The sequence below is a fragment of the Phasianus colchicus genome, unplaced genomic scaffold (assembly GCF_987193195.1).
Source record: "Phasianus colchicus unplaced genomic scaffold, bPhaCol1.hap1.1 HAP1_SCAFFOLD_43, whole genome shotgun sequence".
NCBI classification, from domain to species: Eukaryota; Metazoa; Chordata; class Aves; order Galliformes; family Phasianidae; genus Phasianus; species Phasianus colchicus.
Window position 1 is genome coordinate 1,304,552 of NW_028325223.1, and position 69,971 is coordinate 1,374,522.

Here is a 69,971-nt window from a genome sequence, read left to right on the forward strand (position 1 = left end):
ATGGCATCCCGTCCTTCAACCGTGTCAACCACACCACTCAGCTTGGTGTCTTCAGCAAACTTGCTGAGGGTGCACTCGATTCCGTCATCGATGTCATTGATAAAGATGTTAAAGAGCACCGGTCCCAAGACAGACCCCTGGGGGACGCCGCTCGTTACCGGCCTCCACCTGGACATGGAGCCATTGATGACCACCCTCTGTCTGCGGCCTTTCAACCAGTTTCTTATCCATCGAGTGGTCCACCCATCAAATCCACATCCCTCCAGTTTGGAGAGAAGGATGTGGTGGGGGACCATGTCAAAGGCCTTGCTCAAGTCCAGGTAAATGACATTGGTCGCCTTTCCCTTGTCCACCGATGCCGTCACTCCATCATAAAAGGCCACCAGATTGGTCAAGCATGACCTTCCTCTGGTGAAGCCGTGCTGGCTGTCACGGATCACACGCCCTTTCCTCATGTGATCAAGCATGTCATCTAGGATGATCTGTTCCATGATCTTCCCAGGCACAGAGGTGAGACTCACCGGCCTGTAGTTCCCGGGGTCCTCCTTGCTCCCCTTCTTGTAAATGGGAGTGACGTGACCCTTCCTCCAGTCATCCGGGACCACACCAGACAGCCACGACTTCTCAAATATGATGGAGAGCGGCTCGGCAACCACCTCAGCCAGCTCCTTCAGAAACCTGGGATGCACGCCATCCGGCCCCATATACTTGTACACATTCAATCTCATGAGGCGGTCTCGGACCTGCTCTGCCCTCACAGCGGGGGGGGATTTACCACCCCAGTCCCCACCCAGAGGTGTAGGGATGCAGGGCTCAGGGACGGAAGGAGTACTGGAGTCCTGGCTGCAAGTGAAGACCGAGGCAAAGAACTCGTAGTAACCACCTACAGTTAAGTAAGCGATTTCAGTATTTATTTCTGATTGTGGCAATTACTTCAGTTCAGAAGTCATACTTAATTTACGGTGCCTGTTTTAATTTTAACAAAGTTTGCAGTTGTAGCTGACTTCCCAAGGCTGCAGCACATGGTGGTGGCACAGCCTTGGGCTTCTGCATTTGTGCTAATCCTCTGTCTTGCAGGTCAGCTGGTGCTAGAAGTGGACGGCATCCCAGTGTGAATGAAGGTTTGTGTAGGAGCAGCTGCTGATGGGAGGAAGGAAGTGCAGGCTAATGGACTCTGAAGCATCTCCCAGTACGGTACCAGGGGAGGCAGTAGTGATGTTGGGGGGCAGTTGCAGAAGAACACGAGGAGCTCCTCAGCAGGAAGCTACAAACCCTGCAGAAAGCTGCAGGAGACTCAGAGCACGTGTGGATACCCAGGAGGAAATGGAGGCCCAGTATTTGAGCAGCGCCTGGCCATAGAGTGCTTTCCAGTCCAAATGCTTAAAGCCACAGTCCAGTTAGAGAGGCTGACACACGTCCTGGGGCCTAAAGATGCTGCTAGAGAAGCCAGGACTGGCCCTGAGGCCTAAAAACAGAGCCAGAGAGACTGGCAGTGGCCACAGGACCTGAAGCCACAGCCAGAGTGGCCAGCACCAACTCTGGGGCATAAAGCCACAGCCCCAGCCAGAGAGGCTGGCACAAGTCCTGGGGTATAAAGCCACAGCCAGAGAGGTCTGCGCTGGCCCTGAAGTCTGAAGCCCCAGCCAGAGAGCCCAGCACCAGCCCTGGGCCATAATGCCACAGTTATAGCCACAGAGGCCAGCACCAGACCAGATGGGGCTTAAAGCCACATCTACAGCCGAACAGGCTGGCACCAGCTGTGGAGCCTAAAGCCAAATCCTGAAAGGTCGGCACCAGCCCCTGCGCCTGAAGCACAGCCAGAGAAGCCGGAACCAGGCCAAGGGCCTAAAGACAAAGCCACAGCTGGAGAGGCCTGCACTGGCCCCAGGTCCTAAAGCCACAACCACAGCCAGAGAGGCTGGCACCACTGCTGTGGCCTAAAGCCGAAGCTGGAGAAGCCGGCACTGTCCCCAGGACTTCAATCCACAGCCTGAAAGGCTGACACCGGCTCCAGGGCCTAAAGCCAGGCACAAGAGGCCAGCACCAGCTTCGGGTCTAAACCACAGCCACAAAGGCCTACGCCGGCCCCGGGGCCTGAAGGTGCAGCCACAGCCCGAGAGGCCGGAACCAGGCCAAGGGCCTAAAGCCACATCTGCAGCCCGAGAGGCCGGCACCAGCCCTGGGGCCCAAAGCCAGAGGCACAGGCCAGCTCCGGCCCCAGGGCACACAGATGTGCCTTCCTATTGGTTTCTACTGATTCCTATAGGACTCCATTGACCACTCTGAGGCCATACTGGTCCTTACTGGTTTTTACTTAGCCATACTGGACTTTTCTGGTCTATACTGGTGTGCACTCCTCCCAGTTCCTACTAGTTCCTCTGGGACTCTACTGACCACAACGAGGCCATATTGAGTTTTTATTGGGCTGCATAAGAGTCATGTTCACTTCTCTGTTGCTTTACTTCAATTAACCCCCATTCAGTTAACCCCATTCACCCCACTGGGTGACCCTGGTGTTGATTTCCTAAAATTTGGATCTAGGAGGTGACCACTCCCTTTGCTTATGATGAAAGCACAGAAGTGATGCAGGCACTCTCTGAGGTCACAATGGTTGCTGGGGTGGGAGCGTTTGTGCCACAGCTGGTGAGCAGAGCTGGTGCTCTCGTGAGCGTGCTGCACACGGAGACTGAGCTCTGTGCTTTTCTTGAGAGAGATCACCCTGTGAGAGCCCATTGGAAGCACCACTGCGGTGTGTGTGAGCTGGGCACAGCACAGACTGAGCAGGCTGACCAGGTGAGCTGGGTTTGGTGCTGGGTGGTTGCCAGTGGTGTCTCAGCAGAAAAGCTGGGCTGGGGAGGAGTTCTCAGCTCCAGCGCTGCCCTTCTGAATGGCTGTTTCCAGAGGAAACATGTTCTTCTTGAGATTCCATCCCATGTTTCGGTGAGGATGACGAAATGTCATTCCTCCCCTGGAAAATTGCTGCCAGGCCCCCACCTTCATGTCAGACCTAAAAAAGGAAGCAGAGTGCAGACTTCATAGAGTGCAACTTGTGTCTCACTGCTCCATGGATTGCTTGGTGTGCCATACCCAGCAGGTGTTTCAGCAAACCGCGCTGAAGTCACGGCAGAGAGCCGGGTGCTCAGCTGGGCACATGGACGGTCAGCACACCTGTGGGGGAAAAGGGGACCTGGGGGCACTTGCTGACAGAAGCCATGGCAGTCAGACACAAGCTGCAGCTAGTGATGGGCAATTCTTGCAGACAGCTGAGGTCCATGCATTGCCCTCCTCAAGAGACTACATTGCGTAGCAGAAGAAAGCTGGGAAAATGCTTCTTCCACCCCCTGTGCCACACACACACGAGTGCAGCCCACCACCCTTCCACCTGCCATGCAAACGCACCATCCCATCTTGCACACTTCAGCCACATGGCTTTCCTCCTCCTCCCCCCACCAGATCCCATTCCTGCTTCCCCTTCCCCACCCCGCCCCCCCATTGCTTTGGCCCCAGTAGCGTGCCACCCCCCGCAGCCCTCCAGTTTGCATGAGGCTTTGCTTCCTTCGTGCACAACCCCTCCATTGCTGTGCCCCTTGTTGCAGCCTTCTTTTGCAGCACCATTTAGCGATTTCACAGAATCACAGAATCACAGAATTGCCAGGGTTGGAAGGGACCTCAAGGATCATGAATCTCCAACCCCCTTGCCACACGCAGGGCCACCAACCATTCCACCTAATGCTAGACCAGACTGCCCAGGGCCCCATCCAATCTGGCTTTGAACACCTCCAGGGACGGGGCATCCACAACCTCTCTGGGAAGCCTGTTCCAGTACCTCACCACTCTCTCCGTAAAGAATTTCCCCCTGACGTCCAACCTAAATCTCCCTTCCCTCAGCTTAAAACCATTTCCCCTTGTCCTGCTGTCACTCACCCTTTCAAAGAGTTGATTCCCCTCCTCTTTGTAGGCTCCCTTTAGGTACTGAAAGGCTGCAATGAGGTCACCCCGCAGCCTTCTTTTCTCCAGGCTGAACAAGCCCAGCTCTTTCAGCCTGTCCTCGTAGGGGAGGTGCTCCAGTCCCCTGATCATCTCTGTGGCCCTCCTCTGGATCCTCTCCAACAGCTCCCTGTCTTTCTTGTACTGGGGGCTCCAGACCTGGACGCAGTATTCCAGATGGGGCCTCACAAGAGCAGAGTAGAGGGGAACAATCACCTCTCTGTCCCTGCTGGCCACCCCTCTTCTGATGGAGCCCAAGATCCCATTTGCCTTCCGAGCCGCAAGGGCACACTGCTGGCTCATGTTAAGTTTTTCATCTATCAAGACCCCCAGGTCCTTCTCCACAGGGCTGCTCTCAAGGACCTCTCCTTCCAATCTGTAGGGATGCTTGGGATTCCTCCGGCCCAAGTGCAAAACTCTGCACTTTGCCGAGTTGAACCTCATCAGGTTCACCCGGGCCCACCTTTCTAGCCTCTCGAGGTCCCTCTGAATGGCATCCCGTCCTTCAACCGTGTCAACCACACCACTCAGCTTGGTGTCTTCAGCAAACTTGCTGAGGGTGCACTCGATTCCGTCATCGATGTCATTGATAAAGATGTTAAAGAGCACCGGTCCCAAGACAGACCCCTGGGGGACGCCGCTCGTTACCGGCCTCCACCTGGACATGGAGCCATTGATGACCACCCTCTGTCTGCGGCCTTTCAACCAGTTTCTTATCCATCGAGTGGTCCACCCATCAAATCCACATCCCTCCAGTTTGGAGAGAAGGATGTGGTGGGGGACCATGTCAAAGGCCTTGCTCAAGTCCAGGTAAATGACATTGGTCGCCTTTCCCTTGTCCACCGATGCCGTCACTCCATCATAAAAGGCCACCAGATTGGTCAAGCATGACCTTCCTCTGGTGAAGCCGTGCTGGCTGTCACGGATCACACGCCCTTTCCTCATGTGATCAAGCATGTCATCTAGGATGATCTGTTCCATGATCTTCCCAGGCACAGAGGTGAGACTCACCGGCCTGTAGTTCCCGGGGTCCTCCTTGCTCCCCTTCTTGTAAATGGGAGTGACGTGACCCTTCCTCCAGTCATCCGGGACCACACCAGACAGCCACGACTTCTCAAATATGATGGAGAGCGGCTCGGCAACCACCTCAGCCAGCTCCTTCAGAAACCTGGGATGCACGCCATCCGGCCCCATATACTTGTACACATTCAATCTCATGAGGCGGTCTCGGACCTGCTCTGCCCTCACAGCGGGGGGGGATTTACCACCCCAGTCCCCACCCAGAGGTGTAGGGATGCAGGGCTCAGGGACGGAAGGAGTACTGGAGTCCTGGCTGCAAGTGAAGACCGAGGCAAAGAACTCGTAGTAACCACCTACAGTTAAGTAAGCGATTTCAGTATTTATTTCTGATTGTGGCAATTACTTCAGTTCAGAAGTCATACTTAATTTACGGTGCCTGTTTTAATTTTAACAAAGTTTGCAGTTGTAGCTGACTTCCCAAGGCTGCAGCACATGGTGGTGGCACAGCCTTGGGCTTCTGCATTTGTGCTAATCCTCTGTCTTGCAGGTCAGCTGGTGCTAGAAGTGGACGGCATCCCAGTGTGAATGAAGGTTTGTGTAGGAGCAGCTGCTGATGGGAGGAAGGAAGTGCAGGCTAATGGACTCTGAAGCATCTCCCAGTACGGTACCAGGGGAGGCAGTAGTGATGTTGGGGGGCAGTTGCAGAAGAACACGAGGAGCTCCTCAGCAGGAAGCTACAAACCCTGCAGAAAGCTGCAGGAGACTCAGAGCACGTGTGGATACCCAGGAGGAAATGGAGGCCCAGTATTTGAGCAGCGCCTGGCCATAGAGTGCTTTCCAGTCCAAATGCTTAAAGCCACAGTCCAGTTAGAGAGGCTGACACACGTCCTGGGGCCTAAAGATGCTGCTAGAGAAGCCAGGACTGGCCCTGAGGCCTAAAAACAGAGCCAGAGAGACTGGCAGTGGCCACAGGACCTGAAGCCACAGCCAGAGTGGCCAGCACCAACTCTGGGGCATAAAGCCACAGCCCCAGCCAGAGAGGCTGGCACAAGTCCTGGGGTATAAAGCCACAGCCAGAGAGGTCTGCGCTGGCCCTGAAGTCTGAAGCCCCAGCCAGAGAGCCCAGCACCAGCCCTGGGCCATAATGCCACAGTTATAGCCACAGAGGCCAGCACCAGACCAGATGGGGCTTAAAGCCACATCTACAGCCGAACAGGCTGGCACCAGCTGTGGAGCCTAAAGCCAAATCCTGAAAGGTCGGCACCAGCCCCTGCGCCTGAAGCACAGCCAGAGAAGCCGGAACCAGGCCAAGGGCCTAAAGACAAAGCCACAGCTGGAGAGGCCTGCACTGGCCCCAGGTCCTAAAGCCACAACCACAGCCAGAGAGGCTGGCACCACTGCTGTGGCCTAAAGCCGAAGCTGGAGAAGCCGGCACTGTCCCCAGGACTTCAATCCACAGCCTGAAAGGCTGACACCGGCTCCAGGGCCTAAAGCCAGGCACAAGAGGCCAGCACCAGCTTCGGGTCTAAACCACAGCCACAAAGGCCTACGCCGGCCCCGGGGCCTGAAGGTGCAGCCACAGCCCGAGAGGCCGGAACCAGGCCAAGGGCCTAAAGCCACATCTGCAGCCCGAGAGGCCGGCACCAGCCCTGGGGCCCAAAGCCAGAGGCACAGGCCAGCTCCGGCCCCAGGGCACACAGATGTGCCTTCCTATTGGTTTCTACTGATTCCTATAGGACTCCATTGACCACTCTGAGGCCATACTGGTCCTTACTGGTTTTTACTTAGCCATACTGGACTTTTCTGGTCTATACTGGTGTGCACTCCTCCCAGTTCCTACTAGTTCCTCTGGGACTCTACTGACCACAACGAGGCCATATTGAGTTTTTATTGGGCTGCATAAGAGTCATGTTCACTTCTCTGTTGCTTTACTTCAATTAACCCCCATTCAGTTAACCCCATTCACCCCACTGGGTGACCCTGGTGTTGATTTCCTAAAATTTGGATCTAGGAGGTGACCACTCCCTTTGCTTATGATGAAAGCACAGAAGTGATGCAGGCACTCTCTGAGGTCACAATGGTTGCTGGGGTGGGAGCGTTTGTGCCACAGCTGGTGAGCAGAGCTGGTGCTCTCGTGAGCGTGCTGCACACGGAGACTGAGCTCTGTGCTTTTCTTGAGAGAGATCACCCTGTGAGAGCCCATTGGAAGCACCACTGCGGTGTGTGTGAGCTGGGCACAGCACAGACTGAGCAGGCTGACCAGGTGAGCTGGGTTTGGTGCTGGGTGGTTGCCAGTGGTGTCTCAGCAGAAAAGCTGGGCTGGGGAGGAGTTCTCAGCTCCAGCGCTGCCCTTCTGAATGGCTGTTTCCAGAGGAAACATGTTGTTCTTGAGATTCCATCCCATGTTTCGGTGAGGATGACGAAATGTCATTCCTCCCCTGGAAAATTGCTGCCAGGCCCCCACCTTCATGTCAGACCTAAAAAAGGAAGCAGAGTGCAGACTTCATAGAGTGCAACTTGTGTCTCACTGCTCCATGGATTGCTTGGTGTGCCATACCCAGCAGGTGTTTCAGCAAACCGCGCTGAAGTCACGGCAGAGAGCCGGGTGCTCAGCTGGGCACATGGACGGTCAGCACACCTGTGGGGGAAAAGGGGACCTGGGGGCACTTGCTGACAGAAGCCATGGCAGTCAGACACAAGCTGCAGCTAGTGATGGGCAATTCTTGCAGACAGCTGAGGTCCATGCATTGCCCTCCTCAAGAGACTACATTGCGTAGCAGAAGAAAGCTGGGAAAATGCTTCTTCCACCCCCTGTGCCACACACACACGAGTGCAGCCCACCACCCTTCCACCTGCCATGCAAACGCACCATCCCATCTTGCACACTTCAGCCACATGGCTTTCCTCCTCCTCCCCCCACCAGATCCCATTCCTGCTTCCCCTTCCCCACCCCGCCCCCCCATTGCTTTGGCCCCAGTAGCGTGCCACCCCCCGCAGCCCTCCAGTTTGCATGAGGCTTTGCTTCCTTCGTGCACAACCCCTCCATTGCTGTGCCCCTTGTTGCAGCCTTCTTTTGCAGCACCATTTAGCGATTTCACAGAATCACAGAATCACAGAATTGCCAGGGTTGGAAGGGACCTCAAGGATCATGAATCTCCAACCCCCTTGCCACACGCAGGGCCACCAACCATTCCACCTAATGCTAGACCAGACTGCCCAGGGCCCCATCCAATCTGGCTTTGAACACCTCCAGGGACGGGGCATCCACAACCTCTCTGGGAAGCCTGTTCCAGTACCTCACCACTCTCTCCGTAAAGAATTTCCCCCTGACGTCCAACCTAAATCTCCCTTCCCTCAGCTTAAAACCATTTCCCCTTGTCCTGCTGTCACTCACCCTTTCAAAGAGTTGATTCCCCTCCTCTTTGTAGGCTCCCTTTAGGTACTGAAAGGCTGCAATGAGGTCACCCCGCAGCCTTCTTTTCTCCAGGCTGAACAAGCCCAGCTCTTTCAGCCTGTCCTCGTAGGGGAGGTGCTCCAGTCCCCTGATCATCTTCGTGGCCCTCCTCTGGACCCTCTCCAACAGCTCCCTGTCTTTCTTGTACTGGGGGCTCCAGACCTGGACGCAGTATTCCAGATGGGGCCTCACAAGAGCAGAGTAGAGGGGAACAATCACCTCTCTGTCCCTGCTGGCCACCCCTCTTCTGATGGAGCCCAAGATCCCATTTGCCTTCCGAGCCGCAAGGGCACACTGCTGGCTCATGTTAAGTTTTTCATCTATCAAGACCCCCAGGTCCTTCTCCACAGGGCTGCTCTCAAGGACCTCTCCTTCCAATCTGTAGGGATGCTTGGGATTCCTCCGGCCCAAGTGCAAAACTCTGCACTTTGCCGAGTTGAACCTCATCAGGTTCACCCGGGCCCACCTTTCTAGCCTCTCGAGGTCCCTCTGAATGGCATCCCGTCCTTCAACCGTGTCAACCACACCACTCAGCTTGGTGTCTTCAGCAAACTTGCTGAGGGTGCACTCGATTCCGTCATCGATGTCATTGATAAAGATGTTAAAGAGCACCGGTCCCAAGACAGACCCCTGGGGGACGCCGCTCGTTACCGGCCTCCACCTGGACATGGAGCCATTGATGACCACCCTCTGTCTGCGGCCTTTCAACCAGTTTCTTATCCATCGAGTGGTCCACCCATCAAATCCACATCCCTCCAGTTTGGAGAGAAGGATGTGGTGGGGGACCATGTCAAAGGCCTTGCTCAAGTCCAGGTAAATGACATTGGTCGCCTTTCCCTTGTCCACCGATGCCGTCACTCCATCATAAAAGGCCACCAGATTGGTCAAGCATGACCTTCCTCTGGTGAAGCCGTGCTGGCTGTCACGGATCACACGCCCTTTCCTCATGTGATCAAGCATGTCATCTAGGATGATCTGTTCCATGATCTTCCCAGGCACAGAGGTGAGACTCACCGGCCTGTAGTTCCCGGGGTCCTCCTTGCTCCCCTTCTTGTAAATGGGAGTGACGTGACCCTTCCTCCAGTCATCCGGGACCACACCAGACAGCCACGACTTCTCAAATATGATGGAGAGCGGCTCGGCAACCACCTCAGCCAGCTCCTTCAGAACCCTGGGATGCACGCCATCCGGCCCCATAGACTTGTACACATTCAGTCTCATGAGGCGGTCTCGGACCTGCTCTGTCCTCACAGCGGGGGGGGATTTACCACAATCTTCTCTTTTATCTGTTCAAAAGCCTGCTGCTGCTCAGGACCCCATGCAAAATTATTCTTCTTCGGAGTCACCTGCTACAGGGGGCTTACAGTGAGGCTACAGTCTGGAACATGCATTCTCCAAAAAACCACTACACCCAGAAAAGACTGTGTCTCTTTCTTAGACATGGACAGAAACATGGAGATTTTGTTGATCACATCTGTCGGGATGTGACAATATCCATCTAGGAATGGAATTTCCTGGGCAGGTCCTGAAAGGTGAGAAGGGCCCCATAAGTGAACATAAAAATGTAAGAAAGCTTCACAGTGACTGAGAACAAGGGGGGATGAAGGGACAATAGTTAGAGATAGTTTATAGAAGTAAGAATGTAGAGCTTGTTAGAAAAATAAGGGATGGCAGACACTGGGTCTGGGATAGTGAGGGGGATGAAGCCACACCAATAAGGTTTGAGTACAACACAGAGACATTTGTCAGGGAGGTGATGAGATGTCCACAGAGCTAGAAGAAACCACTTTGGAGGGATTCCCCCCGAAAGGTCAGAAGTTTACAGCAAGAAAGGTCAGAAGCCTTCATGAGGAAGACAACAAATCTTCATCCCACAACCCACCGCATGCGCACAACAGGGGTGGGTCTGCATGCTAATGAACTCTTGAGGGTGTAACGAGTACGCATGCAAATTCCGGGAAAACAATTGATTATGTATTAGTTTGACCTATATCTGTAGCACAATTTTTCCAGATGGTGTGCAAGTTATGTGGATCTATCCCCCTTGCACCCAGTGTACACACACCGCTGAATAAAACAGACCTGCTTTGTAATCTTACTTGGGTTACAGAGTTTGATTCCAAACATCACAGTGACCAGTGTCATATTCTTCTCAGTCCTGCTGGTAAGGAGGAGTGGCTTGGGCACTGGACAGGTCCTGCATGTCAGCTATTGTTTGTGCAGCGGTTATCAGCAACAGGGCTTTATTTTATGGGAACAGGAGACTCAGTACACAGGGAGAACAAACACCCTGCATCAGTGCAGGAGGGGGATTGATTGACTGTGATCTTCCCTGCAGCTTTGTCAGAAGGAACTTGGGCTCCTTGTGGACAACGAGCTCACCATGAGCTAGCAATGTGCTGTTTCTGCAAAGAAGGTTGAAAGCTGCTGGGCAGCAGTAGGGCTAACATAGCCAGCAGATCAAGGCAGGGGATTGTTCCTCTCTGTTCAGCACTGCTAACATCACTCACTCACCAGTACACACGGAGCACTGGCTTAATGAAACAGGACCAACAAAGAGCTTCAAAAAGTGGACTGGGTTCACCTTCCTAACAGGTGAGGCTATGAGAGCAGGGCATGTCCAGCCTGGAGATGAGAAGCTCCAAGGAGACGTACCTTGACAGTGTATATAAACATCTGAGGGGAGGCCAGAAGAAGTGGGAGCCAGGCTCTTCTCAGTGATGCCTAGCAAAAGGACAAGGGGCAAATGGATCCAGATGAAACACATAACATTTCGTCCAAGTCCAGGGAAGAATTTATTTACTGGAGGCTGCTGATCACTGGAACTGGCTGCCCAGAGAATTTCTTTCCCTGCAATGAAAATCAAAATCAAAAGATGTAACCAAAAGATGTGTAGACACACTCCTGGATATTCAAGTCAAATCTACAGCCCTATGTCCAGATGGAGGCCTGTGACGAATGTTGTCCTTTGGACAGGTGATCTGTAACATCTTTATGAATGGCATAGACAATGGGATCAAGTGTTCCCTTAGCAAGTTTGGTGATCACACCAAGCTGAAGGGTGCAATTGACACAGCAGCAGAGAAGGACTTGGGAATCCTGATGAGTGAAAAGCTGGACGTGAGTCAGCAATGTGCTCTCGCAGCCCAGAAGGTCAACTGTGTTCCAGGCTGCATCAGATAGGAGTGCCCAGCAGTGGAGGGAAGGAATTGTCCCCCTCTACTCTGCCCTTGTAATGCCCCAGCTGGAGTAGTGCATCCAGCTCTGAGGTTGCCAGCACAAGAAGGATGTGAAACTGTTGGAGTGGGTCCAGAGCAGCACCACCAGAGTGCTGGAGCACCTCTCATGTGAAGATAGGTTGAGGTCAGTCTGGAGAGAGTTCTAGAGAAGCCTCACTGCAGCATTTAAATAATTAAAGAGAGCTTATAAACAGGAGAGAGACCAACTTTTTGCTTAGGAAGAACGTGATACAAAATGGGGCAACATTTTAAACCAAGAGACAAGACATTTGGATTATACAATAGCAGGAACGTAGTTACTCAGGGAGTGGGAAGGCACTGGTACAGAGAAAGAGGGCAATCTGGAGGTCCTCAAGGCCCGGCTGGATTCAGCCCTGGGCAACCTGATCTAGTGGGAGGCAACCCTTCTCTTGACGGGTAGTTAGGAAGGAATTGTTAAGGCCCCTTTCAACCCAAGACATTCTATGGTTTTATAATACCAGAATAAATGCCACCGAGAAAGGAGCTCTTGGTTCAGCACTCAGTCACTTCCAGATCACCTGGGCCTCTCAGCCTGTGTCCTTCAGTCTGTGGAGAACGCCAGCAAATAAAAAAGAAAAGAGCAACTCTGCAACCACAGGACTGCCACTGTGAGATGCAACAGGACTGTTGTGAAATGACATGAGACCCGAGGGCTACCAGGAGTGTAGAGGTACAGCATGGGTACAGGAGTGTAGGAAAGCATGGGAGTGGAAAGACCAGCACTCAAAAGACCACCTCCTGCCCCTGCCCATCGCCATGGCCCCAGCAAAGAAGCAGCCCCAGCTCAGTGGGCACAGATAGCGGGAGACAACCAGGCAGTGAGGAGCATCACCGAGGGACACCAGGGCTGCTGTTCCATTTGGCAGCTGGGCTTCTGGTCCCTGAAATCCTCCTGCATAACAACTTTGTTCCACCAGGTCCAGAGCAGAAGGAGAGAAATGGCTGCTGGAAGAAATGAACTTCTTCTGGCTCAGTTATAGTGTTTATCTACAGAGGAACCCTACCTCTGTAGGTACATGAGATGACTGGGTCAAAATAAACAACTAACAAGTGGGAGGCTTAAATTCAAAATCCAAGTTTTAAGAAATAGCAACAAAGAAAAATAACAAAATATTGTTATAATAGTTTCTGAGCTACTGTGGGATTCTTCTAAGAGTCCGCAAAGCGTCCTTGAACTCCTGGTTCCTCATGCTGTAGATGAAGGGATTCACAGTGGGAGGTAACACTGAGTACAGAAATGAAACCATCAGGTCAAGGGATTGGGAGGAAATAGAAGAGGGCTTTAGGTAGGCAAAAATCACAGTGCTGACAAACAAGGTGACAACAGCCAGGTGAGGGAGGCACATGGAGAAGGCTTTGTGCCGTCCCTGCTCAGAGGGCATCCTCAGCACAACTCTGAAGATCTGTGCATATGACACAACAATAAAAACAAAACATTCAAGGACTACAGAAAAAATAAAAGCAAGAATCCCAGTTTCCCTGAGGATGTCTGATTCTGAGCAGGAGAGCTTGAGAATCTGGGGGATTTCACAGAAGAACTGATTGATGGCACTGCCTTGGCAAAGAGGCAGTGAAAATGTATTGGCAGTGTGCAGCAGGGAATAGAGAACCCCAGTGCCCCAGGTAGCTGCTGTCAAGGTGGCACAAGCTCTGCTGTCCATCAAGGTCCCGTAGTGCAGGGGCTTGCAGATGGCAACGTAGCGGTCATAGGACATGATGGTGAGAATGAAGTATTCTGCCGATATCAGAAAGACAAACATAAAGGTCTGTGTAGCACATCCAGCATAGGAGATGTGTCTGGTGTCCCAGAGGGCATTGGCCATGGCTTTGGGGAGAGTGGTGGAGATGCAGCCCAGGTCAAGGAGGGTGAGGTTGAGGAGGAAGAAGTACATGGGGGTGTGCAGGTGGTGGTGGCAGGCTACGGCTGTGCTGATGAGGCCGTTGCCCAGGAGGGCAGCCAGGTAGATGCCCAGCAAGAGTCAGAAGTGCAGGAGCTGCAGCTGCTGTGTGTATGCCAACGCCAGCAGGAGGAACTCACTGATGGAGCTGCTGTTCGGCATCTGCTGCCTCTTGGGATGTAGTTCTGTGCAAGGATAAGACATGAAGATTGTGGAAAAAGTCTTCAGAAGAGTCACTCTTTTCTAAATCTCTCGGGACCTGGAGGTTTCCACCAGAGTCTTCTAGATTTGAAGGGGATGTTTTCTGCACCTGGATCCCTGCTTTGAATTATTCAGTTTCTCTCCAGTGGCTCTGTTTATCACGAGTCATGAAATTGGCACATTGTCCATCAGTCTGCGTAAGAAAATGAGATGGGATTCTTCTTATCCTACTTTTCTATCCTTCAGAGATGGGTCCATAGAGTTAGAATCACAGAGCTCATGCTGATATGCTGGGAAAGGGAGAGAGAGATGCTCATGAGATCAGCACTGAACGAAACCTCTTCACATTTTGCGATTTTGATACGGGAAAAACCTGACTTCAAATCAATTTGCAGAATGCAGATTCTTCAAATTCTATATGAGTAATAGGATGAAAAACCTTTGTTGTGTGCAGTCTCCAAATGATTAAACTTCACACCTGTTTTTGGATTAGGATTCCCCACAAAATAAATTGTGAAATTGTTAAATCAGTTTGCTTTCCAGGTGTAAGCATAAGTCAGTGCACAGATGTAAAACCCCCTCACTGTCACTAAGAGAAGAGTCAAGCTGCTCTGTCCATCAGGCTTGTTCCTACCTGCCCCGTGCTGCCCCTTGCTCAGCTGGAGGATGGCTGCACACACAGGTTGCTCTGGAGAAGAGCCCGGGCTGTGCAGAGGGCCAGTGCCAAACTGCTGTCTCTCAGCTCAGCTCTGTGGGGGAGGAGGAAAGGGAGATGGTGAGGCTTCTGATTCACATCATAGGAGCAAAGGCTCTCAGACTGGAGGATGGGAACACAGGAGCTGTGCCCATCTTGGGGCTTGCGGCAGCTTTCCAGGGCACCGCCACAGTGGTAGCCTCGAGCTGATGTCTCCTGCGGAGAACAAGCTCATTCCTTAATCAGAAAAAATCTCACTGCACCAATCGTCAGAAGTGTTAAGGGGAGGGGCAACATGGTCTTAAGACAACTCCCCTAGGACAGGATCTGTAGCAGAACTGGAGCTTAACATCCCCCATCAGCAGTGCGGTTACAGGGGGCACTCCAGGAAGCCTTCTCCTTACCCAGCTGCACACACACCTCCCAAGCAGCACAGTCCAAAACCGCATTGCAGAGCCTTACTTCAAAAGTTCCCTATCTGTCTGTGCCCATATTTACATTCTGAAGCTGTTCCTTACAGGAGCTGCTTCAAATATCTCCTTCTTGATGCAAGAGCCTCAGTGATTAATTCAAACACATTTGTGCTTTCATTTAGGTGAAAAATAAAACTCATACTCCGCAAGGTCCTTATGTGAAAGATGGATACATGGAAAGTCTCCACAGAAGTGTCAAGAGCCCCTACCTCAGGCAGCAGCTGTGGCAGCAGAAGGCTCCTGCCCTGCCCTGCCCTGCCGGGGGCTCCTTCCCCCCCACGTCTCCCCACAGCGCCCTGGGCAGCTCCCCGGGCACGCTGAGTGCTGAGTGCTGAGTGCTGAGTGCTGAGTGCTGAGTGTGGAGTGCTGAGCCTGGCAGGCGGCAGAGTCCCTGCCCCGGCACACAGCCCCTGGGGCACAGCAGGGACCTGCTCTGCAGGACAGCCCTGGGCACCCGGCTGCAGCCCCGGCTGCACAGCCTGCAGCCGTCCTGGGACACGCAGACCTCAGGGCTGTGCTCTGATGCTGCAGCACCGAAGCCCTCAGCTGGGCAGGTCCTGCTCTGCAATAAAGAAGCATGGAGTGCTGATATGCTGGTCTAACAGGACCAGGAGAGATTGCATGGTCTTGTGTACTTTGCCCTGCCAATGTAGACTTACTGTGTTAAGGTCTGCGAGCATTGATCCTTCCGTGAACTCAGCCTTCTCCCTTCTACACAGCGTGTTGCATTTCTCTCCCTTCTGTCTCCTCATTGTCACCTACAGGTCATGTCTTCAAAGTCCTGCACTGTGCAGAGAAGCTGCTCCTGTACCAGCAGCTGTATGAGCTCCCTGTGTCCCAGAAGCCCAGCCCAGCTCAGCAGCAGAGGCATAAGGGATCCCTTTCTCCATCCCTGTGGGCTCCCTGCAGATGTCCCTAGGGCTCCACAGGATGATATGTGGAAAAATACTGAAGGAGTCCTTGATGTTCCTTTCCTCTGTGTGGGAGAACACTTTCCTTCCCAGCAGTGTCACTGCTCCTGTCAGAGACAGAGTTAAGTGGAAAAGCCACCTTCCCTTGTCCCAACACAGACAGGACACCTGGGCAGTGACAGGCAGGGATCACAGGTGCCCAAGCAGAAGAAAATTACTCAGATGAGTTGACTGAGGTACCTCGTTCTGAATCTGGAGATATTCTTTTGGTGGGAAATCTCTATAAGTTAAGTGAAAGATACCTATGTGGAGTCAATTGAACCTCTTCTCTACTCATTTTGTGCAAAACAGCACCCAGAAATACAGAGCTGAGAAAATGGATTCATGTGCCATAAGGAGAACTAAGTCTCTCTCTCTCTTCAGCCCAAGCTGTATTCCCCAGCTGCCCTGGGGGTAAAATGGTCTCTGTCTCATGTACATCCTTCATTGCCTAGCCATATTCAGGGTGGCTGAGTATAACACACATGCCTAAATACTGTTCCATATTGCCCCTCTGACTAAAAGCCAAATATGGCCTGCACTCTACTGCCAGACGGGTGGAGAAAAATGCACTGCCATTGTCATTGTGACATATCACTTGGCTGCCTTTGACTCCAGTTCATACTGGAATTCTAGCATGCCTGGCACAGCAGTGCTTAGCAAGGGCGTGACTTCATTCCGGCCATGATAGTCCTCTCATCCTCTATTCCCCATTAGACTATTGGGCCAAATAGGACATTAGTGAGTCTAGACGACCAAATGGGTGAGTGAATCTTGCTGATTACTCCTTGATTCTGCAGGTGGTGAATCAGATGATGAATGAGAAACAGGGAGTCCCTGTTGATGCAATATTGACGTCAATATGCCATTTCAGCAGCGATCGGCACCTGCTGTTTTTCTGCTCTTAGCAATCCTGCAACAGAAGGGTCCTCTGAGAGACCAGACAAGCTATACAGCTGTTTAATGCCCTCCATCTCCAAGGCAGCTGTACTGAAAGCCCACCAATACTCTTTTTGGGTCCTTGAAGTGCTATCTCCCAAAGCAATCTGGAGCAGGGATGCACAGAGGCTCTGGGCCAGTCACAATGGTAATCATAAACATTCTTTTGCCACTCATTTAGTTAGGCTCACTTTGGCCTCTAGCAGAGTTAACTCTTGTGTTCCCCTGTCACTCCTGAAATACAAATCGGTTTTGTTCCTTTATAACTTGATGGCATTAGAGTACATTGTGCACCAGTGTCAGCTGGAGCCTCCTATTTCCGTGGCCCTGATGTGCCAGGCCATTGAATCCATGCAGTCCAATAAACCCAATTGCCCCTTTCCTCTACCTAGCCGCAGGCAGGGCTCCTCGAGTTCTGATTTATGTATTCATAACTCATCTTTTGTGTGTAGAAACCAGAAGGCGCACTGACAACCTCAGAGATAAGATCAGTCCATCAGGCTCACTGGAAAGTGGAGCTGCCATTTTCCTGGAAGGAGCCTTTCTTGTGATTGTTTTCCTTTGCACTTCACATACCCATGCCTGTAGGGCTGAGGTGGGTTTTGCCATCCCACATCCTCATACACTCTCCATGGTCACGCAGGTAAAACCACAGGATGGTACATAGCTGTTACCTTGAAGCGTGGGGCGAGTGACACTCTGCACAGTTCCAACGCCATTTGTGCTATCCTTTTTTTTTTTTTTTTGTCAATCATGAAATCCCAAGCTGTGAGGTGTGGTTGACACGACCATGGATGGGAAGCTGGACGTGAGCCAGCAATGTGCCCTCACAGCCCAGAAAGCCAGCCGTACTCTGGGTTGCTTCAGAAGAAGCATGGCCAGCAGGGTAAGATAGGTGATCCTGCACCTCTACTGTGTGCTGCTGAGAATTTACCTGGAGTACTGCATCCAGATGTGGAGTCCTCAGTACAGGGGAGACATGGAGCTGTTGCAGCACATACAAAGAAGGGCCACAAAACTGATCCACAGAATGGAACACCTCTCTTACGAGGACAGGCAGAGAGGTGAGGCTGTGCAGCCTGTAGAAGAGAAGGCTGCAAGGCAACCTGAGAGCAGCCTGTCAGTATCTAAAGGGGAGCTACAGGAAAGAAGGGGACAGAATCCTTAGTAGCTTCTGTGGCAAGGGCAAAGGGAAATGGCTTCAAACTCAAAGAGGGTAGATTTAGGTTAGATATAAGGAAGAAGTATTTTACAGTGAGGGTGGTGAGGCACAGGCAGACATGGACCACTGATGTGGTTGATGCCCTGCCCCTGGAGATTTTCCAAGTGAGGCTGGATCAGGCCCTGGGCAGCCTGATGGAGCTGTGGTGACCTTGTGCACTGCAGGGGAGTTGGGCTAGATGACCTTCAGAGGTCCCTTCCAACTCTAAGGATTCTATGATTCTACAATTCTAAGACTGGGCCAAGTAGGAAGGGGTTTGTTGGGTATGCCACACTCCCTGCTATTCTCAGGCTAAGGGCATCGCTGAACACACCAACTAGTTGGTTAAGTTTCTTTCAGAAATACTTGAATCTGGGTGGTGTTTGCAATTGTATAATGCTGCCAACCAATTAACTAATAGATGAAGTAGGGGTGGCTGCCTCAACATGAAAGCCATTTGTCTATCTGTGAATACAACCATCCTAGAAGTTCATACCAAGCCAGGAAAAGATCCTATGGGATTTTGCAACAACCTGTACTGCTGAAAATGCCTCAGATTGGAGCAATATCAGTGGTACTATCTATACCCAAAAATCGCTAAGTGTGAGAAGCAAGAAAGTGTTTGGTAAAGTTATCCTGAATAAGCACCTGATAGATGTCACCTTTTTAATGCTTGCAATCAAATGTGACTGAGTGCATTTTCTTTCCTTTTGTGTCTACAGGAGACTTGAATTACCCACATGTGGACAGACGGACCTAGATTTCAGGATGACCCAGCAGGTTGAATAATGATATTAATAATCATAATAATGATACTATGTTTTACCATGGTGCAAATACAATCCTCTTTCATTTGTGTCCAGAAGGGCCCAGAATGGCCATGGGCCTGTGAGAGGCAGATTGTTTTTTTTTGCGGTGGAAGTTTCAGTATTTTCTGTATATAGCATAGGATAAGAAACCTTTTACAAAGAAAACTCCTGAACAGAGTCAAGTTGAGACTGGGGCGTTTCAACCTAGGAAGAATTGGTACACGCACTAAGGTAAAGAAGAGACAGAACAAGTGAAAATATTGTCCTTCTATCACAATAAAAAGTCCAGAATATTCCCATAGACAATGGATTGGTAGCAGACATTGTGTGGAAGTGTAAACGTAGCTATGGAAGTGTAATGTAGCTATGGAAGTGTAATGTAGCCATAGTGTTAGAAGACTGTGAGCCTGAGATGTTCAACCAATGAGTGCCAGGAGAGGCTTTACTTGTGTCAGACCCAGGGTACATAACGGGATGGATTTTGCTGACTAGTTGTACAATTTCTCCCTGGTCAATAGGAGCTGTGCGCCCATTATTGCAATAATGAACAAACTGCTCTTCACAGAGATCTTTGCCTGATTAGAAATTGTTGACCTTGAGCATGTTTCTTACAGTATCTAAGCGTAAGATACACTTGCTGCTGTTATGAAGATCTGTTTTGAAACTTGCTTGCCTTCTAGCCAATGGATTTTTAGTGGAAATGTCCTGAATACACGTGTTAGACTATAAAAGCCTTGCATGGGAAAATAAAGGGGAATTTTTGCACAAGAACCCTGTGTCGTGTTCCTAGTCTGTGACAAGCAGCCCCTTGTCTTATGGTGCTGGCAGCAGCGAGACAAACACTGACACACTGGTACATATTGCCTGTTCCTGCCTGCTACCTCATTGCTACTGGGTGCCACTGGATGCCACTGTGGAGACAACAGGACTGCTCTCAATTCATGTGAGACCCGAGGGCTGCCAGGAGTGTAGAGGTACAAAAGGAAAGCATGGAAGTGGAAAGAGAGCAGCACTCAAAAGACCACATCTTGCCCTTGCCTTGATTGCCAAGGATCGCCGCTTCGGAGCTGGTCCAGCCAGAAGCGCAGCGACTGATGGCGAGGTACAAGGGGGTTTCGGTCGGTTCCCTCACTCAGGGATCCCGGAGAGAGCAGAGTAGCCGGGCAGCTCTCGGCCGGGCAGTTCTCGCGAGAGCGGACGTCGCGGCGGGGGCGTTGCCAGGGCAACGGTTCCGCACCCACCCCTTCTTGCTTTAAAAAGCCTCGGGGAGCGACGCGTCGCTGCCCACCAGAGAAGGTGTGTGGGAAACACCTGGGCTTATCTGTCGAGGAGATTCAGTAAGCCACTCCTGCACGGAACTCCCCAGCAGGGACGGTTGTCATTGCCAGGGTGAGTGATAAGTGCGGGGCTCCTGTTAACGACCCGGCAGCGGTGCGGGGCAGTGCCAGCACTACCGGCAGCAGGGCGGGCCTGATCAGGCACACCCCGTTAAGGCTATCTAATAGTGTTGGTGTGCCTGCTGGTTGGCAATGCCTGCACCCCGGAGGAAGGCTAATAGCACAAGAATTGTGGAGTCCCAGGCGGAAGTCCCATGCTCCCGCAGAAAAAAGACTGCGGCCAAAAAGAGTGTGGAGACTCAGACTGAGGCCCCAACGCGAGATGCTAGTACACAGATCGCTGGCTGTCATGAGTGCCAGAGCCTGGCCTTTGCAGTGCTGGGTGATGACAGTGGTAGATGTATAAGATGTGACCAACTGCATGACTTACTCAGCCTTGTGGTTGACCTGAAAGAGGAGGTAGAGAGGCTGAGGACCATAAAAGAGTGTGAGAAGGAGATTGACTGGTGGTGCCAGTCCCTATCGGCCCCGAGATCTGGGCGCATAACTGAGGCATCATGTGGAGCACGTCACCCCCCCTGCCTCGTAAACAGGTGGGAGAGGGGAAGCGGCACATGGGTGAGGGGAGCCGGTGGGCTGACGGTGCTGCAGTGAGCCTCCTGTCCTCTCCTCCTCCTATGAACAATTCAAGAAAGGGGGAGGAGTGGAAACATATACCGGCTCGACAAAGTAGGCGTCCCCCATCCCGACCATCCTCGGCTCCCCAGGTGCCTCTGAGTAATAGGTTTGAGGCCCTGGAACTCGAGGGAGAGGTGAGTGGGGATGTAGGGGGAGGTCAACCTGTGAGGTTGCCTTGGGAAAAGCACTTGGCCCCACGCCTCAAGACTGCCTCTGCCCGGAAGGACAGAAGGGTGGTTGTTGTAGGAGACTCCCTGCTGAGAGGAACGGAAGGTCCTATATGTCGGCCTGACCCTACCCGCAGGGAGGTGTGCTGCCTCCCTGGGGCACGGGTCAGAGACATTTCTAGGAGACTTCCTGGTCTGATTCGCCCTTCTGATTATTACCCGTTATTGATAATCCAGGCTGGCAGTGACAAAGTTGCAGAGAGAAGTCTCAGAGCTATCAAGAAAGACTTCAGGGGACTGGGGTGGGTAGTCGAGGGAGCGAGTGTGCAGGTGGTGTTTTCTTCCATACCTTCAGTGGCAGGGCAGGATACCGAGAGATACCAAAAAACACACCTCATAAATAAATGGCTCAAAAGTTGGTGCAAATCCAGGGATTTTGGGTTTTTCGACCATGGGGAAACTTACTCAGCACCTGGCATGATGGCAGCAAATGAAAGTAGTCTGTCTCTGAGGGGGAGGAGGATCTTAGCTGAGGAACTAGCAGGACTCATTGACAGGTCTTTAAACTAGGTATGAAGGGGGAAGGGAGCAAAATCAGGGATGTCGAGCTTGAGCGGGTCATTCCAGGGCTCGTACCGAACCTGCTGGGCAACGACAGTCAAGTACGAAGGGATGGACTGGGGCAGGGGGGTGTTGGGGATGCTGCTGTTCTAGGGGAACCTAGACCATCTATAAAGGCGGTGCGACGGAAAGCCGAGCTGAAGTGCCTTTATACTAATGCACGCAGCCTGGGAAACAAGCAGGATGAGTTGGAAACCGTGATGTGCTTAGAAAATTACGACCTTGTTGCTATCACGGAAACGTGGTGGGATGGTTCCCATAACTGGAATACCACCATTGAGGGCTATCAGCTCTTTAGAAGAGAGAGGCTAGGTAGGAAGGGTGGGGGAGTAGCCCTCTATGTCAAAGAGTGGATAGACTGTGAGGAGCTTCCTCTGAGAAACAGTCATGATCAGGTTGAGAGCCTGTGGGTTAGAATTAGGAATGGGTCTAACAAAGGCCAGCTGGTGATAGGAGTATACTATAGGCCACCTGATCAAGGGGAGACTGTTGACGAGGCTTTCTTTCTTCAGATGCGGGAGGCTTCGTGCTCACGGGCTCTTGTCCTGATGGGGGACTTCAACCATCCGGATATTTCCTGGATAGATCACATGGCGAGTTGCAAGAGGTCAGGAGGCTCCTGGAATGTGTTGATGATAACTTTCTGGTCCAGGTGTTGGACAGACCGACCAGAGGTGAAGCGCTGCTGGACCTGCTGCTCACCAATGTGGAGGAAATAATTAATGGTGTTAAGGTTGGAGGCAGCCTGGGTTGCAATGACCACACTCTGGTTGAGTTTGTGATCTCGAGAACTGTGGGCCTGGTGAAGAGTGGCATCAGGACCCTGAACTTTGGGAGAGCAAACTTTAAGCTGTTCAATAGACTGTTGGCCGAGATCCCCTGGGATGCTCTCTTTAAAAACAAAAATGCTGAAGAGAGCTGGTTACTCTTCAAGGACGCCTTCCTAAGAGCGCAAGAACTCTCTGTCCCACTGAACAAGAAAGCGGGCAGAGGAGGGAGGATGCCGGCGTGGCTCAGTAAGGACCTGCTGAGGGAGCTGAGGGCGAAGAAAGGTGTGTACAAACTCTGGAAACAAGGGCGTGCCACCTGGGAAGAATACAGGGATGTTGTCCGGACTTGCAGATGTGGGATCAGGAAAGCCAAGGCGCAGGTGGAACTGAACTTGGCGAGGGACATGAAAAACAACAGGAAGACTTTCTATAGGTACATTAGCCAGAAGAGACAGGCCAAAGTGAGTGTACCTCCTTTGGTAAATGTAAAAGGAGAACTGGTTTCAATGGACGAAGAGAAGGCCGAGGTACTGAATGAGTTCTTTGCCTCGGTCTTCACTTGCAGCCAGGACTCCAGTACTCCTTCCGTCCCTGAGCCCTGCATCCCTACACCTCTGGGTGGGGACTGGGGTGGTAAATCCCCCCCCGCTGTGAGGACAGAGCAGGTCCGAGACCGCCTCATGAGATTGAATGTGTACAAGTCTATGGGGCCGGATGGCGTGCATCCCAGGGTTCTGAAGGAGCTGGCTGAGGTGGTTGCCGAGCCGCTCTCCATCATATTTGAGAAGTCGTGGCTGTCTGGTGTGGTCCCGGATGACTGGAGGAAGGGTCACGTCACTCCCATTTACAAGAAAGGGAGCAAGGAGGACCCCAGGAACTACAGGCCGGTGAGTCTCACCTCTGTGCCTGGGAAGATGATGGAACAGATCATCCTAGATGACATGCTTGATCACATGAGGAAAGGGCGTGTGATCCGAGACAGCCAGCACGGCTTCACCAGAGGAAGGTCATGCTTGACCAATCTGGTGGCCTTTTATGATGGAGTGACGGCATCGGTGGACAAGGGAAAGGCGACCAATGTCATTTACCTGGACTTGAGCAAGGCCTTTGACATGGTCCCCCACCACATCCTTCTCTCCAAACCGGAGGGATGTGGATTTGATGGGTGGACCACTCGATGGATAAGAAACTGGTTGAAAGGCCGCAGACAGAGGGTGGCCATCAATGGCTCCATGTCCAGGTGGAGGCCAGTAACGAGCGGCGTCCCCCAGGTATCTGTCTTGGGACCGGTGCACTTTAACATCTTTATCAATGACATCGATGACGGAATCGAGTGCACCCTCAGCAAGTTTGCTGACGACACCAAGCTGAGTGGTGTGGTTGACACGGTTGAAGGACGGGATGCCATTCAGAGGGACCTCGAGAGGCTAGAAAGGTGGGCCCGGGTGAACCTGATGAGGTTCAACTCGGCAAAGTGCAGAGTTTTGCACTTGGGCCGGAGGAATCCCAAGCATCCCTACAGATTGGAAGGAGAGGTCCTTGAGAGCAGCCCTGTGGAGAAGGACCTGGGGGTCTTGATAGATGAAAAACTTAACATGAGCCAGCAGTGTGCCCTTGCGGCTCGGAAGGCAAATGGGATCTTGGGCTCCATCAGAAGAGGGGTGGCCAGCAGGGACAGAGAGGTGATTGTTCCCCTCTACTCTGCTCTTGTGAGGCCCCATCTGGAATACTGCGTCCAGGTCTGGAGCCCCCAGTACAAGAAAGACAGGGAGCTGTTGGAGAGGGTCCAGAGGAGGGCCACGAAGATGATCAGGGGACTGGAGCACCTCCCCTACGAGGACAGGCTGAAAGAGCTGGGCTTGTTCAGCCTGGAGAAAAGAAGGCTGCGGGGTGACCTCATTGCAGCCTTTCAGTACCTAAAGGGAGCCTACAAAGAGGAGGGGAATCAACTCTTTGAAAGGGTGAGTGACAGCAGGACAAGGGGAAATGGTTTTAAGCTGAGGGAAGGGAGATTTAGGTTGGACGTCAGGGGGAAATTCTTTACGGAGAGAGTGGTGAGGTACTGGAACAGGCTTCCCAGAGAGGTTGTGGATGCCCCGTCCCTGGAGGTGTTCAAAGCCAGATTGGATGGGGCCCTGGGCAGTCTGGTCTAGCATTAGGTGGAATGGTTGGTGGCCCTGCGTGTGGCAAGGGGGTTGGAGATTCATGATCCTTGAGGTCCCTTCCAACCCTGGCAATTCTGTGATTCTGTGATTCTGTGAAATCGCTAAATGGTGCTGCAAAAGAAGGCTGCAACAAGGGGCACAGCAATGGAGGGGTTGTGCACGAAGGAAGCAAAGCCTCATGCAAACTGGAGGGCTGCGGGGGGTGGCACGCTACTGGGGCCAAAGCAATGGGGGGGCGGGGTGGGGAAGGGGAAGCAGGAATGGGATCTGGTGGGGGGAGGAGGAGGAAAGCCATGTGGCTGAAGTGTGCAAGATGGGATGGTGCGTTTGCATGGCAGGTGGAAGGGTGGTGGGCTGCACTCGTGTGTGTGTGGCACAGGGGGTGGAGCAGAGTGCAGTGGCCAAGTCCTCCCTAGGCAACGTCAGGTGTCAGCAACAGCAGGAGAACCTCCAAGTTCCACTGCCTCCAAGAAGAACAATGCCAGGATGGCAGCTTGGTGGTCCGAAGCTGCATAGTTTCTACTCTGGACCAGCAGTAGTGCAGCAGCTCATGGAATGCCACTGGACAAATCAGGCCGTGCGCTCTTTGTTAATCTCTAATTGTGACTATTTTTTATTGACTACAACCAAACATGGAGTGCCAAGTTGGGTGGCACTCAGAACGCTGCCCTGTAACTCTGCGTGCTGCAGCCGCTGCCTTCTGATGCTCTTCCTCTCAGTCCTTCAGCTGCAGCTTCTGCATCATCTCCACAAGGGTGTTCATTGCGGATGACTGGAAAGAAATAAGGCAAGTATAGAGATAGGACAGAAACAATCTAGGGCGATCTCATTAAGAAAGTCTGATCAGTAAACCTTCCAGAACGGCCCCATGCAGCCCAGCACGTTCCTGCCATTCAGGTCACTGACATTCCTTCCCATAACACGCTGTCTATGGTAAGATTCATGCTCTGCTGGGGGAACGAGGTCCCAAAGGTCGCAGTGCCCGACATGGCAAGGCTCTTTATCACAGAAAAACCCTCCAGCCGTTACCAACAGTGTCCTTCTCAAGCCAGAGGAAGGCATCCAAGCTCCCCTAGGCAGCTGTCACTGACAGTGTGATTTCCTTAAACATACAGCTGGGTGTTTTTCTATTACATTGCTTGCCTTGGGATTCTGCAATATCTTTCATGTCTGACAGGCAGAGGCACTGAGAACAACAAGAGCCGTGTCTGTGCTCACCAAGGACTCACCTCTGCACGTGCAGCGGCAGCTCTCAGAGAAGCCTTCTTCAATTCCACTCTTCTCTCTTTTCGTTGTCTTCTTGCTATAAAGCAAGAATAAAACTGAATTCGTTCTGTCAGCAGCAAAACTGCAGAAACATGGGTACCATAAAAACAGATGGCAGAAAAAAGACAAAGGAAATTGGAAGCCTCTCAGTGAATGACATTTCCAGTGGAAAGGTGCAGAAGACTACCATGGAGTTAATGAAGTCGGGGTTACATACTGTGGCACCTCACTGCCTTTGGACTTTGTAGGCTTCAACTCTTTTCCCCTCTGCAGAGAAGGAAAAAGCAAAGCAAACCCTATGCAACTTCAGTGTGCTTGATAAGGGCAGCACCTACCCTACAGGGTGGGTACCACAGCACCTTCTTACCTCTTAGCTTGGAGCTCCGTGCTGCAGCAGGCCCAGGCTGTGCTGCTGGAGCCGGCACGCTGTCTCCGCTCTGACCCCTCGCTCTTTTGGTAGCAGGCAACTGCGCTGCTGTTTGCTGCTCTTCTTCCAAGCCCTTGCGTTTACATCCAGCCAGGGACTTGGAGACAGAGCGGGGGCACGCTGCAGGGGAAGGTCTTCTCCCTGAGCTGGGACCTGCTGTTGTAGGAAGCCCTCCAGCCTGGAGATGAGCTCTCTCAGAAAGGACTTCCTGCACCGCTTTCGTGTAGATCTTTCCATTGGGCTCAGCACCTATCTCTGGCAAGAAAGAAGAAGCAAGAAGATATAACAAGAGTCCAATACTACTTTCGGTCTGCAAAATGGGTCACAATGCTAGCACATCTCATCTGCAGTGTTCACAGTCACGGATCTTAGGATCGTGGATGAACTGTGGGTTTGTATTTCAAATCAGCACAGGAAAGGTAACTATAAGTCCCGGGGATTAAGACCCCAAGCAACACGCAGTGAGAACAGTCCCAGGAAGAACAGACAGAAAGCCTAGTTAGAAAGACAGTGCACCAAACCCAGATGCCTGTTGTGCGTCTGTACCTCTCTTGGGTGCCATGTCATGGTCTGTAGCTTCCCCCTGCCTTTCTGCAAGGCTGCGCTTCAGAGGAAGGCCACTGGCATCAGCTTCTGACAGAAAGGAAACAAGAAAGACATGAAGAACATCTCTTTGGAGGAAGACTTTAGCACAGTCAGACACAAATTTCTGGTCTTCAAGCATAGTTTCTTCCATTTGCCTTTCTGCTGATTCAACACTGTGCCATTTCTGCAGTCAACACAGATCTGCAGTGTCCTTTCCTCTCCATCACACACAGCCCTGCATGCAGCCCTATTTAGAGGCAGGTACCCACACCACAGCTCACAAGAGCTGCTTACCTGCGGAGGCTTTCCGCTTCCCCCCTTGCCCAGCACCATTCCACAGACGCGCAGGCTCCGTCCCTACAACAAAATACAATTTGCTGATTTAACAGAAACCAGTAGCCTGTAGAAGTATTGTCCTGTCAGACCAAATCCATCCCCAAAACAACAAAAAACCAAAAGTCTCATTCTTGCTCAGATGACAGCAGAAGAACCCCAGCCTCCCTGACAGCTCTACATTTGACAGAGCAGAGGTGCATCACCAAACAAAACACTATCAGGTGCAAAAGTTGAGACACATTTTGTGGCTCTAAAAGGAATTCACTCGACTCTAAGCATTTATATGCAGACTTCTGCCTCACTGCTGCCACCAACTGCCGCTGTCGGTCTCTCCAACACTTCCACAGTGGCTTATTTGACATCCCCTGCAGCACTGCATCCACTCAGAAGTAATACTCAAAATTCATTCCTCCATCCTTCATAACAGAGGCCTCAAGAAACTCACTTTTGCGTGGCAGTAAGGACGCTCTGTTCCCATCGCGTCCCTCTGCGCGCTGCAAGATGCGGTTGGATCTCCGGCAGCCTGCTGGCTGCTGCTCCCAAACACGGGGAAGCGCGCTGCGCTGCTTCTGGGGAGAGAAAGGAAGAAACGTCAGTGGGAACGGGCAGCCAAGGTTTGCAGAGAGGTTCCAGATTGTGCCAGAGATATTATCAGAGTGCTGAGAGATTAATTATCACTAAGGGAAAATACAGCCTAAGCCATGTCCACGTCATTAGCCCAGACTGTCAGCAGGGAGCGCAAAATCCAAGTGGTTTTTGAGGTGACAAAGGACCAGTAGGGCTCCTCCTGCTCCACCCCTTCCCTTAAACATGGGAAAAAGAAAGAAACATCAAGCAAAGGAAACCCAGCCATACCTTTCCTCTCACAGAGCAGGAATTAGAACCACGGTCATCTCCTTGCTGAGCCATGATGGCTGAAGTGTCAGAGGAAGACTTGCAAGGTCTGAGGGTTCTCTCCACAGGAACCTCCTTCGCTCTTAGAAGGAGCTGGCTTCACTCGTTCTTCAACTGCCTTGATCTCCGAGTTCTCCTTTTGGACAGGAACCCTTACAGAAAGTATCAGCAAGTGAAAAATCATGAGGAAGAAGCATTTTCCCAGCTTTCTTCTGCTACGCAATGTAGTCTCTTGAGGAGGGCAATGCATGGACCTCAGCTGTCTGCAAGAATTGCCCATCACTAGCTGCAGCTTGTGTCTGACTGCCATGGCTTCTGTCAGCAAGTGCCCCCAGGTCCCCTTTTCCCCCACAGGTGTGCTGACCGTCCATGTGCCCAGCTGAGCACCCGGCTCTCTGCCGTGACTTCAGCGCGGTTTGCTGAAACACCTGCTGGGTATGGCACACCAAGCAATCCATGGAGCAGTGAGACACAAGTTGCACTCTATGAAGTCTGCACTCTGCTTCCTTTTTTAGGTCTGACATGAAGGTGGGGGCCTGGCAGCAATTTTCCAGGGGAGGAATGACATTTCGTCATCCTCACCGAAACATGGGATGGAATCTCAAGAAGAACATGTTTCCTCTGGAAACAGCCATTCAGAAGGGCAGCGCTGGAGCTGAGAACTCCTCCCCAGCCCAGCTTTTCTGCTGAGACACCACTGGCAACCACCCAGCACCAAACCCAGCTCACCTGGTCAGCCTGCTCAGTCTGTGCTGTGCCCAGCTCACACACACCGCAGTGGTGCTTCCAATGGGCTCTCACAGGGTGATCTCTCTCAAGAAAAGCACAGAGCTCAGTCTCCGTGTGCAGCACGCTCACGAGAGCACCAGCTCTGCTCACCAGCTGTGGCACAAACGCTCCCACCCCAGCAACCATTGTGACCTCAGAGAGTGCCTGCATCACTTCTGTGCTTTCATCATAAGCAAAGGGAGTGGTCACCTCCTAGATCCAAATTTTAGGAAATCAACACCAGGGTCACCCAGTGGGGTGAATGGGGTTAACTGAATGGGGGTTAATTGAAGTAAAGCAACAGAGAAGTGAACATGACTCTTATGCAGCCCAATAAAAACTCAATATGGCCTCGTTGTGGTCAGTAGAGTCCCAGAGGAACTAGTAGGAACTGGGAGGAGTGCACACCAGTATAGACCAGAAAAGTCCAGTATGGCGAAGTAAAAACCAGTAAGGACCAGTATGGCCTCAGAGTGGTCAATGGAGTCCTATAGGAATCAGTAGAAACCAATAGGAAGGCACATCTGTGTGCCCTGGGGCCGGAGCTGGCCTGTGCCTCTGGCTTTGGGCCCCAGGGCTGGTGCCGGCCTCTCGGGCTGCAGATGTGGCTTTAGGCCCTTGGCCTGGTTCCGGCCTCTCGGGCTGTGGCTGCACCTTCAGGCCCCGGGGCCGGCGTAGGCCTTTGTGGCTGTGGTTTAGACCCGAAGCTGGTGCTGGCCTCTTGTGCCTGGCTTTAGGCCCTGGAGCCGGTGTCAGCCTTTCAGGCTGTGGATTGAAGTCCTGGGGACAGTGCCGGCTTCTCCAGCTTCGGCTTTAGGCCACAGCAGTGGTGCCAGCCTCTCTGGCTGTGGTTGTGGCTTTAGGACCTGGGGCCAGTGCAGGCCTCTCCAGCTGTGGCTTTGTCTTTAGGCCCTTGGCCTGGTTCCGGCTTCTCTGGCTGTGCTTCAGGCGCAGGGGCTGGTGCCGACCTTTCAGGATTTGGCTTTAGGCTCCACAGCTGGTGCCAGCCTGTTCGGCTGTAGATGTGGCTTTAAGCCCCATCTGGTCTGGTGCTGGCCTCTGTGGCTATAACTGTGGCATTATGGCCCAGGGCTGGTGCTGGGCTCTCTGGCTGGGGCTTCAGACTTCAGGGCCAGCGCAGACCTCTCTGGCTGTGGCTTTATACCCCAGGACTTGTGCCAGCCTCTCTGGCTGGGGCTGTGGCTTTATGCCCCAGAGTTGGTGCTGGCCACTCTGGCTGTGGCTTCAGGTCCTGTGGCCACTGCCAGTCTCTCTGGCTCTGTTTTTAGGCCTCAGGGCCAGTCCTGGCTTCTCTAGCAGCATCTTTAGGCCCCAGGACGTGTGTCAGCCTCTCTAACTGGACTGTGGCTTTAAGCATTTGGACTGGAAAGCACTCTATGGCCAGGCGCTGCTCAAATACTGGGCCTCCATTTCCTCCTGGGCATCCACACGTGCTCTGAGTCTCCTGCAGCTTTCTGCAGGGTTTGTAGCTTCCTGCTGAGGAGCTCCTCGTGTTCTTCTGCAACTGCCCCCCAACATCACTACTGCCTCCCCTGGTACCGTACTGGGAGATGCTTCAGAGTCCATTAGCCTGCACTTCCTTCCTCCCATCAGCAGCTGCTCCTACACAAACCTTCATTCACACTGGGATGCCGTCCACTTCTAGCACCAGCTGACCTGCAAGACAGAGGATTAGCACAAATGCAGAAGCCCAAGGCTGTGCCACCACCATGTGCTGCAGCCTTGGGAAGTCAGCTGCAACTGCAAACTTTGTTAAAATTAAAACAGGCACCGTAAATTAAGCATGACTTCTGAACTGAAGTAATTGCCACAATCAGAAATAAATACTGAAATCGCTTACTTAACTGTAGGTGGTTACTTTTGAATTCTTTTGTTTTTGGGAAAATATGAACTTGGAATTGAAGGATACAAGAAAAATGAGGAGCACTTGGCAACTCAGGCAAACTGAGCAGTGCAGGGAAGATTGTTGCATTTCTTCTTCTCCTGGCCCAGAAATGAATTTTCCTAGCTTAAAATGAAAAGAGAAGAAGAGCCTGACATAGAGTAGACACAATACAGTCTCACATCACAGGTAGAAACTGGAGAGCTCTTGTGGCACAAAGCTCAGGACTGTAGAAATTAAGGTTGCCTCTAAGCTTTAAAAGAAGATGAAAGACAAGGTTAAATGCAAAACATTAGCAATTCCTGCAGAGCACATCACACAGCTGTAGGCACCACCTGAGAGGTAACAGTCAGGTGAGAAAGGAAAACCTTACTATGTGAACACAGGGACAAGCTACTCTCTTCTTCTGGGCCTTTGTTCCCAGTGAGGATTTCCCTCAAGAGCGCTGCTCAAGCTGCTGCTGTCTCCAGCTGTTGGTCACTTCTACCTGCTGGACGCTGTGCCCACAGGTCATTCTGCTTTGGGCAAAGCCTGCTGGCTTAACTCCAAACCAAGGTCACAGGCCACGTTAATCCAGCTGGTTTATCTGAAAGGGCTCAGAAGCCATGCATGGGATCCTTTCTGCTGGTGGTTCTTTCCAGGCAAGAACCTCCGCTCTCAGATCAACAGCCAAGAGCTGGAAGGCAGAAAAAGCTTTCCAATCCCCATGGATGTGGCTTCTGCAAAGACAACAGCTGCCTACTCTTCAGCAGGGTGATGCCTACCCAGCAAAGCACTCAGCCAGCAGATGCCTTTCCTTACACTGACAGAACTGTCCCACATTTGTGCAGTCCTTGGCATTGCATTTCCAATCCAAGTTCACATATACCTCAACCATTCCTGCTGTGTTAGTTTACTTGGATCCCCAGTTGGGGCTGTAGCTCAAGAGGTCAACGCAACAGAAATAACACAACATGCAACTGGAAAACACATCTCAAAGCCGAGAAGAGCCAACTCTCTGACCTTGGGCACAACTGGGCACCAAGAGCCAGGCCTTGCAAACTTGGCTGATCTGAGCATGCGGGAGGGGGCTGGCAATCAGACCAGGAGTCTCCATTTCAATTGCAGTTCCATGTAGAGAAGAACACCAAACAGTAACAGGTGTGAATGAATTCATTCAAAAGCTGCACAATGAGTTTGTTCTTTATTAAAAAAAGCATGCATTCCAAGTCAAAAAGTAACCGCGGGAGTTGATATCAATGGAAGCTGTTCTTATTCCTACACCTCATCCTCTTACCACAACTTTCCTTGCCTCATCCCTTACCCCAGCTCCTGGAAAATGCCCACAGACTTAAAGTCAACTCTCAAATCCATAGGACTCCTTTCACATTACTCCATTAATAAAAGATTGCAGACTTGTTTCATGCACTCAAACTGATCGAGCAGTGGTATCACCATCACTCGTAACACACGGAAGCATCCAAACCCTGAGGACTTTTTTCCCCTCCACCACCAGGTTCTTCTTAGCACACAAGACTTCTCTTGCTCCTATCAAAACAACAGCCAGCAGTACAAAGCAAGCAGCCACCGAGGACTTTAAAAACAAAGCCTGATCCACATAGCATATCTGAACCTCACAAGAGGCCAACTGTAGGCAGACCTGGAGGGGTGACAAAGGACAGCAAGAGGCTCAGTGACAGCATGGTGACAACGCAGGGCTTGCGGGGCCGGATGACAGTCGAGTCCCACCCTCTGTGTGGTGCTCAGTGTACAGGGAATAGTGTCATCCAAGACATGGTGACACACAAGTGATGGTGACACCAGATGACGATAACAACAGTGACAGCCAGGGATGGGGACACTGCGTCATGGCTGTTCCACATCGAGGTCACCTTGTGTCATGGTGTCACCTGAAGACAGTGACACTCAGTGACACCCAATGGCATCCAGTGAAGGTGACACCCAATGATAGTACCACCAACGATGATACCACCAACCCCATGTCACACCCCATGTGTCCCCCAACTGTCCCCCGCTCCCTCCCTGTAATCCTCCTCGTCACCTCTTCAATGAGGATGTCACCATGCTGCAGTTGTGCCACCAAGGCAGGGGGGACAGCTTGGGACAGTCATGGACAGCCAGGGTGACAGCGTCACCAGGCTCCAGGAGCTGTAGGACGCTGATGGGGCTCTCGAGGTAGACGGGTTGGTATGGCCCCAGGTTCCACGGTTACAGTGACAGTGAGAACTTCGGGGACAGGTGGTTGTCCCGGTGCCGACACTGCTGACGGTTGTCCTGGTGTCACCTGGTGGCCTGTGGGGAGTTGTTTCTGTGGAGCTTTGCACGGAGATTTAGCGAGAACCATCCATTTCTGAAAGGAAGTGGCGGAAAAAATACAACAAAATTGACATAGTATTTATTTTAATGGAAACAGATATTTTTGGGGACGATCCCATGGGGACAAAGCAGCATAAGAACGTGTCACTATGTGAGGTTGTCCTCAAAATCCCCATTCGAGAACTCTGGAACACTCCAGGAAACCCTGGGCACCCTCTGGTCACCCCAACAAACCCTCTGGGACATCTCTAGACCCTTCTGGATGAGTCCAGGATCCACTAGACACCCCAAGACACTTCAGGAACATTTCCAGACCCTTCCAGAAGATTACAGGACCATCTGAACCCACCGGAGGATGCCCCCAAAGCGTGTTCCAAGAAGGGCAACACAGCTGGTGAGGGGTCTGGAGCACAGGCCTGATGGGTGGGGGCTGAAGGAGCTGGGAGTGTTCATTGTGGAGAAGAGGAGGCTCAGGGCAGACCATATTGCTCTCTATAACTACCTGAAGGGAGGCTGTAGTGAGCTGGGCTTCGGCCTCTTCTCTCGTGTAACTGGTGACAGAACTAGAGGGAATGCTTCAAGCTGCACCAGGGGAGATTTAGGCTGGACGTTAGGAAATACTACTTCTCTCAAAGAGTGGTCAGGCAGTGGAATGGGCTGCCCAGGGAGGTGGTAGAGTCACCAACCCTGGAGTTGTTCAAGGAACATTCGGATTTTGTGTTGAGGGATATGGTTTAGTGAGAACTATTGGTGATAGGTGGATGATTGGACTGGATGATCTTGTAGGTCTTCTCTAACCTTGGTTTTTCTGTGATCTTCTGTGATCTTCCCAGTCCCCAGTCCTGCCCTGTGCTGGTGTTCTGCAACAAACAGCAATCCAACACACTGTGTCCCTGTAGAATCACAGAATCGTTCACGTTGGAAAAGACCTTCAAGAGCATCGAGTCCAACCACAACCTGAAGTACCCCAACTCTAACAACCCTCCTCTAAATCATGTCCCGGAGCACCACATCCAAACGGTTTTTAAACACGTTTGGGGATGGTGACTCAACCAACTCCCTGGGCAGCCCATTCCAGTGCTTAAGAACCTTCCTGTAGAGAAGTTTGTCCTGATATCCAACCTAAACTTACCCCATGTCTGTGTGTTCTGTGGAACCCCACAGATGTGACAGTGGAGTCTGGTTCTGCACTGGTTTCTCAAAGAAAACCAGCGCACGGTATCAGGAGCGGAGGAGGAAGCAGATGATTCTGCCACTGATGCTGTCATTGCGCGTCCCCCCCAGGACTCCCACAGCTTCCTCTTCCCAGCCCCGCTCAGCTCCTCGCGGGCTGCAGACGCTGCTGAGGCTCTCGCACTCCACAGCCGTCATCTTCTTCTCGTGCTGCCGGACCGCTCTCTGCAGGGCTGCGCTGAGTTCCTGCCGCTGCAGCCAGAACCGCAGCTCCCGTGCTGACGGATGGAGGAGCTCCGTGCCGGCACCCACAGCACGTGGTCCCCGGGCTGCCGGTGGCACGGCAGGATGCTCCCCTCCCTGTCTCCCATCGCCCCTCAGCTACGGCATCCTCCTATAATCTGCCTAAGGACCCTGCAGAGGGCTACAGACAGGCCGATCGATGGCTGATGCCAACGGCACGAGGTTCAACACCACTCAATGCCGGGTCCCGCACTTTGTTCACAACAAGCCCAGGCACCGCTGCAGGCTTGGGGCAGAGCGGCCAGAAGGCCGCGTGGAGGAAAAGGCTCTGGAGCTGCGGGCCGACGCTCGGCTGAACGCGAGCCAGCAGCGCGCCTTGTGCAGGCGGCCGAGAAGCCCGCTTTACCGGCAGCAGCGAAGGCAGCAGGAGCAGGAGGCGATCGCCCCGCGCTCAGCCCCGCCCCGCACAGCGCCGGCCTCGGGCCGGCACCGCGACCGCCTGGAGCGGAACGTCAAGGTGCCCCGGAGCCGCTCGTCTCCAGCGGGTTCCCCACGCCACCGCCGGGCCGCGCCGCCCGCCCGGACGCCCCGCTCCCCCACCTGCCGGCGGCCGCCAGCCCGCGCTCGCTGCTCTCCCGGAAGGCCCGCACGGAGCGGGGCGGGGCGGCGCGGGCCCGGCCCCGCTGAGGTCCCCCACATCCCCGCCCTTCTCCTCCCGCAGCCGCAGCCGGGGCCCGGAAGCGGAGCGGGCGCACGACGGCAGGCATCGCGAGGGCAGCGGGGCCGGGGCCACGGGGATGCGCGCGGTGATGTCGCAATGACGGCGCGCCCGCGGACAGAAAGGACCCCGCGCGGAGCGCCCGCCCCGTTCGGCGCACCGACCAATGGCAGAGCGGAGGAGGCGGGGCCGAGCGCGGGCTCTCCGCCAATGGCGGCTGCGGACGCGGGGCCGCCGCCATGGAGATGCTGATGGCGACGGCGGGATGGAGGAGCCGCGGGGCTCCGCGCGGGGAAAGCGGCGGTCCGCCGCCCCGCGTCCCCGCCGCCGCCCTCCCCGTGCCTCAGGGACGCCGGGCGGTCAGGGGAAGGCGGCGCGGGGGCACCATCCCGTCCGTCCCCCGTCAGAATCCGGCTGCCCTCGGAGGAGGAACCGAGCCGTCCTCCGTCGTTGCGGCGAGGCGCTGCCCGGCTGCGAGAAGCGGCGGCTGACCGCGAGAGGCGGGACCCGCCCGGTGTCCGGGAGCGGCTCCTGGCTGAGCCGAGCAGCCCCGGAAGAGAGGGAGCGATCGCGCGGATCGAGGCGCGTTCGAGCCCGGCACGGAGTCCGGCCAGCGCCTTCGCTCCTCGTTCGGCTCCAGTCATCGGCAGCGCTGTGCTGAGCTGCTGCCCCGCAGCTGCAGTCTCCAAGCGCCGTTTTCCATCTGATGCCGTGGCGACGGTGCGCCCTCCCTCATTGCAGCGCGTGAAGCCATCCTCGTGACGACAGCGCATGCGTGATGGCGTCCCCATGGCGACAGCGCCTCAGCGCGTGCGCCGCTCCGTCGCTGTGGCGCCGCGCCGTCCCCGCTGAGTGACGTCATCAGCCCCGCGACTGAGGAGGAGGCGGAAGTGGGGCGGGACACCCCGGGGCTCCGAGCGCCGCCTCAGCTTCTACAGGTGGGTGTTCCGGGGGGGCCCCGGGGTTAAGGGGGCTGGGGGCCACGTGCCGCTCTGCGTTGGCCCCGCGGGGTCTCTGTGGCGCTCGGGGCTTCCGCTCGGCGGGGGCAGCTGCCCTGTGTTTCCCCGCCTCCCCCACCCCGTGTATTTCACTGCCCTCCTCCCCTCCCCCTGCCACTGGTCGCCCACAACCTCCCCCGTTGCTCTGTGTGACCCCCGGGGTTGCGCCTCCCCTCCCCTTTTTCCCCCTTTCAGTTCCTCCATTCTGATCACTGTAGTCCTCTTCCACCCCTCCTGTCTGTGCCTCCCCCGTTCTGACCCCCGGGGTTCACCTGCCTGCCCCCTCCCCCTCCCGATCCCTCATTGCCACGTGAGCTCAGGTGCCTCACCAACTGCCCCAGTACTTTACCATCACCCAGACCCGCAGTCACTGCGGAGCTTCGTTTGCAATGAGGATCTGGAGAACCTCTCCCAGCCATGGGCAAGTTGCACAGCAATGCATCCATCCCACGGTGAGGCGTCCAGAGCCGCTGCAAGCAGCTCCAGCCTTTCTCGCACGGAATAAACCAACGTACGGAGCGGTGCGGGGGGACAGCCGCTGCCCTCTTTCTCCTCGTGGCTTTCTCCCCGCAGCCTGGCCAGGGCTCAAGGGGAACGAAAGGAGTCGTGCTGTCAATCCTGCTCTAGCACGGGCCTCTTTAGCAAGACTGTCTGCCCAGCCCCTCTGCGTCGGGCTTCATCGGGTAACGAACACAGCAGCAAAGCCACCCTCGGCTCCTCGGGGAGGGCCCGCCGTCCTCGTGGAAACGCAGCGTGACAGCACGCGGGTTCCAGCAGCACCAGCGCTGTGACTTCCTCTGCCCGCCCTGGAGCCGCAGCCCGCGAGCTTTCCCGGCCTCGCACACTGAGCAGCCGAACCTGCCGTGCTGCACGCGGTCCCTCCGGGCAGAGGCCCGCCAGCTCTGAGCCTCGCCCGGCCGCCGCTTCAGCCGTGGGGAACGGCGGCACGCAGGCTGAGCCGGCCGCCATCGGCGCGGGGCGATGGCGAAGGCCCGGCCTCTCATTGGTCAGCGCCGGCGCCGCCCCGCCACCGGCCTCCCTCTCATTGGTCAGCGCCGGCGCCGCCGGCTCTCTTCTCGCTCCCCTTCCCTTCAGCTCCCTTGCGGTGTCTCTCCCCTGCCCCATTCCCGTCCCCTGCCGTTACCTTGCAGCATCTCCCACCAGTTTCCTTCCCTTCCCCTCCCTTGCGGCGTTTCCCCCCAGTCCCCTTCCCTTCCCGCATCTCCCTCTGGTCTCCTTCCCTTCCCTTGCATCATCACCCCGGTTTCCTTCCCTTCTCTTCCCTTGCGGCATCTCATACCGGTCCCCTTCCCTTTCGTTCCAGCCTTTCCCCCTGGTCCCCTTCCCTTGTAATGTCTCACCCTGGTTTCCTTCTCTTCCCTTCCCATGTGGCAAATTCTCCCAGTCCCAATCCCATTCCCTTCTCTTCCCTTACACAATTTCCCCTGTCGCCCTCCCTTCCTATACGGCATTTCCCCACAGTTGCCTTCCCATGCCTTCCCTTCCCTTATGTCATCTCTCCCATTTCCATCCTTTCCCTTCCCATGGGGTGTCTCCTCCTGGTCTCCTTTCTCTTCCATTACCTTGTGGCATCTCCCACCAGTTTCTTTCTCTTCCCTTCCCTTCCTGTTGCCCCTTGTGCAAGTCATGGAATCGTGCACCATTAAGTTTCATTATTACCATCAGAACACGCTGGATGTGAGAGTCACCTTTTTTGCCCCGTTAGTAGGCCATGACAGAATTGGATCTCCTCTGAAAGGACTCTGGGTTCCCACTGCTGCTGTGTGTGTGTCCCTGCATGATCCCTGCTGGATCACAGAACCCACAGGGTAGGAGGAGAGAAGCTTCAGACGAGACAAGGGGCATCGAGGTCAGCTCCTGGACATCAAATCACGTGCCTCAGAGCGTATTCCTCCAGCATCTCTGGATGCTGCCTTCTGACTGAGAGAACCACCAGGGAGTGTGTCATCAGTGACAAAAAATACAAAATGAATGTCTTCTGGTATTGCTGGAATACAAAAAAAGCCAGAAGGGGCAAGACAAGAAGCTAGACGAGGTAAGGGGAGGCCAGAAGAGGATGGCAAAAGAGGTGAGGTGAGATGAGGGGATGCCAGAAGGAGAATCCAAAAGAGGTAAGACAAAAGGCTAGAGGAGACAAAGGGGGATGAGAAGGGGATGGGAGAAGGGGGTGCCAGAATGGGACAACAGAAGGGGGTCAATAAGAAGTGAGATGAGATGACACCAGATAGGGATTCCAGAAGGGGACACCAGATAGGGCAAGATGAAAGGTGAGATGTGATGAGGGGAGGACAGAAGGGGGCACCAGAAGGGGCGAAACAAAAGGCAAGACAAGACAGGAGGTGAGGCGAGATGAGGGGACTTGAGAAGAGGAGTTGGCAGCAAGGCTCAGCTTGAAAAAAGGACCATGAGCCCAGGTCCTTTTTTCAGCCGTAGTTATTTAACTCTTGAATAACTTCCCAAATGCCCCTGGGCTTGGCAGAGTCCCCTGGCACAGGCTGAGCCTGGTTTGCAGCCAGCTCGTACTTCGGCCCCAGGGCATGGGAAGGAGCCGTGGATCAGGGGACAGGCACTGAGTGCTGGGAACCCAATGGCACCGAGCCCCAAGCCACCAAATCAAGCATCTGGTACTTGCCTTCTGTCTTCCAGGACCACCTGGAGATGGTCCCTATATCAAGGATTTGTCCAAGTAGGTATGCCAGAGTCCTCTTAAGTCCTGTGAGGCACCAAGGTGAGAGACCGATCCCTTGGGGCCCTAGGAACATGACATCTGGGGACACTGAGAAGTGAGAGGCCAATGGGGACATGGACAGTGGGGACATCATGGTGACACGGGGACATCGTGGTGACATGAGGACAGGGGGACACATAGAAGCAGGTGGGTGACAGGGACATCAGAATACAGGACAACAAAGACACGCGTCCCTGGCAGTGTCCACTCAGCGCCCTTGTTGCCAAGCAGGAGATCGGGAGTGAATAAAAATCTGGCAGTGGCAGCTGGGTTTCCTTGTCATTTACTGCTGCAAAACCCAAAGACCATGACTTTTAGATCTTTGAAATCTCAGAATCGTGGGGTCTTAGACTCATAGAATGAACAAATCATGGAACCACAGAATCACAGAATCACAGTATCGTAGAACTATAAAGTCAAGGAGTCACTTGGGTGTGACAAGACCCCTACAGTCTCATCAGGAGACACGTCATGTATTTTCTGCTCATAACCAACATCAGGAGTCACCACGTTACATCCAGAAATCTGCATCGTGAATCTGAAACGGCAGTAGTGCTGCCTCTGTCCATGAGGACAATTTGTCCTTAGGACACGCAGCCAGGCAATCAAAAATTTGTGTTGGGGTTTGGAGTCACTGGGCTGTGTGCCTGAGTTTCAGCAGAACAAAAGGTGTCCTACTGGTTTTGTTCCCGTGATGGTCCAGCCTCCTGTCATGGCTTCAAAGAAAGTGACTCTTGTTTTATCCAGATGAAAAGAAATAATAAAACACTGATAAATGGCTCAGAACTGTAAATGGCTCAACGGTTCCTCAAGGAAAAGCGGTGTGCTAATTTTAAGTGTTATGTCTGGCAGAATGGATAGCTGGTCACGGCCTTGTGGGACGTTTCCCATAGATAAGAGAGCTGCTGTGCTCTGAAAAGATCACTTGAATGTCTGCTTTGGAAATTGCCCAGAGAGCAGTCAGCTGGAAGAGTTTCCTTTGGGCTGCTTCTGCTCTGCAGCGTTTGTCAGGGAGCTTATCAGTGCTGTGTTATTTGCTGTATTTAAATACAGACTGACATCACACTTAGGTGAGGTGAAGACTGTTTTTAAGATAAAGGCAAAGCAGGTGGGTGATACTTGGTAGTAACTTCACATTAAAGGTTCCACTCAGGAAAACCCTCTTTGCTGGTTTGATGATATCTAAAAAGGAATCCTAAGTTCTTTGTGACTGTACAATGCTGAAACGTAAAGTGTGATGGGGTCCGAGGTTCTCAGGCTGCTCAGCCAGCAGCTGAGCATGGAATCATGGCTTCTTTTAACTTGGAAAAGACCTCTCAGGTCATCCAACCATTAACTCAGTGCTGCCAATTCCACCGCTAAACCCACAGCCTGTGACATGTCACCATATCTGCATCATGTCACCCTGCTGGGCCCCGGGCTTGTGGTGCTGGGGAGTAGGTGTGGGGACAATGGCATGGCACATCCTTGGTTGGGCTTGATGTTCTTAGAGGTCTTCTCCAACTTAGTTCTTCCGGGATTCTAGGACAATAGGACTCTGGGATTCGGGCATGATATTAGGATTCCCCCCTTTGGGGCTTGGTGCCATTGGGTTCCCAGCACTTAGTGCCCTTCCCCTGATCCCTGGCTCCTTCCCATGCCCTGGAGCCAAGGTAGGGGCTGGCTGCATGCCAGGCTCAGCCTGTGCCAGGGGACTCTGCCAAGCCCAGGGGCATTTGGGAACGTGAGGGGGGTCCCAAGAGAATAAATGCAGTCCTGGCTTCTTGCAGCCTCACCCAGCTCCCAGCGTACAGTGGAAGATGAAAGCAGTTACTGTCATCGTGCTCCTGCTCCTCGCCTCCATGTGCCTCCAGGCACAGGCTAGGGTGTGCAGACGGGTTCTTGGTAACGGGCTGGCTCGCAACCACTTTCTCCTTGGGTTCCCTTGCTTCCTGCTCTTTGGGTCCCCTCTGTCCCCTTGGTTTGCTCGCTTTGGGTTCCTTTGGTTCCTTCTCTTTGGGTCCCTGGGTTCACTTGGTTTCCTCTTTGTGAGTCCTATTGATTCCCTTTCTTTGGGTCTTCTTGGTTTCTTCTCTTTGGGTTTCCTCTTTAGGTCCCCTCTGTCCCCTCTCCTTGGATCCTCTCGGCCCCCCTTCTTGGGTCCCCTTGTTTCCTTCTTTGGATCTCCACCTTCTGGTCTCCACCCCCAGCCGATCCCCACATTCCAGGGACTCCAGATGACATGTGGAAGCAATTGGGTCTGTGGGAACCAGTAGGGATTTTCCCTTTAAGACCAAGGGGAGGCCATATGGGGTTGTTGCGAAGGCATCACCCGCTGCCATATGCTTTCCTATTAACTCCAACCCAAACTGTCCCTCATCCTCCTTCCTCAGCTCCTGGATGACTTCGAGGTGGGAGCAAGCGGAGCTTTTGATTTAGGAGTGAGTACTACGGTGCCCTCAGGAGGTGCCTCCCATTTGGGGAGCCCCAGGTCCTCAGTGGTTTTTGAGGAGGTTCTGGTGCCCACTGGGATCTCCTCATTTCTCCCACTGCAGCTTAAGTTGCTACGAGGAAAGCGGAACTCCCATTCCCTTCCCCCTCTGCTGGCGCTCCCAGATCCCGTGGTTGTGAATCTTCCTATCAAGGTGAGTGACACTGGGGGACCCCTGTATCCTGCAGGGTCCTGGGCTGTGGGGGGACCCCAAATCCCTCTGGACTGGGAGGTGTGGAGGAGATCAAAAAGGATCCAAGAAGAACAGTGCCATCCCTGTAAGGTGCAGGTGATCGTCGTGGTACCATAAGGACCCCATAAGGTCACCCAAAGAACACAAAGGGTTCTGGTGCCATACAGACCAAATAAAGTGACCATAAGGTCACCGCCTGCACTTTGACTTTCAGGATGAAACACTGGTGCTGTCCCCACCATGTTCCATAAGGACTTGATCATCCCTGCATATCGCCACCAGATCTTTGAAAGAACACAGTCTGTTTTCCCATAAAGAAACACCAATAAACACCGCCAGCAAAGCTCCTGCGTCTGTGTGTCCCTCTATTCTTGCATCCATCAGTCCCTTTGTCCTTTTGTCCATGTGTACCCATTATCCCTGCAGTAACTCCATTATTCCACGATTCTGTGATATCCAGTGGGTTGAACACAGTACTGAAGTCGAGGAGATGGCACTGAGTGACGCTGGGGGGGACAGCCCACCAGAGGTAGCACCCAGTGTCCTCTGGAGCCCTCAGCACAATTTCTGACTCCTTTTGGTGCCGTTTGGATGCATTCTGTCCCTCCTGCACTCTCCCTGTGGGGCAGCTGCAGCCCCTGCCCTCTGCTTCCCTCTCCCTCCATCTCTTCTTCCCTCCATCCCTCCCTCCATTCTTCCTTCAATTCCTCCTCACTTGGCCTTGCCTTCTACCCGCCCTCCCAGCCAGTGGCAGGGCACCCAGTGCATTTGAATTGAAGCCATAAGAGGGTGCTGTAGTCCTGGTGCTTTATAATCCTAACAAAGCTTTTTCATTTTCCCCTTGATGTAGCCCACCAAAATCTTTCTCCATTGCAATTAATGATCCCTTTAAAGGCTGTGATCTGGGGAGGTCAGCCAAAATTTCCTGGTGTATCCGTTGTTTCATACCTACAGAAAAGGAGCACCTTTTACTAAGTCAAGCTTATGCAAAAAAAAAAGAAGTGTTTTTGAGGTTGCTTACATTCATTTTCTTCCTGACTAATATATATATTCTATATATTATCTATATTATCTATCTATATTATCTATATTATCTATATTATCTATCTATATCTATATATTATCTATCTATCTATATATTCTATATATTCTAATATATTTAGCTTTTTATTCCCTTCAATCCTTTCTACAATATGGCAATCAATGCAGAAGAGAGAAAAAAACACATTTGAAATAAACAGAGAAAGACAAGCTCATTGTCACTGATGTGTCGTTTTGCTGTTGTGGCATGCCTTCTGGTATTCTGCCTTCTCTGTTATCTGTCTATACTATTAGCTTTTTGGATCAAAGCCATTTTCTCTACACATAGAGTTATATGAACGATATTGTAGAGCCTTTGGTTTCTCAGCACTGGCATTTGTGAAGGGATAAATGGCTACTGCCCCGTTGCAAAAAGGAACTAATACCAAGATGCATTTGTTGCTCTGAGCTGTCGTGGGCTGGAGTCCTGCAAAGTCAATCTGCAGTCATTCCCCTGGGCCTTCGGTACACTGGTGCTGGCCTGAGGCTTTTACTCCAGCATAATCAGCACTGGTCAGGGCACAAGCATGACAGTTCTTACATCAGCAATCTACTGTCTTCCTCATGTTACGTCACAAATCAGTGTCCTTCACTCCGCTTAGACCATTTGTTTTTGCTCATGGGTTAAGTGGATTAGACAGCTTTTAGTAAATTGAGGCACAGTCCAATAATGTTTGCCTTCTGCCACTATAGCACAATACATTTGATTTTCCCTTACTCAGAGGATTGGCCGGATGGATCTTTTCACACTGTTCCACTTAACTTCCCTAGCTGGAAGGAGATGTTCTCCCCAAATAATGGATTCTACCACAGTTACTTGGCGTGACCTGCACTCGACTCTTTCAGTCTGAGTTTGCCACAGATAATCCAGGACGTTTCGCGGATATCTGGATATCTACTAAGAACCAGGAAGAGTTTCTTGGATTCCAGTGGCCACTTCAACTGTGGATCATCCCCAGCGATCCACTGTCTTATTGTGGGGGGGAGGATTTAGTGCCGGGCTGGGCTGCAGTACAGGGACAAAGACAACTGCTAGCAATCAGATCCCTTGGGGCTCTCCTTCCAGGCTCCATCTGCAGTCCCAAAGGGCTCTGGTCTCCTGCAGGTTCTCTCTGACAACTGTTAGTCCCAGGCAGGTACCTCAGGAACACCAGGGCCTCTCGAGATGGCACCGGCTGCTTGTGGTCACACGGTGGAGCTCTGCTTGAAAACCTGAAGTCATCTTCAGTGTTTTTCAAACACTCAGCACCTCCTCATGAGCTGCCCTGGTTCAATCCTGTCAGTGAAACACGCACACAATAAGTGGAATTTCTATCATGAGAAAACGTGACCTTTCAGGATGGATATTCACAGTATGGAAAGAAATACCAATCTTCCGCTGTTCTTGCACTGACAACTCTCTCTCATTCTGTGCATGTAACTGCCCTCATTTTACAGGTATTTCCACCTGCCCTGATTAGGCTGACCACGTTGGAAGCCACCTTTCCAGCTGCCTGTCTCAACCTTTGCAGTTTCTATTGTTATCCCAATTTCCTCTCCCCTTAATCTCTGATCATTTATAGCCCTTTTAATGAGTGCAGTTATTTGAGTTTCAGGGAGCTAATGTTTGTCCCTCCTTAGCAGTTTGTCTCACTGTGTCCTTAGCCAGCTAACTGTTTAATTAATATGCCTTTCATATTAATATTTATCATTTCCTACCTATGTACGTGACATATTTCTTGTACAGTCATCTTTTGGGAAGGAGAACTTCAGTGGAGGCATACAGCTGAGGAGTACGTTCTATTTCTTGGTAACCTGTGTTACGCTTTGTTACGCTTACTGTTCTTTGTTTAAACGTAAGAGAAACCCTTCTGCACCCGTGTCCTCTGAGGAGAGCAGGTGGCAGCTGCTACAAAGGATCTGAAACATTCAGTGCAGACTTTAGAAGAGAAGTCTGATGTAAGGAAAAGCAAGGCAAGTGCCAGGTGGCATTAAGCAGACAGGGCTGGGGAGATGGGCAGTCACGTTGTCCATGCAGTGTCAGATTAAGCAACTGCTCTTCCTGCCTATGCAGGTCTCCTTAAGGGACACCCTGGATCCACCCTGGATCCACATCAATTGGAGAACGATGCTCCAGAGCCAATGGAAGAACATTATGGAACAGACACAGCTCACTGTAACCTTCTGCACTTTAGAAAGATCCACAGTATATTTAGTGCTACTTCTGCGAACGTAAGGTACTGAGAGGAGAATCACGGAATCATTAAGGTTGGAAAGCTCATCCAGTCTAACCATCCACCTGCCACCAACACTGCCCAACAAACCCTGTCCTGAAGTACCACAGCTACCCTTTCCTTACGCACCTCCAGAGACTCCACCGCTTCCCTGGGCAGCCTGTGCCAATGCCTCGCCACCCCTTCTGGGAGAAACTTTTCTTACTATCCAATCTGAACCTCCCATGGTGCAATGTGAGGCCATTCCCCGTAGTCCTATTGCTATTTACCTGGGAGAAGAGGTCCCATCTCACTGTAACCTCCCTCCAGGTAGCTGGACGGAGCGATAAGGTCTGCCCTGAGCCTCCTCTTCTCCACACGGAACCATCCCAGCTCCCTCTCCCACTCCCCGTTAAGTCTTGCGCTCCAGACCCCTCCTAGCTTTGGTGCCCCTCTGTGGATACACTCCAGGGCCGCCATGTCTTCTTGTAGGGAGCGGCTGGGCTGGGCTGGGCTGCAGTTGATGGGACAAGGACAACCGCTAGCAATTTAGATCCCCTGGGGCCACTGGCAAATCACAGCGACGATCGCATCCCCGCTCCTGACTGCCCCATTTCAGGCTGCCATTGGGCTCCTTGGCCACTGGAGGGCACTGCCGGCTGTCACCAGCACCCCAGACCCTTTTCGTCCGTGCAGCCTTACAGCCGCTCTGCCCCAAGCCTGTAGTGACGGTGCCTGGGGTTTCTGTAGCCGAAAAGCAGCACTCAGCTCTTGACGTTCTTAAAGCTCATGCAGTTGCAGTCAGCCCAGTCATTCAGCCTATCTCAGTCCGTCTGTGGGACGCTTCCTCCTAACTTGGTGTCATCTGCAAACTTACTGAGGGTGCACCCAATTCCCTCATCCGACTCGTCAGTGAATACACTGAACAGGACAGGCTGCAGCGCCGACCCCTGAGGAACGCCTCTCAGAACTGGACTCCATCTGGATCTCTCTGGGCCTGGCCCTCCTAGCAGTTTTTTACTCAGCAAAGAGTGTACCCATCCCAGCCATGGACTGCCAGCTTCTCCAGGAGAATGCTACAGGAGGCGGTGTCAGAGGCTTTGCTCCAGTCCAGGTAGCTTCCACCCACAGCATCTCATCCACCAGGTGGGTATGTAGTCATAGGAGGACATCAGGATGATCCTTCTCGTAGATGGGCACCACATTAGCAAGTATTCAGTCACCTGGGAACTCCCTGATTGATTAGGGCTGCTAGGATGCCACGTCCACCAACTCCCTCAGTACCCTCAGGTGGATCCAGTCCAATCCCACGGATGTGTGACAGCCCGGGTGGAGCAGCAGGTCACGTGCTGTTTTATTCTGAATTGTGGAGGGTTTATTCTGCTCCCCACCCTGTCTTCCAGTTCAGGGGGCTGAGTACCCTGAGAATAACGGGCCTGACTATTAAAGACAGATGTAAAAAAGGCGTTGAGAACCTATCTGCTTTTCCTCATCCTTTCTCCTTGCACTGGGGTGGAAGGGGATCCATCCTGTGCCAGCCACGTGCACTTGTGTTAGGCTGTTAGGGTGCCTTGGCATGTTTATACAGATATTTATTTGGGTCCCAGATTGACCAACTGAACTGAGTTAGATTCAGAGAATCATAGACTGGTTTAGGTTGGAGAGATATTAAAGATCATACAGTTCCAACCTCTCTGCCATGGGAAGGGTTGTCATGCAGTAGATCAGGTTGCCCAGAGCCACATCCACCCTGGCCCTGAATGCCTCAAAGGATGGGGCAATCCAAAACCTTTCTGGGGGACCTCTTCCTGTGCCTGACAGCCCCCACAGTGAAGAATTTATTTGATCACCAACAAAGATATTAAAAACAGCAGTCCCAAGATGGAACCCTGAGGGATTCCTTAATATAACCACTTATTGTTAGCCTCCACCTGGACACAGAGCTGCTGACCACAACCCTCAGGCTGCAATCATACAGCCAGCTACTAATCCACTTTTCAAATCCACGTATCTCCAAATCAGAGATAAGGATGTGGAGTGAGACCATATCAAAGCCTTGCACAAGTCCAGGTAGATTACTTCAGTGTATGGGAACTGCTGAGTCACGGCCTGAACCTCTGATTAGTCACCTGAGGCGAGCAATGAGGCAGCCCTGGGAGCACAGGTGAAAGCAATTCACCTGTGCTGCAGGAAGGGGTGGAGCCTGGCTGCAACTCTCCTAGACCCATTCAAGAGCTGACTACCAGTGGGGAAGGATCTCTCTCTCTCTCTTTGGAAGATCTACTCCACTGGTCTTTCCTGAGCGAGCCCACGACACGGGTGAGCCTTCTATTTATTCTCTTTGTCTCGCTGTGCCTAACTCTCTTGTTTATTTCATTACTATAACATCTTAATATTATTAAATTATATAATATTCCTTTATATAACTTTCATTGATTATACACTTGGCAAGCCAGGCAGGCAAGCCGAATATACTGAAACTTACACTATGTCCTTTCTTTGGAATTTCTGTAAATGGTTCAAGGGGGAGAACACTACCCCCCTAGATAAGATAATTCCAGGGCAGATCCCAGGATTTGCGGGATCCCCTTATTATGAATTGGCAACTATCATTGAAAAATGGGGTCCCCTAAGTGTTGTGGGAAACGTTTCCCCATATCGCCTAGTGGATTACTTTCAGGGACTAGTCAAAGATATATTAGTCACTAGAGAAAGACAATTAGCTGCTTCTACAGTGGCATGGCCACTATTAAATGCTTTAAACAATGCTGAAATAAGGAATAATACTTCAGTGAATGAAAATGAACTTTTAAAAGATCGTATTGAAAAGTTAGAACAGGAACTTGGCCTATTAACAGGAAAAAAAACCAATTCTACGTCTTCCAATAGGTCAAGTTCGTAGTATTTCAACAAACAATGACCAGGCTCCTGAATCAACGGACTGTGTTGATCAGGAAAATAAACCATCTAAATCGGATCTTGAATCCCCAATTTTGACGGACGCACTAGAAGTCCGTCCTGTTATATCTCAAAAAACAAAAAAGGTACAGGACAGACCAGCAGGGGTGCCGCCTGATCAGTGGCCCCCCGCTCAAACCCACTTGCACGTAACAGCCCAACCGTACACGGCAACAGAACTGATGGACTTAGTCCAACGATTCAGGCAGAAACCTAGAGAAAGTGTGCCGGCTTGGTTATTAAGACTATGGGATTCTGGGGCAGAAAGTGTTCTGGTGAATGGCCTGGAAATAGCCAAATTGGCCACAATGACCGTCCATCCTGCTCTTAGACAGAGATTATATGCAGGTAATCAATATAATGATGAAAACCATTCAATAATAAAATGGTTAATGGCGGCCTGCCGTATGGTATGGCCCAATAAATCTGATGTTCCTTTACATACAGGGATGTGGTCCTCCATAAAACCAGGTAATGGTCACAGGATGTGCATTTTCAGTAGCCTAAGCGTAGCCTAAGTTGCTTAAATATTGCAACATATTGACATTGTGTGTTTATTGCTGTCTGTTTTTCAGGGCTTGCAAGAGTCAAAATGGAGCATGAAAACTGTAGTTAGAGAGTTTATTCTGCTAGGATTGTCTCAATCCCACAAAGTCCAGTCAATTCCCTTCTTCTTCTTCCTCCTGTTCTACATCATAATTCTCCCAAGCAACATCCTTATCATTCTCACAATTCAGGGGGATTCCCAGCTGGGATCACCCATGCATTTTTTTCCTGGCTAATCTGGCATTCTTGGATATCTGCTACTGTTCTGTGACCCCACCCAAAATGCTGGCTGACTTTTTCTCAAATCCTAAGATCAACTCCTACAAGGCCTGATTGACCCAGCCTTTGTTTCTTCACTTCCTGGGAGCAGCAGCAGCTTTCCTGCTGTTGGCCATAGCCTGTGACCGTTACGTTGCTATTTGCAAGCCTCTCCACTACACCATGCTTGTGAACAGGACTGTATGCTGTGCCCTGGCTGGAGCTTCGTGGGGCGGTGGCTTCATTCATGGCATCATTCTATTTGCTCTCACCATCAAGCTCCCCTTCTGTGGCCCCAACGTCCTGGACGACTTTGTCTGTGATGTGCGTCAGTTGGCGAACTTGGCCTGTGCTGACCTTACACGGCGGAACTTCTGATGTTCCTCAACAATGGAGTTGTCATTGTCATGTGCTTTGCACTTCTCCTCATCTCTTACATAATCCTCTTGCTGAAGCTCCAGACACACCAAAACAAAGAACAAAATAACCTCCACCTGCATTTCCCACATCATCGTAGTTTTTGTCATGCTTGGCCCAGCTGTCTACATATATGTCCTACCCTCTGAGGCTGTCCCAATGGCAAAGGTTTCCATTGGGAAACCTTTCTTTTCCATACTGTTGTCTTCCCTTGACTAATCCCATGATCTACATGCTGTAACAAGGAGATCAAAAGCTCCGTGTGGAAGTTGGTCAGCAAATACATATTTAAAAAAAAAAAATTTGAAAGAAATAAATGAAAGTTTATTTGTTCCTCGTTTTGTTCATGCAATTTTCTTAGGAACAAATCCACACTGTACATTATGTAAAAGCATAATGTACAAGTGATAACCTTCAAGAAGTCCTTTTCTATCAAAAAAATCCCTAGAGTGATACTAAAACCTGTATGGAATAAGTTAAGGAAGAACCAACCTGTGTAAAGGAACCAACTCATGCAGTATGAAGTTAGCATTAAGAATCTTTTAAATTCATTAGAAAGTATCTGGTAGGTGTTGAGACTTCATAGAACTATTACTGGACTACTGGTTCAGCTTCAACCATGGTAATTCATTATTTCAGTTTATAGTCAAACTTTCACTGTTGATGCTGCCTTCTCATTGGACTCATTCATGATCCCACTATTGAATGAGTTGATTACATTTCCACAAAGGGAGAGTGTGAAAGCTGCTGGATGATCCAGCTTGCAGGCAAGCTTTGCAATTCATATAGCATAGGTAAGACATTGCAATCTTTTAAGTAAAAATCAAAGACAATGTAGCTATAGCTTTACAGGACGTGCAGATCATAAACTTCATCCATACAGTTACAGACATTTGCAGCACAGATGTCTGTCTGAATTAGTCACTAAGGATTCCAGCAAAACTAACAGGCATTTCCAGGGAGAAGTTCAGCTAACCCTTTCTTAATTTCTACTTTGAGAAGTAATAAACCATGCCTTAGGCGTTTTTGTCTCGCCCCTTGTACTTGCCCTGTAATCCACTTTATAGTTTGACCCCAAGGTGGTCAGCCAAATAATTCTTCTCAATGGGAAACTGTGCTTTCAGAGAGCATGGTTTTCTTACTGCAGTGTAACTTCCTTAGGCAGTGTAGATGATGCAGAGTGAGCTAAACACGTCTCCGTCCACAAAGTCCTCCAATAATCTCTCAGAAGACATTGCATCCTACAGGTCACGGAGTTCTTGGTTCTCACATAACGCTCTAGCATGCTGTAAATATCCAAATGCAGTTGCCCTTGCAGTAGGGTATTTTTGTTCTTGTTGTTCCTTTCTTCACTAACTTTCTACATATCACTAGGTGAAAGAAAACGCCATAAATTCAAGAGTGCCTTTCTCAGGAATGCACTCAGCTCTGAGCACCACCACTTATACACGGCCTTCTGTCACACTGCTGCCATCAGCTGCCGCTGTTGGCCTCCCCAGTGCTTCCACCATGGTTACCTGACATCCCTACAGTCCTGCACCCGCTCAGAAGTAATACTTAAAATGCATTCTTCCATACTTCATGACAGAGGACTGAAGAGACTCACTTTTGCGTGGTGCTAAGGATGGTCCATCCCCAACACGTCCCTTTGCGCGCTGCAAGGCCCAGCTGGCATTCTGGCAGCCTGCTGGCTGCTGCTCCCTAACGCAGGGAACCGCACTGTGCTGCTTCTGAGGAGAGAAAGAAAGGAGGGTCCATGGAAATGGGCACCCAACATCTGCAAAGAGATGCAGCGTTCCAGATCGTGCCAGAGACAGGATATCACAGTGCTGAGTCATTAGCTACCACTAAAGGAAACAAACATTTGGGAGAGTATTCACAGCAACTGCTGCAATTTCTGGGCATACCCCAGCTTTCTTACTATTCAGGTGGAGAAGACTGGCGCTCACAGACATCAGTTCAGTGGGTTAAACCAACACACCTGCAAAATGCCAGCATTATTCAGGAAACAGTCTTCAGGTGCCACAGTTCAATCCACGCAAAGTTATTGTGCAGAGCCTTAGCTCTTGACTTCCATTTCTTCCCTAAATTTTACTACTGCAAGCAGCTAGAACAAACCTTTCAGGTGAAATTCAGGGCAGCAGGGACCTGGCAAACCATAACTAGGTGCAGCTGGCAGGAGGGCAGTTCACGCTCTTTGCTCCCACCCTGCCCCAGCAGGTTAAGGAGCCTGGCAATGCTGTCCTGTTGCAGCACATGCAGAATCCAACCGGTTATGGAGGTAACAAAGGACCAGTAGTGCTCCCCCTGCTCCAGCTTTTCCCCTTCAAAATGAGAGAAAGGAAGAAAACCCAAACAAATAAATCCAGCCATACTTTTCCATATGCAGAGCAGGAATGGGAACTGCGTCTGTCTTCTCATTGAGACAGTGGTGGGGAAGCTCAGTTCCTGGGGTCCTCTCCACAGGGACTGCCCCCTGGCTTCACTCTTTCTTCAACTGCCTCAATCCCCAAAATCTCCTTTTGGAAAGAATCCCTAAAGAAAGAATCTGCAAGTGAAAAATAGTAAGGAGAAGCATTTTCCCAGCTTTCTTCTATCATGCACTCTAAAGTACTCTTGAGTAGGACAGTGTCTTAAAATCAACTGGTTACAAGAACCATCCCCAAAATACAACTAGATTCTGTACAGCTGCCATGATTTCTGACAGCAAGTGTTCTCCATCTCCTCAACATTTATACACCTTGAAGCAAGTGGCTGGTGTTGCTGTCATGAAGAAAACTCCCTTTGTCTTCCACCCCTACTGGTATATAGCTGCACTGGTACGATCCACGTGTTCAACAGACCTCAGCTCTGCCTTAGCCAGGCACAGTGGCTGTCCTTCTCCCTCCCAGCTCACACACCAGAGCACTGCTGTGCCACATGGTAAGAGCAGCAGTGACAGTGGGCAGCACCCATCAGCCTCCACCCTGCTCTCACCACCAGCTGGGACAAGGGCTGACACAGCGGGCCCACCCCAGCCCAGCTTTTCTTCTGAGACACCTCCCAGCAACCACCCAGCACCAAACCCAGTTCACCCACTCGGCCTGCTCAGCCTGAGCTGTGCCCAGCTCATGCACGTGCTGCAGCAGTGCTTCTGACGGGTTCTCACAGGGCGATCTCTCTCAAGGAAGGCCCAGAGCCCAGTCTCTGCGTGCAGCACCAGCTCTGCTCACCAGCTGTGGGACAAATGCTCCCACCCCAGCAACAGTTGTGACCTCTGTGAGTGCCCACATCACTTCTGGGCCTCCATCAGACGTAATCCAAATTTTAAGAAACCAACAGCAGGGTCACCCAATGGAGTTATCTGAAGTAAAATAACAAAGAAGTTAAGATGACTCTTGTGTAGCCAGCTCAGGTCCCCCTCTTGCTCAGGTGCTGCATGATCGGACAAAGGAGATGTTGCCTCTGAGGTGGAGGCTGGAAGGGTCTGGGCTTTCAAACTGTCAGCAAGCATTTGGATGAGCCACCTTCCTGCTGAGGAGCTCCTTAACAGCATTCCTGCCTCCTCCGGTACCGTACTGGGAGATGCTCCAGAGTTCATTAGCCTGGACTCCCATCAACAGCTGCTCCTGCACTGACCTTCACTCACACTCTGATACTGTCCACTTCCAGCACAAGCTGACCTGCAAGGAAATGTGGGATTAATGCAAATGCAGAAGCCCACGGCTGTGTCACCACCACGTATTGCAGCCTTGGGAAGTCAGCTACAACTACAACCTTGGTCACAATTAAAACAGGCACAGTACATTAACTGTGACCTCTAAACTGAAGTAATTGTCACGATCAGAAATACATACTGAAATCACTCACTTAACTATTGGTGGTTACCTCCAAACTCTTTTGCTTTTGGGAGAATATGGACTCAGAATTGAAGGATACAAGAAAAATGACATCTGCTTCACTGGAGGTGGTTAAGCTTGGAAGTAGGATTCCAAAATGAAAAGGTTTTCAACTCCTTATAAGGCAGAAAGCGATGGGATGATTGCTGACGCCTGCAGAAAGCCTGATCTGCTCTGCCACAGGTGGCTGAATGACACAAAAGCTGTGCTGCTCATTCAGAAGTGCGTGGGGCATGGGGTGGGCATGGGGCACCAACACACGGGATGTCAACACTCCTCGGGCACTTTCCCATCAGAAGGGAATTCCCTTCTCCCTGCCATGCCATGTCCACACTACTCCTAAGGGCTGTACTGACACAGTCAGCACAGAATCCATGCAAACGTTCTTTTCTCATCGTGGTGGTTTTTAACAGATGCAAGCAATGAGACATCAGGTCACTGTGTGGGCTGCTGGGTGACACTGCCATCATTTCCAAGCCATTGCTTCCTAGGGGCAAATAAAGTAAAATACTTTAAGAAAATTTCACACAGAGATTGCATACTATACTATTCTTTTACACAAAGCAGAAGGACAAAACAGGAGATACGTGCAGCTGCATCAACACCCCAGTTGCTGAAGGAATGGAAAGACAGATCAAATGACAATACATTATTCTCATACAAGGACTGCTCATCAGCACCCACTGCCCAAGGAGCAATGCAGGGAAGACTTGCATTTCTTCTTCTCCTAGCCAGAAACTGTTTTTCCTACCTTAAAAAGGAAAGGAAAAAAAGCCTGACATAGTGCTGACAGGGCAGGCAGATGTGGCACACCAAGGCATACTGAATCTGCAGAACATTTGAAACTTTCACCTTTCCTCCAAGAGCAGTCTAAACCTTCCATACCCACTCCTACTTTCACCACTATTCTTACCAAAGCTGCTTTTTCAGCTGGGGCTCCTCTCTGTCCTCAGCAGTATGACTCAGCACACAGATGCACCTCAGCTCCATTTCGTTTCCACGCCCACTTTGTGGGACTGTGGGTTTCCCATCAGAAGGCTTCACACACACCGTGCGTTCAGCTCAGTGAAAGGAGACACAACTGATACAGGCTTGTTGTGCAAGAGAAATTCAGGTTCTCTTCTCATTCCCACAATCCTTCCAGTAGTTCAGTCCATTTGGTACATTACCATGTCCCGGATTCTCAGCTGTGTTTTCCACACACTAGTCTGTCTACCAACAATGCATACACAGGAACCAAGAAACCAATAGCTACACTCAATCATAACCCAGGGCAAGGAAATCTCAGAGCAATCCTAAGTGAAAGCACCACTTTTCTGAAACTCTGCCTCAAGCTCCTCACGCTCCCCCTCAACTCTTTTCTCAGAAGCCCACTCCTCTGCTTTTTCCTTTTCCTCTGAATGCTTGCATTTTTGTGCAGCCAGGACTTGGGAGAAAGCTGGGATGCAAACTGCAGAGAACTGTCCCAGCAATGAACAAACAGAAAGCCTGGGCAGAAAGACAGTGCATCAAGTCCAGATGCCTGTTATGTTTCTGTACCTCTCTTTGGTGCTTTCTCCAGCTCTGTCTTCTTCCCCAGCCTTTCCACACGGCCATGCTGCAGTGGAAGGCCACTGGCGTCAGTTTCTCACAGAGAGAAAGCAGGAAATACTTGAAGAGCAACTCTTTGGAAGAAGATTTTAGCACAGCCAGCCACTAACTTCAAGTTTTCAAGCACTGTTTCTTAAATTTGCCTTTCCACTGCTCTAACATTATGCCTTCCTTACAGTCAACACGAGGCACTTTTCTCTCCTCCATCACACACACCCTTTCACACAGTCCTATTTAGATGAAAGTACCCAAACTACAGCTCACAAAACATTCTTACCCACAGAGGCTTTCCATTTCCCCCTTTCTCAATAAGAGTCAATAGAATCCCATGCTCCATCCCTAAAATAAAGTACAGCCTTTCCATGTCACAGAAAGCAGTTGCCAATAGAATCCTTGTCCTGTTAGCCCACATCCACCAAAATCCCTCCAATACACCATTTCTACAGCCAAAACAAACTCATTTTTTCAACTGAAATGCATTTACAGAAAGTATTACTAGTCTCATTCCTGCTGAGTGAGTGGCAAATGAATCCACATCTGTCAGACAGCTCTACAATGCACAAAGCAAAGCTGCACAAGCAAACACAACACTGTCAGGTGCATGAGCTGAGAAACACTTCATTCCTAAGTCAAACAACTGTGAGTACAAGTACCTCCACACTGTTTGGCCTCTCCAAGGAACAGACACAGCTCTAAGAACCATTTAGACACAGACTCGGATCGCTCTACTGCCACCGACAGCCACTGTCAGCCTCTCTATTGCTTCCAGTACAGCGCTGCCATCAGTCACTCTTTCTTCTCAAGACTCTCTTGTTTTCTCACTTACCTCCTTAGTTGCACTAAAGAAATGGTTTTGCCATTAGCTACGGCATCCACCCCCAACCAAACCAACACATCTATCAGTCAGCAGGGTTGCGCCCCATGAGGCCAGGCCTCATGCCATGACAGCAGAGGAGCAAGGTCCAAGGCTGCAGCAAGGGAGAATTTGCTCAAAGGCAACAGCCGTGGGCACAGAAATCAAGGCAAGAAGCTGCTTATCTTCAGAAGGATTCAGGTAGGCAGGGATCTCCTTTGCCTACACTGCCAACCCTTCAATGAGGGCTGGGAAGGGGTGGATCCTGGCTCCACCCCTTCTGTCATTCTGGAACATTGCATGCTCTGGGTTGGCCCTGCCTTTCTACCAGGTGAAAAATCAGGTTTCAAGCCATGTCTCAGCATTTACACTACAGCATCCCTTAGCATTAACTCCACAGGACAACCCTTAACCCTTTACCTTAACCTAAAAGGCTAATCCTTAACACTCACCCCAAAAGATACTCCTCAGCCCTAATCCAAAATGCTAACGCTTAACCCTCATTCCCATCTCAAAAGTGCTGCTGTTGTCCCTAACAAAAAGGACAAGCCATAAACCCCCAACCAGGTGGGCACACCCCCACCATCACTAACATCAAGTGTTAAGCCTTAACCTTTAAACCTAACAGAAAACAGTAACATGAAACCCTAACCCCAAAGGGTTACCCTCAGCACTTAGCTCTAGCACTAAACACTAACACTTCATCACAATCCACAAGTGTAAACCTTAGGATCATAGGATCACCACGGTTGGAAACAACATCTAAGATCATCTAGTCCAACATTTCCCACTAAATCACATCCCTCGGTACAACACCTAAACACTCCTTGAACACCTCTGGGGATGGTGATTCCACCATTTCCCGTTCCATAAAAACCTAACCCAAAAGGGTATATCCCATCACCATCACCCACAAGGGTAACTGCAGACAAAGGCAATAGCAAATACAGCTGCTTTAAACCAGTCCTAAATTACCCAAGAAAAGTAAAGGACACAAACCTGTAAATACAGAATGAGCCAGCAGGATGAGGAAATGAGCAGAGATTTCAGAAACGCGTCTGCTGTCAGGGAGGGGAGTTCAGGCCTGCCCCAGCACCACAGATCTCCATGACACGACACAACATGGGGAGGTGGCAAAGGTGACAGGGCTAGGAGGAGAGCTGGCGGAGGAGGAAGGTTGGATGCCTGGCAGTTTGAGAGGGACTGAGGTAGCCTCACCCATCACAGACGTGGTCAGCGCAGACACTTTGGTGTCCGACATGATGTAAAGTGTCTTCGTAGGGCTGGACGTGGTCACTGCAGAGAAGGAAAGAACGTGGTCAGCAGTTGTGGGGACAGGGTGCCTACCCTGGGCTGCAGCCCCGGCAGCAGAGTTGCAGGGCTTCAAACTGCACAGAAAACCCCCTTGTCTCATTTTGTTTTCAGACTGACTCCAAAATAAACCCCAGCACTGCCACAGCCTGCGCAGAGCACAGCAAGGGAGCCCCAAACCTTTCAGCTCCCTTTCTAGACCCCTCAGAGTCTAAGAATCCTCCCTCCCTTTAGTGATCTCACTCTCTCCCCAGGGGGCTAGGACCATAGGCTTCTTCCTTGGCCATCCCACTCTCAGAGCTGTCACACAGCTCGTGCATCTTCAACTCTGACCCACCAGCACTGAAGCGCACACACCACCTGACATGGCTTCACAAGCAACCATCTGCCTTCGCATCACATGCCTCTACCTGCCTTTGCTAAGCAAGCACGCACCTACCTGCCTTTGCTTTGGAAGCATGCACACGCTTCCCTTTGCTAAGCAAGACCACAGTCCCTTTTAATCTCAGGAGGGAATAAAACAGCCCGAACAAAAAGGGTACAGCAAGGCTCTCTCTAGGACGCCTGTTGTCTCAGCAGAGTTGACAGTTACTTAAAATGCACAAAGTACCTACAAAACCATCACGCTCAAACAAGGAAAGTAAACAAGTCCAGGATGCCGTGAAGGGTTCCTAGCTCTTTGTAGGTAATACCTGCTCCGTGGGCACAGGATGCGCACAAATTGCCCCTCATCTCTTCCCCATCCCCTTGCTCCCCCCACCCCCCGTGATTTCCACAGGCATTTAGAGACTCTGTGGAAAGGCAACATAAGGCTCATGGAGAAGACTGGATGTACATGAGGTTTTTCCCTTCCCTGGTGCTAGAGCACTGCTTGTCTAGATGATGAATGTTTTTCATACAAGCACCAACCAAGCGTGGCAACAAACAGCTGAAATGGCATTTCCCCTGCAAAACAACCAGCCTGTCTAAAGACCTCACCTCAGAGACTTGCCAGAAAGGCCAGAACTCCCTTTTGGCAGGCTTACTCACAGAACAGCAGGCTTCTCTTCACCGTGCATCACATGGACACAAACAGGCTGTTTGTGCAAGGAGGGCAATTTCACCTGAGCACCTCACCATATGTGTTCCCTCCACCCTGCTTTTCTGCAGAGATACAAGGATAAAAACCTCAGTTCCTCTGAGCAACGACTGGAAGGAACTCTGGAAAATTCTCCATTCAAAAGCAGCTCCTCTGTGGTCTTGGTTCCTGAGGGCTCCTTTGGATCACCTTTCAGGCAAAGTGTAGGAGGTTCTACTGTACAAACCTATGTACCTTGGTACCTTTTTCCACCCCAAAACTAATTCTGACAGAGTTGTGATGCAGACATTGGACACGGAGAAGAAGAGAAAAAGAACAGAAGAGAGGATAAAATTAAGGATACCGGTAAGGAAGAAGCACAGAAGATGAAAAGCACAATAGGATACAGGCAAGACAGCAAAAGAGATGAGCAGTAGCGGAGAGAATAAAGGGAAGAGACGCTGAGAAGGATAAGAGCAGAAGGAGAACAGACAAGAAAGAAAGAAGAGCAGAGAAGAAGAAAAAGGATGTAGGTAAGAAAAACAAGCAGACAAGGAGAAAAGCAAAAGAGGTATTAGCGTATACAGAGCGTATACAGAGAAGACAAAAGCAGAAGTGGAGAGAAGCTGAAGAGGAAAAGCGAGAAAGGAAGTCTGGCAGAAGTACAAGAGACGGTAAGAGAGGAAAGTGGCAAATGAGAAGAGCAGAAGAGAAGTGAGTACAGAAGAGCAGAAAACGAAAAGAGCAGTAAAGAAGAGCAGATCGTGCTATGAAGAGAACAGTAAAAGGAGAGCACATGAAGAAAGAGGAGAGAGGACAGTGAAGAAGGAACTGCAGAAGAGGACAGTAGAAGAAGGTGTGAGGACTGGAAAGAAACAAAGTGAGTGTAGTAACAGGACACCATTTCCCTTGGGACTCTGCAATCTCTTTCATTTCTGACAGACGGAGGCGCTGAGAAGAACAAGAGCCATGTCTGTGTTCACCAAGGACTCACCTCTGCACGTGCAGCGGCAGCTCTCAGAGAAGCCTTCTTTAGTCCCACTTTCCTCTCTTCAGGTCCTGGCAGGCATGGGGAGGAGCCTGACCACCAATGAAGACCGAAGCAAGACACTTATTGAGCACCTCAGCTCAGCTTTTTCCATGTCTGAGGAAGCCAGTTCTCTGTCCTCATTTATCAGAGGGGGAACGCTCTCCTTGGCCTGTCTTCTGCCTGCGTACCTGTAGAACCCCTTCTTGTTATTTTTCACATCCCACACCAAGTTCAGCTCCACCTGTGCCTTGGCTTTCCTAATCCTATCCCTGCACACAGACAGCAGCCCTGGCAGGAACGCAGCGCTGTGGCAATTTGCAGAGCTTAACATGCAGTTCCATCAGCGCATTGTGTTTTCGCACTCAGACGTTACTGGCTGCCGAGCGAAGCGGCTGATAAGGCCATAGTGAGCCACTTTTTCCTAGCAGTGTATGTGGGACCTGAGGAAAATGTCCTCACGCGTGTTGAGGCAAAAGATAAAAGTATTCTACTGGGACTCTGGTGCTTCTCGTGAGGCACAGTCATGGAGGCAGAAGGTAGAAGTATTCATTTGTGTCCCCATGCAAAGTTATTGAGGAGGAACAAGGCTGTTCTCCCACTAAAGCTGAAAGTTTCAGAACGATCACTCATGGATTCCTTTTGCTAAACTCATGCGCTGGTTCTTAAACTGATGTGCTAATCCCTGCTGCTGAACAGAGCACCCCACATCAATCCCCCCTTTTCCTTTGAGGATTACGATGTTCACATCCTAATCCTCACCACCTTTGACCTTTCATACTTAGAGATACATCTCCACAGTCCAATCACACTACAAGGAAGGATGCATACATACAGCGATTACACACACCATCCCCACAAATAACTTCTTTAACCAGTGCAATTTGGGAAGCCAGGAAGTCACGCTGGTTTCAGCTCACATCGTCTTATGTTGTGCAGTATTTCACTTTGGTGCCATATCTTCTCTCCATCTGCTTCAATTCTACCACTCTGACCTACATGAACACAATATCATTTATTGCTGCATGAACTCCTTCTTGTGCACCTAACAAGATACCTGAAGCCCTTCTACATTGCAATACCACCCAGGCCAAGCTCTGGACTTTTTCCCTTTTCTTCTTCCTTTCTGCCCCTCTTCCCCTCTCTCCTTCTTCCTTTCCTTTCCTTCTTTTCCCTTGTCCCCTTTTTTTCCCCTTTTTCCATTTCCCTCCCTCCCTCCCTCCCTCCCTCCCTCCCTCCCTCCCTTTCTTCCCATTCCTCCCTCCCTCGCTCCCTCCCTATCAGCCTGGCTCTCACGCTGATGTCCAGATGCCCGTCTTCCTTTTCCCACACCTCCATGCTCTGCCCACATCCCCCTGTTTGGCTGCATCTCCCTGCGGATGTCCCACCCCACAGCCCCACTCACAGCCGCCATCCCCGGAGCTCTGCCCTCCCCCAGTCGCTCCCCCACCTCCCCAGGAGATCCCTGAGGGCTCTCCGTTCCCCCCCCACCCTTCTTCGCCCCCCGCTGCCCCTCGAGCCCCACTCGGGCTTCAGGCCGTGCGTGCAGGCCGCGCTGCCACGGCGACAGCGCGCCCTCCCTCCTTGCGGCGCGGGAAGCCGTCCCCGCGGCGACAGCGCATGCGCGGCGGCGTCTCCATAGCGACAGCGCCCCGGCGCGGCCGTTGCTCGAGCGACGCGCCGTCCCCGCTCCCCGCGGAGTGACGTCATCACGCGGCGACGCGAGGACGCGGCCACGCGGAAGCGGAGCGGGGCCCCGCGCTGCTCCAGCGCCGCGGCGCAGCCCCGGGACTCCGAGCGCCACCTCAGCTTCTACGAGTGGGTGTTCGGGGGCGGCGGGGGCACCGGGGGCACCGGGGCTGGGGCCGTCCTGTCTTGGCCTCGTGGGTCCTCTGCTGCTCAGGGCCTCTGCTCGGCGGCGGGAGGTGCCCTGTGCCCCCCGCCCTTCCCCCCCACCCACGGTGTTTCACTGCCTTCCCCCCACCCCCCCGCCGCGGGTCGCCCACAACCTCCCGAGTCCCTCAGTCTGACCGCTGGGCTTATGCTCTCCCCCCCCCGTTCCCCGCCTCCACTTCCCCCATTCTCATCGCTGGAGTCCTCTTCCACCCGTCCCCTCAGTTCCTCCGTCACTGTCTGTCCCTGTTCCCCATTCTGACCCCCAGGCTTCCGTGTCTGTCTCTCACTGATCCGTTGTGTCCCCATTCTCTCCTCCGACCCCCCCAAGTCTTCGCATTTTCTCCCCTAGATTCATCCCCCTCCCCCGTCCGTTCTGTCTGACCCCCAGAATTCCCTGTCCCCTCAAGTTCCCCTGCTCCAATTCCCCCATTCACATCATAGAATCTCCTACCATTCCCCAGTCCCCTCTGTTTGCACCCCCAGGGTCCCCTGTCTTCCCTTCCTCCCCCTGCTTCTGACCCCATTTTCTGACCCCTACAGTCCCCTGTACCCCCATGCCCTCCTCCCTGCCCTCTGGAGTGCATTCCCCTATGTTGGCCCCCAATTTCCCCCAACTGGACCCCCTTCATGTCCCATAGAAGCCCCCCCACGACCTCCAGTTCTCCCCTCCCACCCCTCCCTCCACCCCCAGAACCCCTTTCCACTCATGTGGTCTGCCTCTCCTCTTTACCCCCCCTCCCCAACTGGCACTCTCTCCTCCCAGACTCCCTTTACACCCCACAGAAGCTCCACACAACTCTCCAGTTTCCCTCCTCCACCCCTCCCTCCATCCCCAGACCTCCTTTCCACCCCACAGAAGCCTCACTAGCTCATTTCTCCCCCTCCCACCCCCTTCTGAACCCCCCTTATCCCCCGTTGGAATCATGCAAAAGGATCTGCAGGAGAAGTCCTGGAGAGGTCTGGGGGCATCCAGGGGGTTCCAGACTCATCCAGAAGGGTCTGGAGTTATCCCAGAGTGGTACTGGGGCATCCAGAGAGTCCCCAGGTTGATCCCGTGGGCCCCTGGAAAGATCTGTAAGCTCCCACTAGGAGTCCAGGAGCACTGAGAAGTCTCTGGTTGTGAGAATCTTTCTTTGTTTTTTGGCTCAAAGCTTGCTTCCTGAGGTATTTCTTGTGATAAGACTCTGATTGATTTGTTGAGGAGGCAAGAGATGGGTGCTACCGTGTGACAATTGATATCCCTCTGGGAACATTTGAAAGCCCCTTCCTCCAGAGTTGCTTACCTCTGGAAGAGAGTGCTCAGAAGTGCTTACTGGCGGAAGATCTGGCCTGTGACTAAATAGCTCCAGCCTTGTATAGGAAAAATGGGGAACGATACCATCGTGTCCTGTGAAAAACAGGATGCAGATGGGCATCTCTGCTCCCTCTTATCTGCTGGCAAGGCCCGGAAGGTGGGAACAAAGGAATTTCTGCTGAGATCCCAGAGCCAGAAACTGCCACTCCAAGGAGAGCTGACTCAACCACTTTGGATTTGAGCTGTCACTCCAAAGACAGCTGACTCGACCACTTTGAAAGCATTGGAAAAGGGCCATCATCACCATGGTCACCGTCATCGTCGTTGCCATCAACAACAATGCCTGATGACCCACCACTACTGAAGATCAAAGGCTGAACTACGAACCACGCTGGATCCATGGTGGTGACTATGTCCCTCTTTCTTCCTATAAAGACTCCTTGCTTCTTCTTTCCTACCTTTTCTATCGCCCTCCTTTCCTTCCCCATTACCCTAATTCATAATAGCGTCCGTCCTCCCCTTCCCCATCTCCCTAATTAAGATCTGTAATAAACTGGTCGGACCAACATTTGAACCGTTGTTTCTTAATCTCACGCCGGGTATACAGATATTAAAAGAACCTCCTCTCCCTCCTATAAATCGGAGTGAGACACTGGTCTGATCTGAAGATGTCCCAGTAGAGTCTGGTACGGTGCAGGGAGTCCTCATGAGGGTCTGAATGGTCCTGGAGTCATCCAGAATGGTTTGGGGATGTTCCAGAGAGGACTTGGCGGGTCCGGGGGGTCCTCATGTTGATCCATGGGGTCTGTGGGTTCATCCAGAAGGGTCTGGAGATGTCCCAGAAGGATCCTGTGGGGTCCAGGGAGTCCCAGGTGTGTCCAGGACATCCTCAGAGGGATTCAGAAGGGTCTGAGGATGTCCCTGAGAGGACTTGTAGGGTCTGGGGGGTCCTTAGGTGGGTTCCAAGGGACCTGTTGTCTACTGGAAGGGTCTGGAGATGACCCAGAGGGGCACAGGGTGACTGCTGTCACCGTCATTGGGTGTCATTGGGTGTGGGCATCACTTGGGTGTCACCGTTACCACCATCTTTGAATGTCACCGTCATTGGGTGCCTCCAGGTGTCATTGGGTCTCACCGTCAACAGCTGTCACCATCACTGGGTGTCACCATTGTGACTGTCTTCAGGTGTCGCTATCATTGGGTGTCACTGCTTTTGGGTGTCTCTGTTGTCACCATCGCTGGGTACCACTGAGTGTCACTGTCCTTGGGGTGTCACCATCATTGGGTGTCACTGTTGTCTCTGTCATTGGGTGTTACCATCATTCTGGTGACACTGTTAAAAAGGTGACTGCATGTGACCTCAGTGTGGAACAGCTGTGGCACAGTGTCCCCATCACTGGCTGTCACTTTTGTCACCATCACTTTTGTATCACCATCACTTGTGTGTCACCATCTCTCGGGTGACAGCATTCCCTGTGCTGTGACCACCACATGGGGGCAGGCACAGGTGGCCCCACACAGTCACCGTGCTGTCACTGAGCCTCACACTGTCCTTTGTCACCCCTCCAGGCCTGCCTACAGCCGGACCCAGTGACACCGGCGCCCTCTGGTGCTGTCACCATCGTCTGTCACGAGGACAGGGATGCACACAGTGGTGAACTCTGTGCCACCACCAGAGGGGACCAGGGGTGACATCAGTGTGGAACAGCTCTGACGGGGTGTCATTGTCATTGGGTGTCATCCTCATGAAGAGGGGACAAAAGGACCCCCCTGGGGACATTCTGTCGAAGTTGGGGACAGCATAAGCAGCTTGAAGACTTTCCAGGGGAAGTGGGGACACCGCATCACGGTGTCACATCCCCAAAGTTGGGGATGCCTCCAGAGTGTGACGCCCTGAAGTTGGGGACTCCCCTATGTCATCCCCACAGTGTCACACCCCAAAGCTGCGAACAAATCTGTGTCACCCCAATGGTGTCACACCCCAAAGTTGAGGACACCCCCACAGTGTCACACCATGTAGCTGGGGACACCTCTCTGTCACTCCAATGGTGTCACACCCCAGCATTGGGGACACTGCCACAGTGTTGAACCCCAAAGTTGGGGACACTTTTATGTCACCTTGACAGTGTCACACCCCAGAGTTGGGGACAGTCCCACAGCTGGGGGCGCCCCCACATCCCCCCATGGTGTCACATTCCAAAGCTGGGGGGGCCCTTCTGTGTGTCCCCCACCACAGACCACACTGTTCCCATGGGGTGGGGGCAATATATATATGTTTTATACATATACATATGTATAACACATATACAGACCCTCATCTCCATCCCATACCCATATCCCAAATCCATCCCATATCTACAGCCCATCCCATAACCATCTCCCCTTTTCCCATCCCGTATCTCATCCTCTATCCATATCCCAGACCATATTCATTCCATGTGCACATCTAATCCCAAGTCCATACCCCCGTATCCTATCCCAAATTGATCCCATATCCATATCCCAAAATATAAAGAAACAACCAACAGAACAGCAAAGAAACAGGATTTAATGTCATGGCAAAGCAGAGATGACAACTGACAAAAAAAAAAAAAAAAAAAGAAAAAACAAAAAGAAAAAACAAAAAGCAAACAGAAAATAACACACAAAAAACACTAAGACACCATGAAACTACAAGCTGGTGGCATTGGCTCCAGGCCAGGCAGAGCACCAGCACAGAGCACGTCACAGCACAGATGACATCAGCCGGGCCCCTGGAGCCTTTATGCTGTCACAGTGCGTTTCCATGAGGACGGAGGGCCCTGCCCAAGGCAGCTGGGTGCAGGCACCTCCTCTGTGAGCTGCGCTGCCCGCAGCCGCTCGCCGTGCCCTGTGCCTCAGAGCAGCCCCGGCAGCAGAGAAGCTCAGCCTCATCCCGCTCTGGGTTGTGGCGAAGTGTTACCGTTTGTGTGATTGGTGAGTGCTGAGTTACCCTCTTGGGTTCGGCTTTCGGCTTAGGGCTTCCCAGATGGGGTTCTGCTTCAGGGTTACGTGTCAAGCGTTCTGCATTCGGGTCAGCTTTAAAGGTCACCCTTTTGGCTGAGGGCGAAGCGTTAAGGCAAACGGTTTGGGGTTTGTGTTACCGGTTTCTCTCTGGGGTTAGGCTTGTTATCAGTTTGGGTTCGGGGTTGTGCCGTTACGGAAGGGTAAAGGGTTACCGTGTTGGAGAAGCGGTAAGAGTGATGGGTACCCATTTTTGGTTTGGTTTAATGGTTGCCCTTCGAGGTTTGGATTGGGGTTTAGGATTCAGGGATACCCTTTTGCATTAGGCACAAGATCTACCTTTTTTGGATGTGGCTAGTGGTTGCCATTTTGTGTTAGTGATAAGTGTTAAGGGTGACACATTTCTGGCATGTATAAGAGTTACCAAATCCACAGAAATTCGGAGCAATATTCATAGGAAAAAAAACGATGGAAAGAAAGAAACTGCAAGGAAGAAATCAACAAAAGTAGAGAAAACATTGGAAAGCAGTAGGAAAAACTGAGGGAAAAAAAAGCAAACAAAGCCTATGACATCCAAGGGAACAAAATACCCAACAGAAAATAAATAATAACTAACAAAACAAAAGAAAAACAGGCAGGAGAAAAAAAAGACTAAGAAAAATCAAAGCAAAACTACGAAAGGGAATGGAAAGAAAAGGCAAAGACATACAATGCTGTATCATGGCAAAGCAAAGGATTCAAACAAAAAAAAAATAAGCAAACTAATGCAAGAGGAAGTAAACGGAAAAAGAAACAGAAAAGAAAAAGAAAGGGAATAAAAGAGAACTAAGTAAAGCAAGCAGAATGAAAGGCCATGCAAAGGAAAGGTAGGAAGGAAAACCAAGAGCAAAGGAGAGCAAAGCAATGGAAAAAAGAATAAAATGAAAAGGAATATTCAGGAAAAAGAGAAAAGAAATGGAAAGGAAGAAACTGCCATGAAAATCCAACCCAAGTGAAGAGAACAGTGGAAAGCAAAGGAAAAAAAACAACAGGTAAGAAAACTAAGCAACAACAAAAGAAAGCAAACCAAAACAGAAAAGTAAAAACTAAATAAAAAAAAGAAAAAGGGAAGAAAACAGAAAACCTAAAAAAAAAAGAACAAATAACGGTTCAAAAAAAACCCAGAATACAAAAAGAGACAAAACAGGCAAAACATGTAAAAGAACAAAAGGACAAAAAAGGAAAACACACACACACACACACACACACAATGATATATTAAAAAACAACAACAACAACAACAAAAAAAGCACAAAAAGAAAAACACACACAAAAACAAAAAAACCCAAGAAAATAAAAAGCAAAACCAACATAAATTAAAAAAACCCCAAACTAAACACCAAACATACAAAAATTGCAACAAAAACACACAAGCATAAAACAAAAACCACAAATAAACAGAAAAAAATTAAAAAGAAAAGCAAAAATTAATCATAAAAAACAGAAAAGCAAAAAACAAAAGCACAAAAAACACACAAGCACAAAAAACCAAAAAGATGTAAAAACGAAAAAAGAAAAAAGCAAAAAATAAACAAGCATAAAATAGAAACAAAAAAGCAAAAAGGAACGAAACATTACCCACAAATACAGAAAATAAGAAACCAGAATGAGCACAAATCACAAATCAAAAACCAAAAACAAACAAAAAAAAAACAGAATACAAATACCAACAATGCACACCACAAATACAAAAGTTACAATAAAACACACAATACAAAAATTACCATAGAACACACACACAAAATGAAGGAAAAAAAAACAAAATGAAAAAACAAACAGGAAAAAAAAGAACTAAGCATAAAAAAAATAAAAGCAAAAAGAAATGGGCAAAAATGACACAGTAAAGAGAAAAAAAGATAAAAAGGAAAAACAATAATAAAAAAGAAAAATCCAACAACAAAAAAAGAAACAAAAATATCCAAAGCAAACCCAAAAAGGGAAAAACCAAAAAAAAGCAAAGACAACAATATACAATGGCAAATGAAAGGATTTATACAGACAAAGACGGGGAAAAAAAAATGCCAGCAAACAACAGCTAAATGAGAACGCAAAAAAAAAAAAAAAAAAAAAGCCAAATACATTAAAAAGGGGAGCAAAGAGAATAAAAGGGAAGAAGCAAAGTAGAAAGTAGGAAAAGCAAAGCAAAACAAGAAAACCAAAAAGCCAAGGAAAAGAAAGAACAACAAAACGGAAAGCAAACCAAAGGAAAATAAAAATAAAAATAAAAGTAAAAATAAAAATAAAAATAAAAATAAAAATAAAATAAACTTTGGAAACCTAAGCAAAGAAGCAGTAAAGAAAACGAAATCAAGTGAACAAACGAGAGCAAACCAATGCGACCCAGCGGAAAAAGAGACAAGGAACGGAAACAAAAAGAACCCACACCAACCAACAGAAGAGCAAAGAAATCTGCTCCTCAATTGGATGGCAGGGCAAAGATGACAAGAGACTGTGGTGCAGCCAGAAGCAAACCATCCGTGCCTGGGAGGAGGAAAGGGTAGCTACTGGGCATGCTGCGACCTCCACCAGAGATGCACTTTCTCAGCTAGCGCCCGTGCAGGAGTCCGCGGCTGCTAATGAGGACAAACCATCTCTCTGGAGGAAGGGAAGGCGCTCGTGGTCATGCCGAGGAGGAGGTAAGGGTAGCTACCGGGCACGGATGTGCCGGCCATCTGATGAAAGCCTCCAGTCCATGTCGAGGCATGAGGCAAGGACACCCAGGAGGCGGGAAGCCAGCTGAGCCATTGAGGAAGCACCAAGCAGAGGAGGAAAGCAGAGGGAGCTGGCTTGAGTTAAACAAGTCAGCAAAGGAAAGATAAAAATGAAGAATCCAGAGGACTAATGTCAGGTAAGTAAAGGCAATGTAAGAGGAAGCAGGCAGGCACGGGGACAAGGAAGGAGGAAGAATGTAATGAGAAAAAAAAAAAAGAGGAGCTCATGGAATGCAAAAAAAACTACATTGAAAAGAGGAGAAAAGAAAAGCAATACTTCTAGAACAGAAAAAAATAATGCAAAGGCATGGTCTGGAAAGAAAAAGAACCAACAACAAAGGAAAAGAAACAGCAGAAAGCAAAGCCAAAGGAGCAGTAAACAAATGTGAAAAGGAAAAGAAAAGTAGCAAAGTAAACCAAGGGAAAAAAGGACAAACAAAAAGCTAAGGCATAGACTGCAAGAATATGGCAAAGCAAAGAATTCAAGGAAACACTTGAGACAATAAAAAAGCTAACAAATTTAAGGAGAGTACATGGAAAAAAAAAAGAAACAGAAAAAAGAAAACAAACAGGAATAAAAGAGAAGCAGCAAAGTAGAAAGCAGTAGGAAAACTAAGTGGAAAAAAAAGCAAACAAAGCCTATGACATCCAAGGGAACAAAATACCCAACAGAAAATAAATAATAACTAACAAAACGAAAGAAAAACAGGCAGGAGAAAAAAAAGACTAAGAAAAATCAAAGCAAAACTACGAAAGGGAACGGAAAGAAAAGGCAAAGACATACAATGCTGTATCATGGCAAAGCAAAGGATTCAAACAAAAAAAAATAAGCAAACTAATGCAAGAGGAAGTAAACGGAAAAAGAAACAGAAAAGAAAAAGAAAGGGAATAAAAGAGAACTAAGTAAAGCAAGCAGAATGAAAGGCCATGCAAAGGAAAGGTAGGAAGGAAAACCAAGAGCAAAGGAGAGCAAAGCAATGGAAAAAAGAATAAAATGAAAAGGAATATTCAGGAAAAAGAGAAAAGAAATGGAAAGGAAGAAACTGCCATGAAAATCCAACCCAAGTGAAGAGAACAGTGGAAAGCAAAGGAAAAAAAACAACAGGTAAGAAAACTAAGCAACAACAAAAGAAAGCAAACCAAAACAGAAAAGTAAAAACTAAATAAAAAAAAGAAAAAGGGAAGAAAACAGAAAACCTAAAAAAAAAGAACAAATAACGGTTCAAAAAAAACCCAGAATACAAAAAGAGACAAAACAGGCAAAACATGTAAAAGAACAAAAGGACAAAAAAGGAAAACACACACACACACACACACAATGATATATTAAACAACAACAACAACAACAACAAAAAAAGCACAAAAAGAAAAACACACACAAAAACAAAAAAACCCAAGAAAATAAAAAGCAAAACCAACATAAATTAAAAAAACCCCAAACTAAACACCAAACATACAAAAATTGCAACAAAAACACACAAGCATAAAACAAAAACCACAAATAAACAGAAAAAAATTAAAAAGAAAAGCAAAAATTAATCATAAAAAACAGAAAAGCAAAAAACAAAAGCACAAAAAACACACAAGCACAAAAAACCAAAAAGATGTAAAAACGAAAAAAGAAAAAAGCAAAAAATAAACAAGCATAAAATAGAAACAAAAAAGCAAAAAGGAACGAAACATTACCCACAAATACAGAAAATAAGAAACCAGAATGAGCACAAATCACAAATCAAAAACCAAAAACAAACAAAAAAAAAACAGAATACCAACAATGCACACCACAAATACAAAAGTTACAATAAAACACACAATACAAAAATTACCATAGAACACACACACAAAATGAAGGAAAAAAAAACAAAATGAAAAAACAAACAGGAAAAAAAAGAACTAAGCATAAAAAAAATAAAAGCAAAAAGAAATGGGCAAAAATGACACAGTAAAGAGAAAAAAAGATAAAAAGGAAAAACAATAATAAAAAAGAAAAATCCAACAACAAAAAAAGAAACAAAAATATCCAAAGCAAACCCAAAAAGGGAAAAACCAAAAAAAAGCAAAGACAACAATATACAATGGCAAATGAAAGGATTTATACAGACAAAGACGGGGAAAAAAAAATGCCAGCAAACAACAGCTAAATGAGAACGCAAAAAAAAAAAAAAAAAAAAAAGCCAAATACATTAAAAAGGGGAGCAAAGAGAATAAAAGGGAAGAAG

General features: G+C 50.6%; 2 protein-coding genes and 1 long non-coding RNA gene across 25 annotated transcripts; 1 reads left to right on the forward strand and 2 right to left on the reverse strand.

Moving 5' to 3' along the window:
- Positions 1-25,209: 25,209 nt before the first annotated feature.
- On the reverse strand, positions 25,210-34,242 carry LOC149912132 (zinc finger CCCH domain-containing protein 11A-like). 2 transcript variants are annotated; one of them, XR_016462388.1, is made up of 10 exons: positions 33,622-34,242; positions 28,862-33,153; positions 28,094-28,284; positions 27,684-27,807; positions 27,197-27,259; positions 26,864-26,950; positions 26,258-26,572; positions 26,108-26,157; positions 25,854-25,927; positions 25,357-25,396 (listed from the first exon to the last, which is right to left on the reverse strand). XR_016462388.1 is itself a non-coding variant. In XM_090132751.1 (9 exons), exons 3-9 carry the CDS (start codon positions 28,145-28,147, stop codon positions 25,340-25,342), a joined length of 774 nt encoding a protein of 257 aa, XP_089988877.1. In that variant the 5' UTR covers positions 28,148-28,284; positions 28,862-33,153; positions 33,622-34,240; the 3' UTR covers positions 25,210-25,339. The 2 variants fall into 2 exon arrangements, 1 of the variants encoding a protein (XP_089988877.1); XM_090132751.1 differs by lacking the exon at positions 26,108-26,157 and having other exon boundaries at positions 25,210-25,396; positions 33,622-34,240.
- A 477-nt stretch (positions 34,243-34,719) lies between these two features.
- LOC149912133 (uncharacterized) lies at positions 34,720-42,009 on the forward strand. 5 transcript variants are annotated; one of them, XM_090132752.1, is made up of 4 exons: positions 34,720-36,191; positions 41,373-41,420; positions 41,535-41,624; positions 41,878-42,009. In XM_090132752.1, exon 1 carries the CDS (start codon positions 34,735-34,737, stop codon positions 35,503-35,505), a length of 771 nt encoding a protein of 256 aa, XP_089988878.1. In that variant the 5' UTR covers positions 34,720-34,734; the 3' UTR covers positions 35,506-36,191; positions 41,373-41,420; positions 41,535-41,624; positions 41,878-42,009. The 5 variants fall into 5 exon arrangements, 4 of the variants coding, with proteins under 4 accessions (XP_089988878.1, XP_089988879.1, XP_089988880.1 ...); XR_016462389.1 differs by lacking the exon at positions 34,720-36,191 and adding an exon at positions 37,580-40,884; XM_090132755.1 differs by lacking the exon at positions 34,720-36,191 and adding an exon at positions 37,580-40,865.
- A 444-nt stretch (positions 42,010-42,453) lies between these two features.
- Positions 42,454-60,057, reverse strand: LOC149912134 (uncharacterized). 18 transcript variants are annotated; one of them, XR_016462403.1, is made up of 6 exons: positions 58,798-60,057; positions 56,435-56,731; positions 52,982-53,479; positions 50,721-52,776; positions 43,884-44,019; positions 42,454-42,611 (listed from the first exon to the last, which is right to left on the reverse strand). It is a non-coding gene; the product is annotated as an uncharacterized LOC149912134 (long non-coding RNA). The 18 variants fall into 18 exon arrangements; XR_016462402.1 differs by having other exon boundaries at positions 43,130-44,019; XR_016462406.1 differs by lacking the exon at positions 43,884-44,019.
- Positions 60,058-69,971: the final 9,914 nt, after the last annotated feature.

Excerpts from the sequence above, each read along its gene's own strand:
- LOC149912132 (XM_090132751.1), bottom strand. The coding sequence starts at position 28,147 with ATGGCTCAGCAAGGAGATGACCGTGGTTCTAATTCCTGCTCTGTGAGA. Across the intron at positions 27,260-27,683 it reads GTCCTTACTGCCACGCAAAA|GGACGGAGCCTGCGCGTCTG; the intron begins GTGAGTTTCTTG and ends ATTTTGTTGTAG. Across the intron at positions 26,951-27,196 it reads GAAGCGGAAAGCCTCCGCAG|AAGCTGATGCCAGTGGCCTT; the intron begins GTAAGCAGCTCT and ends CCTTTCTGTCAG.
- LOC149912133 (XM_090132752.1), top strand. The coding sequence starts at position 34,735 with ATGGCTGATGCCAACGGCACGAGGTTCAACACCACTCAATGCCGGGTC.